The 72,089-nt window shown below is 39.5% G+C and overlaps 1 long non-coding RNA gene across 1 annotated transcript; it reads left to right on the top strand.

The window, feature by feature from the left end:
* Positions 1–44,370: 44,370 nt before the first annotated feature.
* On the top strand, positions 44,371–65,518 carry LOC147581581 (uncharacterized). The gene is made up of 3 exons (XR_015249705.1): positions 44,371–44,588; positions 62,425–62,630; positions 63,250–65,518. It is a non-coding gene; the product is annotated as an uncharacterized LOC147581581 (long non-coding RNA).
* The last annotated feature ends 6,571 nt before the right edge of the window (positions 65,519–72,089 follow it).

Raw genomic sequence — 72,089 nt, 5'->3', positions numbered from 1 at the left:
TCTGTTCTAAAAAGGCAGCCAGAGATTCATCTTTTCCCTGTTGTACAGTTCCTACCTTGGCCAAATTGGTTGGCTTTCTAGCAGCCATTCGGAGACCCTCATTAGAGTCTGGCGGTAGACCCGGAGCCTCTCCTTACCTTCTGCCATGTTGAAATCCCACTGGGGCCGAGTTAAAGGGAAGGAGGCATCTGAGCCTGGTTGGTGGTGGGATTTCCATCTGTGCCCGGAACTGGTTTTCGGGCCCCACTGAGGATTCTTTCTCTTTCTTCAGTCGTGAACAGGACCTGCAAAAGCTGCTGGCAATCGTCCCACGTGGGCTGATGGGTAAAAAGAACAGAGTCTAATAAATCAATAAGCCCTGCCAGTTTCTCGGAAAACTTAGGATGCTGAGCTTTCCAATTGTAGAGGTCACTAGTGGCGAAAGGCCAATAGTGATGGGGCTGATTCCCCTCCGCGTCTGGGGGTCCAGTGGCTCGCAGGGGCAGAATAGTGGAGTCAGCGGTGGAGGCGGATTGCTCCCTCTGAGCCCTTTGTCTCGTAAAGGGCGGGCTTCCCACTGGAGTGTTTCAGCCTCCCGCTCTCGGGACAGCGTCTGCCTCCCCTGGAGGGGGAGGATGGTGTTCTTCCGGCATCCTAGAGGGGTTATACGGGGGAGGAAAAATTAATTCTTCTTCAGTACCCCCTGGTAAGACAGGTAGAAGGGTGCTGAAGGCTGGATAAGACTTTTCTTCTTCTTTGTCTCCTGCAAAGCAAGAATGGGTTTTGGCTCGGAGGGAGCGCGGCTAGGAAGGGCTTAAGCCAAGAGGGTGGGTCTTCTACAAGGTCCTGCCAAGTGATAATGTAAGGGAGCTGATCAAGATGGCCTGTCTTAGGCTGAGAGATGATACTCCTGACTCGGTGGATGGTAGGGAGGTCGAAGGTCCCCTCTGGTGGCCATCCGACATTGAAAGTTGGCCACTCACTAGAACAAAAAAACTGCCTTCGACCCTTTTAGACTTCCACACTGAGGTTGTTAGCTCTTCCCCTCACATCCTTAAAGTGATCAATCATAATACTTAGAGGAGTAGTCTGAGTCTGTCCCATAACGTCCATCCAGTAAGTCCACAGAACAAAACAGAGAAACACAAAAACAGAGGGCCCCTAGAAAGTCTTCCAACTCCATGGAAGCAAAACTGAAAGCTAGCTTAGACCTTTGAGGGGATTCCATGTCCCTCCAAAACTGACGAGGGGATTCCACGTCCCTCCAAAGACGACGGCCTCACGCCGACCAGCGCGAGCGACCCGCCTCGTCTCAGAACTTTGAGGGGATTCCACGTCCCTCCAAAACAGATGAGGGGATTCCACGTCCCTCCAGAAGGGAGGATCGGAATGTCTTCCAAAACTCCCGGCCCTTGGTCCTCCAGTGCCTCCACTTAGACTGCTTCGGGCACTACCAGAATTCCAGAAATGAGCTCACACAGAAAAGACAGAACAAACAGACAGACACTAACCATGGCCAGTCAGGCTCTCCAGGTCGGGGGGTCCGTCGGGGGTCTTGGGGATCCCGGGTCGAGCCCCCAAATGTAATGCCCAGAATTCGTGATCCCCAAAGACCGCCAGGGAGCCGAGTCCAATGCAAAAGCAAAAGAGCCTTTATTCGAGCTAGCTCGAGCTCAATCCCCTACCTGCACCAACGCAGCGGTGAGATACCAGGGAGAGAGAGCGAGTTTCAAAAGGACAAACGTTTTATTGGGGTCTAGGGGCAGTTGGTGAGGTAATGGCTATGGCCTCAGCTGATTGGCTGGGGAAGGGTGGGAGTCCTGTTAGGCAGGTGAGGGGGGGGGTTACTCAGGGGAGGAGGTGTGGTCAAGGTGAAGGACACAGAACAAGATGGAGAGTCAGCCGGCGTAGGCCCACCCTTTCATGATCACCGAATATATTTCACCTGTGTCTACTGAAAAGACAATCTGTTTCCCATTGTCAGGTTTTACCTAAGACATCAATGGGGGGATCTGAAGTGGGCGGTCCAAGTGGGTGCTCTTCACTCCTAGGCATTGAGGGTGGGAGGAGCAAATGGTGCCTGAGGCACTGAGGATGGTATAGGAACCAGTTATGTAGGCCATACCCAAGGTGGTGCAGAAACAGAAAGAAGGGGAGAGAAAGGCAAAAGAGGTGAGATGCCAGCAGAAGGAATACAAAGAGAATCCCCAGTTCTAAACCTTGTATTAGACAGGTTCTAAACCTTATCTAGGGAACAGGAACAGACATCATGTCTCCCCCCCCCCCCAACCAACTAGTGGAATTAGGCAGTCCATGTCAGGCAAGAAAAGATAGGGAACTGCCCCCCAAAAAGTGGAGTTTCAGCAGCTGCTTGGAAATATTCCTTACAGTACCCATCCTGAGGTAGACTAACCACAATTGGTTCCAATTATCAGGGCCATTAACATGGGAGATGAATGAAGGAGAAGACCTCACATCTATTAGGGGAATGAACAAAGAGAAAAGATCATCATCCCCTTTGTTAGGGATGGCCTATGTTTCTTCCGGTGCCTGAGTTCTGTCAGTGATGTGGGAACAAAGACAGAAGGAAATGGCAGATAAAATTAAATTTCCTTATAACCTGCTTGAGGAAGGCAGAGTAAAACTTTTCTCTAGGAACTCCCTACTGTCTTACTGTCAATGCTTTGCTAGAGGGAAAAACAACCTAAGCTTGACAATTGCTATTCCTCCAATTAGTCTTCTTTAGCATATGAAAATCTCTTTGGAACCTTCCCCTTGACTTTAGCTCCCCCCAACTCTCAAGTATATAATCAGTCTCTCCTCAGGGTCCCAGGGTAGTTCTTCCTTCCCATGGGTCCTGTCCCCACACTTCAATAAAATCACCTTTTTTTTTTTTGCATCAAAAATGTCTCAAGAATTCTTTCTTGGCCATCAGCTGCACACCCACCATCACCCCAAAACCTCATCATCAGGAGGTTATTTAAATAATTATCATTCAATATATTAGGAGGGAGTTTACAGACTTGATTACTGACAAAACATGTTCTGCAAGAGGTCCTTGGGTCCAGGGAGAGCCATGAAGGCCTGGACCTAAGGTACCTCTGTCCATTTGCCCTGTTTACTAAGACCATGCAGTATTACAAGGAGATCAGTCCTTTTCTACATTTTGTAATCTAAATTATTTCCAGTGGGTTAAAAAAGCATCCCAAGGGAGAGTCCTTGGAGACTGAAGAGAAGCTCCCATGTTCCTCCTAGAGAGAAAGAGAAGGTCCATTACCATGAGAATCCACCCTCCCTCTCTCTGCCACCCCCTCAACTCCTGGGTGGCATCCCACGCACAGGATATGTCAGAGGTTCCTGGTGTCAAAACAACCTGAGGCATCCCTCTAATGAAGTCACTATGATCACTGACCAGCCTTTAAGGGCCCCTGAGGAGGGATGATAGCATCCCCCCTGCTTTCCATTGCGTTCTAAACTACAGATTGGTGCCTGAGTATGGTCCAAGTTTGCCTTGCTGAGAAGGCCATGAGGAAACCACCGTTTTTAAACCATGGAAAGTACTGGAAAAGTTTTATAAGGGGGAATTACCAAATTTTGTAATTTTAGTTAGTAGAGGACATTGATAGAAATCATCACAGATAGAAATCCATCATGATCTAAAGTGACATTCCAGCACATATAGTCTTTACAGCCAGCTTCCTAGAAAACTGTTCCTTGTTGGGTTTTAATTCAATCAGGTACTTGTTTCAGCCAGCTCCCAGGAGAGTGGCCAGATCAGGGATATGCCGGGAATCACATTAGACCAATGAGGAGGAAATCTCACATGGGAGTCTTAAGATTGGTAGCTGTCCTGATAACTTAGGTTGCTGTCCCGTGCCCAAGACAGACAACTTTGCATAAGGACAGGAATAAAGAGAGGGCATCAAGTTTCTGGGCCTCATTAAACATTCTGGCCAGGGTACTAACTTCCAGCCTAAAGGCAGGCTTTCTTTTCCCCATAGAGTAGCCACAGGCCAAAGGATTGCCTGAGCAATTGACTTGAACGTGTTCCAATAAGACCATACTTCTTGAAAAGCCCCTGAAATGAGAGTAAAAGAGGAAAAGAGAAAGTACTCACCAAGTTTGCATTGGTTCAAAGTCCAGATGAAAAGACTCAAAGCCTCACAAAAGGACACCAAATGATAAAGTTTTGGGTGATTGTGGGGGTTCAAACCTGATGGCCAAGAAAGAATTCTTGAAGATGTCTTTGGTGCAAAAAGGTGATTTTATGAAAGCATGGGGACAGGACTTGTGGGCAGAAAGAGCTGCACTGGGGTTGTGAAGAATGGCTGGTTACATACTATGGACTTGGGGGAGGTTAAGTCCAAAGGGAAGTTTCCAAAGGGACTTTTATATGCTAAAGATTCATAGATTACTGGAGGCCTAGATATTGTCAAATTGAGGTTGTTTTTTCCTCTAGCAAAGTATTAACATTAAGACAGTAGGGAGGGAGTTCCTGGACTTTAGGCTATTGATGGGATTGTCTTTTTCTTGTAAACTGGCAGAGACTTTTACTGGTTTAACCATTTTTTTGTCCTTTCCTGTTTTGGGGCAGCTAGGAGTGTCTGAGGAATATCATATATATCCCACCTGGGGGGCGGGTGTATGTTCTAGCTTGTACTTCGCACTCAGCCTGTCTTATGTGGGTAATCATCAAGATTACCACTAACTGGAAAATTAACATTTGTGTTTCTTCAGTCATTGTAAAATGATAGCTTATAATGTAAAATGGTAGCTTCAGAACAAACTAAGCAACTATGGAAAATAAATGTGTAGCCAGAAAGAGTTAGGAGTCCCCAGAAAAAGAAAGATAGACATAGATTTTGTGACACAGGAGAAGTCATTTTAGACTCCCAGCTATTTTCCACAATTTATGTTGTACTGGCACTTTTTGCCTGAGCACACTTCTTGTAGAACTTCCTAGGAGGTGTTAGAACAAAGAAATGCAAAATCCTCAGTAGTTAAGGATTTTAAGTGAACAAAGGGAATGTAAAAACTAGTTTCTACCTGGCTAGGAAAATAAATCAGTGGCAAAACTCCCAATGCTGTTTTAAGAGTAAAGATTGACCTAATACATGTTCTTGAGTTGTTTTTATAGGATTTAAACCATACATTATAGGAGTGATGGGGTTAAAACTGTCATAAGCAAGATTACCATTGACCAACACCCCCACCCTTCTTCACAAAAATATTAACTTCAACCTTTATAGGCAAGCAACAGGAAGAGCTGCAGTGTCCTACACCAGTTTGAGCTGGACCACTGACTTACACCTGCGCAAATGGACAATGGAGGGTCTTGACAATTACCTCTACCTCATTATAATGTTTAAAATCTTCACCTCTCCACTGAAGGAGGAGCATAAACCTCATTAACATAACATACAATATGTGTATAAACATGTGTCCTTAAGAGGCATGCATGACTTTATGCAGAAATCTACATATCATGACAAAGCTCCAGTTTTTGAATATTCATCTTAGTTATAAGATGGATAGTTCCTTAGTTATAAAAGGAACCCACTCACCCCTGCTGTAAGAGTTATGGCTTTGGAAATTATTTCCTATGATCTCCTTATTTGCTGCAAATAAGGTTTCCTCTGTGCGACAACTCCACCTGGTATAGTCTCTATCTGTAACTCACCAAGAAGCAAACTCATGTTAGTTCAGTTACAAAGGGATTTACACTTTTCCTGAAGCATAAGTGAATTCTTGTGAGTAGTTTCTATTTTTTCCTGTATCCTTCAGAGTTGGTGAGGAACATGGGCATCTCCTAAGGTAATTGTTTCAAAGACTTTCAAAGGCATACTATTTCCTAATCTGAGACTTATAAAGCTTATGTGCCTAGCTAGCAGAGCTGCTGAGAGTCATTGGGTGTGGGAGAGAGAGAGAGAGAGAGAGAGAGACTGGGAACTGGGAATCAGTCTAGGTGGTTTGTTGAATAATTAAACATATCCAGTACAATTTAAAAATTGCTAAAGTATATTTTTGTTAGTTAATTTGTGTGTAGTTGTATCTAATTAGAATTATTACTAGAGAGCAGCAGAACATAGTTATTTTGTAGTCCCTGGGAAACTTGAAACCATGAAACCATGAAACTTGAATCCATGAAAACCAATGTTTGCCTCTCAGTATACCCCATGTGGGCCCAGTCCAGACCCTTCTCTCCCTCCTTTTCTCCTTCTGACAAAGTCTAAAGTGCAAAAACACCAAAGTTCCTAGTGTAGCCCTAGAAGCCACTAAATTTAAGTGTGTAAGGAAAAATAGAAACAATCATGGTCAGAGGAGCCAGCTCTTCCTTGGCCTAAGAAACAATTAAAGATCACTATCTTAGCTTCTCTAATGTTTATGAAAGGAAAATTATTGTCATGTTACCTTAACTCTTGCATTGGCTGTCTCTCCTGAAAACTGATCAGTCAGTTACTTACTGTAGACCAAGCATGAAGAATAGTATTTACACAGTAAAATTCCCAAGTGGGTGTGGGGGGTGGATGGGCAGAGGAAGGTTACGTGCGGTCAAATTCTTTCTCATAATTCCTGAGTGTGATTTGCATGTGACTACAGCTGGCTCTAAAGAAACATGTGGGTTTGGCATTAGGGAGTTCCCTGTAGAATTATCTAGCTTGCTGGTTTTTTCATACAAAAAGTGCAGAGACCGGCAAAAGGCCCACTAAAATAAATAATTGGTATCAGCTGAAGCTTGTCCTACACACTCCATAAAGACAATGGTTCTCAAACTTTACTGTATATTATAATTAACTGGGGAGATTTGACAAATTCATGTGCCCAGCCATACCCCCTATGAACTAAATCAAAATCTCTAAGGATGGGACACAAACATTTTTATTGTTAAATAAAAATGTGTTATTTCCATGTGTTAGCTGAGTCTAATAACCATTGCCCTAACAGGGACCTCCAGGAAATGATGATACTGAATTAAAATCATGGGAATTAAGGAATAGAGCCAGCTTCTCCCTTAATTCAGAGAGAAATCATAAATGAAAAAGACAAAACCTTCCGCACAGATTACAAGTATAATTATATTATTAGACACAGGTATCTTTGAGTTGTAGACATAAACCCCCTCCTCCTCTAGCTACAGGAGTAATCACAAAGGTCAAAGATCTCTAGCTTCTTAGGCTGTTCTGGATTGTCCAGAGGATCAATCAATAGTCAGTCAATCCAATTGTGAGGGATTACAGCCATACAATGCTAGTTTTTGTTTTGCTGAATGCAAAGGTAGGAAATGCTCCTTGAGAACTCTGCAAACAAGTAATAAATTGGTAAAAATACAAGAGATAAAAGACTCCTACAGAGAACCTAACATCACAAGTGCTCACTTAAGAAGTGACAGTCAAGGTTAAAGGAGGTTAAAGAAGGGACAGGAAGAGCCTTTGAGGACCTCCTGGGGAAGGGCCTGAGTTAAACTGGCATACCTCAGTAAAGCAAGGGAGTTTCCTGGCCCTGGTCTATTGTTGATGTCCTGGCCTTCTGATAAGTGGAGGATATAATACAGATTATTCCAACAAACATTTGTGGAGCACCTCATATGTGCCAGGCATTGTTCTGTTGCCTGAGCACACAAAGCAAACAAAACAGATATACCCCCTCTTTGCTTTCAAGAACCTTAGAATCTGAATTTTCCCCCCATCACTCTAATGCCTTTGGTCTGAATTACTCAAACACTCCCGGCAGTTGGTTAGTCACGCCACAATACATGTCTATCCAGAAGCTCAGCATGTGACGTTATTTGGAGGAAGGGTCTTTGCCAATGTAATTCAGTTAAAGATCTTGAGATTTTCTTGACTTAGAGTGGGTCTTAAATCCAATGACAAATAATCTTATCAGAGACAAAAAAAAAAAATAGAAATAGATATAGACACAGAAAGAAAGCCCCTGTGAAAAGGGAGCTAGAGATTTGAGTGATATGTCTGTAATCCAAGAAACACTAAGGATTGCTGACTACCACTAAAAGTTAAAAGAAAGGCATGAAATCAGTTGTTCTCAGACTCTCCAGGAGTAAACTCTAAGGTCATCTTCTAGCCTCCAAAACAGTGAGAGAATACATTTCTTGTTTTAAGCCACCTAGTTTTTTTGTCTGGCAATTTGTTACACAGTCCTAGTTAACTAATACATCCTCCTAATGGTCTTCCTTCCTCTGCACTTGTCCCCCATAGCAATCAGAGTAATCCTTTAGAATTCAAGTTATTATGTCATTGCTTTAGTCAAAGCTCTCCAGTGGTTCCCATCTTATTCAGAGCAAAAGCCAGTGTCCTTTAAAGAGACAACAAAGCCCTTGCCATTGGGGGTGATGATCTAGCCTCAGTTACCTTTCCAGTCACATCCTTAACCAACCTTCTCATGACTACCTCCCCCAACACTAAGCTCTAGACACACTGAAATGTTTCTGGAATTTTCTCCTCATGTGCCCAGCATGCTCTTGTTCGCCCGTTATTCCTCCTGATTCATTTTCTTTCTTCTCTCAAGTCTCAAATAGCACAGTATCAGAAGAGGCCTTCTCAGAACACCCTATCTAAAATAGTGTCACTCTCTTCACTTTAGTCTGCACCTGACATTATATACACATATAGATAAGTGTGGATACAGATATGGATATACATTACTTATATACTATTTATCATCCCAATAGAATGAAATCTCCTTAAAAATACGGATTTTGTTTTGCTTGCTGCTGCATCCCTGATGCTTGTTTCTGAAATATTATATCCTTGTGTTTTTGTCTGTCTTTTGACACATCATAATTATTTTGCATTAAGGATATTTCTTCATATGTCTTATCTCCTCTAGCAGAATGTAAGCTTCTTAAAGTTAGGAAGTCTGTTTCAGTCACACCTAACTCAACTTCTCTCTCTGCCCAACTTAAGACAATAAATAGTCAATGCTCAAAAGATATGAGTTGGTTAAACCATTATTTTTATAAAGAGATTCTTTTTCTTGGAGTAGTGTTTTTGAGTATAAAAAGTATATAAACTAAAATTTTAATTTCTTATTTTCTTAAGAGTTTCAAAAATTAACTCTCCTAAAGAATCTTGGTCTTTTATGAATTCATTTTGGAAAGAAAGTGATCCTACAAAATCCAAATTATTCTTTTAGTGGGAAGTGGTCTTATTTTCTTTGATATTTATTAAATGTTAACAACACATCTAATACTTGGCATATTCGATTTTGCTTCTTTAAAAATGCCAGGTATAATGTAGATCACATTTGAAAAGACTATAAAAGCTCATTAATTTGAACTGCCCTAATTTTGAGGCTAAATTATTTTACCTAAGTATATAAAGAAAATATTTTTAGTATTCTAACTAACATCTCTGGGAAGTCTTTCAAACCATTTATGTACTTCTCTAAGAGAGCTATTTCTAAGTACCATACTTATAACTTATTTTGACCAATTTTTCAAAAAAGAACAGATATGCTAATTAAAAGAATTTTCATTTATTCAATTTTCATTTATTTCATTATTCACCCTAAAAATTTTTCAAAACCAGGACTCTTGCCTGCCAAAAATAAACGTGTCGGCAGGGCAAATACTTGATCAGGGTTATGGGCTCTCAGAATGATTTTTCTAAGGAAATATTTGTTATAGGCTTAAAGGGTCTATAAATTAGTAATAAAACTTAAAAGTTTAAATAAACTTTATTTCAACAACATTCCCTAAGTCTGTATGAGTTTAAAAGATAAGAAGAGTCTTATAGGATTCACTCACCTTTCTTTTTCTTAGCTTGAAATGACTATAATTTGATGTAATTTTTACTTGAGAAGAAACACCTATAAAACAATGTTCTTGGCTTTTGTTTCTGTGTTTAAATGCATGGAAAAATAATATACCAAAAATAACACTGGACTAGAAATCAGGAGGCTTGACTCCATATTCCTCTCTGTCCTATAGGCCCTTGGACAAGCCTCAGTCAGTTAAATGTCAGTTAAGTGTTTGGCTCAGGTCATGATCTCACAATTCGTGGGTTCAAGCCCCACGTCTGGCTCTGTGCTGACAACTCAGAGCCAGAGCCTGATTTGGATTCTGTGTCTCCCTCTCTTTGCCCTCCCCTGCTTGCACTCTGTCTCTCTTTCTTTCTCAAAAATAAATAAACATTAAAAGGTTTTAAAAAAAAAATTTTTTTTTTGAACGTTTATTTATTTTTGGGACAGAGAGAGACAGAGCATGAATGGGGGAGGGGCAGAGAGAGAGGGAGACACAGAATCGGAAACAGGCTCCAGGCTCCAAGCCATCAGCCCAGAGCCCGACGCGGGGCTCGAACTCGGGGACCGCGAGATCGTGACCTGGCTGAAGTCGGACGCTTAACCGACTGCGCCACCCAGGCGCCCCAAAACTTTTTAAATTAAGACCCTACCCTTATAACCCCATGTAACCTTAAAAATAAAAGAAGTAGTTAGTATGGTTTGTTTGTGTAGACTTTCAGTGCCATCTCATCTCTGGTGGTAAAATTGTTATTCCTTCCCTGGTACAGGTAAGGGCTAGGGGGACATCTTCACAAGGGGAGTTTATTATCTTGTTTACAGGTAGGTAGGAAGAAGGCAGAGAGCTTATCCTGTGCCCTTTCTCTCAATTGCCTTGAGCTCAAAATAATCCTTATGCCAGAGTGGCATATTTTGGAATGGCATGTTCTGATCTCCTACAAGATGATGTAATCATTATCCTACAATTGAAATATAACAACAGTAGCGTAAGTAGCTTCCTAGGCTCTAATGTCTCAACCCATTCTCTATACCATAACCAATGTAATATATCTAACACATAATTATGAACATGCTACTGTCTTGATTAAAACCCTTTAATGGAATTCCATTGCCCACAAGATAAAGTCAAAACTCTGTAACCTGTCATATAAGGTCTTCTATGATTTGGATACTGCTTCATTCTCCCTCCTCATTCTATACCACCATAACTCTACAATTATGCCATCTCAAACTCTTTCAAGTTTCTCTAAAGGCATCATGCTACTTTGGTTCTCCTGCCTGGAAATTCCTGACCCTTTACCCACCATTGACTTGGTAAGTACCTGCTCATCTTTCAAGATACAGCCTAAGTATTACCTTCTTAACAAAATCCTTTCTGTTCACTTCCCATTGAATATTCTACCCATTCTTTTATTTTTTTAATGAAATTATTTTAATTTTTATTTATTTTTTTTTTCAACGTTTTTATTTATTTTTTTGGGACAGAGAGAGACAGAGCATGAACCGGGGAGGGGCAGAGAGAGAGGGAGACACAGAATCGGAAACAGGCTCCAGGCTCCGAGCCATCAGCCCAGAGCCTGACGCGGGGCTCGAACTCACGGACCACGAGATCGTGACCTGGCTGAAGTCGGACGCTTAACCGACTGCGCCACCCAGGCGCCCCAATTTTTATTTTCTTTTGAGAGAGAGAGAGAGTGTGTGTTCATGTGAGCATGAGTGGGGGAGGGACAGAGGACGGAGAGAGAGAATCTCAAGCAGGTTCCACATTCAGTGCAGAGCCCAATGCAGGGTTGATCTCATGATTGTAATATTCAGTAACAATAGGTAATTGATACAGACTTTATTACAAGAAGTGAGGTGATGCCATAATGCATACCTCTTTAGTTGGGCATAGTTTCAGAACTGGGAAGTGGGTCAAGGCTGCAATGACTTTAAAAAGAATGTTAGTGAAAACCTAAAGAGCCTTGAAGTGACTTTTAGTAGACCCTGGATAGCCTTTGAGGAGGCTGCTGGTGAGAGTTTAAAGGAACTAAGGAAAATGTTATGAAAACTGAGAAATCGGAATCCTTGTTATATAGTGACAGAAAATAACAATACTGCTGCTTGAATTAATATGGAAAACAAAAAATGTCCCTAATGAACTGAGCGATCTAATGAAGATTTCCAGACAAGGAGTTGATAGAGTCACTTTGTTTCTTCTTACAGCTTATATTGAAATATAAGAGGAAAAAGATAAGCTAGAAAAGAAAGAAGCCAAAACTTGATGAAGCCAGGTTTTGAAATTTTCTAACCTCTTGAGGTGGAAAACAATGTTAAATTAAGATATGGCTTCTAGGAAAACATTACAATCTTGGGCACTGTCAGAAAAAGTTTCTAAAGGTAAAGCCAAGTGTTTGGCTATAAAACCATTTTAACATCCCACCAAAATCTATGATGATACTTTAAGTAATAGAGCTTTCTAGGTGTTAAGGGTGTTAAGGATATTAAGCTTTCTAGAAGCTTAATGGTGTTATCTCTCAACAGTGTTATCGGAAAATCAAGATGAAGAACTTATCATAAAGAAATTCCTATGTTGCCTATCTTCTGCCCAATGGAGTGAATCCCCAAAAAGCAAATTATTCCAGAAGAAATATTGCTGGCTTAGATTGAAAGGGAAAGAAACCATATGGGGTAAAAAAGGACTGGAACCACAAATTTATAGGCAGAAAGTAAGCAAAGAGATTATTCAGCTAGAAACACAGGCAACCTTTTATGGAAAATATAGGATCATCCAGAGGATGGCTATAGTAAATCAGAAAGCAGAGCCACAAGTATGGAGATTTATTCCAGAAAAAGAGTAGGACTAAGTCAAGAAACTTTCAAGGCAAGAAAATTCCAACTGGATTTCGAAATGGTTTGGACCAATGATCACTTTTACCCCTTTTCGAATGAGTCTATTATGGTTATTCTATGTCTGTCCCATCATTGTACATTGGCTATGTGGAGCAGATAATTAGTCTCTTTAGTTCACAGGTCTTCAGATTAACAGGAATTATACTCTAGGACCTGTACTCAAGTACCCACACCTACACCTACACCTAATTTAAATGGCAAGATCCTAAGCTTCCAGTATGTACTATAAAGGGATAAGGAGTATTTATTTTCTTTACCATATAAGAGAGATGTGAATCATGGGAGACCAGAAGGAAGACTGTGGAGGCAGCTTCTTAGGTGATCCCATTTCTGTTATCCTTGACCTTGTGTGGTCCTCTTCCAAATTAAACAGGGTTGACCTATATAATCAAGAGAATTTGCAGAAATGATGCTGTATGACTTCCAAGGGCAGTCCATAAAACATGAAGACGATTCCACTTGGTCTTTTCTTGGATCACTTACTCTGGGGGAACCTAATGTCTTGTAGTGAAGACAATTACATAGCTCTATGAAGAAGTCCACATGGCAAGGATAAAAGGTCTCCTGCAAACAGCACCAACTCACCATCCATGTGAGTGAGCTATTTTGGAAGCAGATTCTCAAACCCCTGGTCAAGTTTTCAGATGACTGTAGTTCCAGCTGACATCTTGACTACAATCTCATGAGCCAGAACCACCAAGACAATTTGCTCCCAAAGTCCTGACCACCAGAAACTGTATGAGACAATAAATCCTTATTGCTGTTGTAAGTCACTAAATTTTAGTGCAATTTGTTGCACAGCAATAAACAACTAATACAAACATAACAAATAATAATATTAACAAAGGCAATCAGTAAAAAGACTAAATAAAATGGAGTAATGATATTGGGCGTATAGAGTGGGGCTAAGGAAGTGTGTGTAAATGAACAAAACCTTCATCTGCCAGAGTAAAAAGTCAATTGATAATGTCTATAATTAATAAATAAATAAATAGCTGAGTAAAGGTATTGTTTAGGAATTTGAAGATATAATTAGTTAAAAAAAAGCAACTAAAAATAAAAATGATTCAAAGCAGTCACCTCTGGGGCAGAGTGTTGCCACTTTCCATTATAAGTTCCCTGTTCCATTTCATTTTTAAGCCAAATGTTATGCTTTGATTTTGTAAAGATACTGGGGGATTTAGAATGGGTCAAAAGTAAAATCTAATATATATATATATACATATATATATATACACACACACACACACATATTGACAAATATATCTATGTCAGATATTTTTGCATCTCATTTAATTTATGAGATACAGTTAGCTTTGTTTTAAACATGAGAAAACTCGGAGAGGGAAGATGGCGGCGTAGGAGGACGCTGGGCTCACCGCGCGTCCTGCTGATCACTTAGATTCCACCTACACCTGCCTAAATAACCCAGAAAACCACCAGAGGATTAGCAGAACGGAGTCGCCGGAGCCAAGCGCAGATGAGAGGCCCATGGAAGAGGGTAGGAAGGGCGGCGAGGCGGTGCGCGCTCCACGGACTGGCAGGAGGGAGCCGGGGTGGAGGGGCGGCTCGCCGGCCAAGCAGAGCCCCCGAGTCTGGCTTGCAAAAAGTGGAGGGGCCTGACGGACTGTGTTCCGACAGCAAGCGCGACTTAGCGGCTGGGAGGTCATAAGTTAACAGCTCTGCTCAGAAAGCGGGAAGGCTGGAGGACAAAGGGAAGGAGAGCTGCTGAGCCCCCGGACGACAGAGCTCAGTTTGGTGGGGAACAAAGGCGCTCGCCAGCGCCATCTCCCGCACCCAGCCCCCAGCCAAAATCCCAAAGAGAACCAGTTCCTGCCAGGGAACTTGCTCGCTCCGCGCAAACACCCAACTCTTCCCTTCTGCGGAGCCAAACCTCCGGCAGCGGATCTGACTCCCTCCTGCTGCCACAGGGCCCCTCCTGAAGAGGATCACCTAAGGAGAAGCAAGCTAAGCCTGCCCCTCCTGCCCCTGTGCACCTTGCCTACCCGCCCCAGCTAAGACACCAGATCCCCAGCATCACAAGCCTGGCAGTGTGCAAGTAGCCCAGACAGGCCACCCCACCCCACAGTGAATCCCGCCCATAGGAGAGGGGAAGAGAAGGCACGCACCAGTCTGACTGTGGACACAGCGGTGGGCTGGGGGCAGACATCAGGTCTGACTGCGGCTCCGCCCACCAACTCCAGTTATACACCACAGCACAGGGGAAGTGCCCTGCAGGTCCTCACCACGCCAGGGACTATCCAAAATGACCAAGCGGAAGAATTCCCCTCAGAAGAATCTCCAGGAAATAACAACAGCTAATGAGCTGATCAAAAAGGATTTAAATAATATAACAGAAAGTGAATTTAGAATAATAGTCATAAAATTAATCGCTGGGCTTGAAAACAGTATAGCTGACAGCAGAGAATCTCTTGCTACAGAGATCAAGGGACTAAGGAACAGTCACGAGGAGCTGAAAAACGCTTTAAACGAAATGCATAACAAAATGGAAACCACCACGGCTCGGATTGAAGAGGCAGAGGAGAGAATAGGTGAACTAGAAGATAAAGTTATGGAAAAAGAGGAAGCTGAGAAAAAGAGAGATAAAAAAATCCAGGAGTACGAGGGGAAAATTAGAGAACTAAGTGATACAATAAAAAGAAATAATATACGCATTATTGGTATCCCAGAGGAGGAAGAGAGAGGGAAAGGTGCTGAAGGGGTACTTGAAGAAATAATAGCTGAGAACTTCCCTGAACTGAGGAAGGAAAAAGGCATTGAAATCCAAGAGGCACAGAGAACTCCCTTCAGACGTAACTTGAATCGATCTTGTGCACGACATATCATAGTGAAACTGGCAAAATACAAGGATAAAGAGAAAATTCTGAAAGCAGCAAGGGGTAAACGTGCCCTCACATATAAAGGGAGACCTATAAGACTCGTGACTGATCTCTCTTTTGAAACTTGGCAGGCCAGAAAGAATTGGCACGAGATTTTCAGTGTGCTAGACAGAAAAAATATGCCGCCGAGAATCCTTTATCCAGCAAGTCTGTCATTTAGAATAGAAGGAGAGATAAAGGTCTTCCCAAACAAACAAAAACTGAAGGAATTTGTCACCACTAAACCAGCCCTCCAAGAGATCCTAAGGGGGACCCTGTGAGACAAAGTACCAGAGACATCACTACAAGCATAAAACATACAGACATCACAATGACTCTAAACCCATACCTTTCTATAATAACACTGAATGTAAATGGATTAAATGCGCCAACCAAAAGACTTAGGGTATCAGAATGGATAAAAAAACAAGACCCATCTATTTGCTGTCTACAAGAGACTCATTTTAGACCTGAGGACACCTTTAGATTGAGAGTGAGGGGATGGAGATCTATTTATCATGCTACTGGAAGCCAAAAGAAAGCTGGAGTAGCCATCCTTATATCAGACAAACTAGACTTTAAATTAAAGGCTGTAACAAGAGATGAAGAAGGACATTATATAATAGTGACAGGGTCTATCCATCAGGAAGAGATAACAATTATAAATGTCTATGCGCCGAATACCGGAGCGCCCAAATATATAAAACAATTACTCATAAACATAAGCAACCTTATTGATAAGAATGTGGTAATTGCAGGGGACTTTAACACCCCACTTACAGAAATGGATAGATCAACTAGACACACGGTCAATAAAGAAACAAGGGCCCTGAATGAGACATTGGATCAGATGGACTTGACAGATATATTTAGAACTCTGCATCCCAAAGCAACAGAATATACTTTCTTCTCGAGTGCACATGGAACATTCTCCAAGATAGATCATATACTGGGTCACAAAACAGCCCTTCATAAGTTTACAAGAATTGAAATCATACCATGCATACTTTCAGACCACAATGCTATGAAGCTTGAAATCAACCACAGGAAAAAGTCTGGAAAACCTCCAAAAGCATGGAGGTTAAAGAACACCCTACTAACGAATGAGTGGGTCAACCAGGCAATTAGAGTAGAAATTAAAAAATATATGGAAACAAACGAAAATGAAAATACAACAATCCAAACGCTTTGGGACGCAGCGAAGGCAGTCCTGAGAGGAAAATACATTGCAATCCAGGCCTATCTCAAGAAACAAGAAAAATCCCAAATACAAAATCTAACAGCACACCTAAAGGAAATAGAAGCAGAACAGCAAAGGCAACCTAAACCCAGCAGAAGAAGAGAAATAATAAAGATCAGAGCAGAAATAAACAATATAGAATCTAAAAAAACTGTAGAGCAGATCAACGAAACCAAGAGTTGTTTTTTTGAAAAAATAAACAAAATTGACAAACCTCTAGCCAGGCTTCTCAAAAAGAAAAGGGAGATGACCCAAATAGATAAAATCATGAATGAAAATGGAATGATTACAACCAATCCCTCAGAGATACAAACAATTATCAGGGAATACTATGAAAAATTATATGCCAACAAATTGGACAACTAGGAAGAAATGGACAAATTCCTGAACACCCACACTCTTCCAAAACTCAATCAGGAGGAAATAGAAAGCTTGAACAGACCCATCACCAGCGAAGAAATTGAATCGGTTATCAAAAATCTCCCAACAAATAAGAGTCCAGGACCAGATGGCATCCCAGGGGAGTTCTACCAGACGTTTAAAGCAGAGATAATACCTATCCTTCTCAAGCTATTCCAAGAAATAGAAAGGGAAGGAAAACTTCCAGACTCATTCTATGAAGCCAGTATTACTTTGATTCCTAAACCAGACAGAGACCCAGTAAAAAAAGAGAACTACAGGCCAATATCCCTGATGAATATGGATGCAAAAATTCTCAATAAGATACTAGCAAATCGAATTCAACGGCATATAAAAAGAATTATTCACCATGATCAAGTGGGATTCATTCCTGGGATGCAGGGCTGGTTCAACATTCGCAAATCAATCAACGTGATACATCACATTAACAAAAAAAAAGAGAAAAACCATATGATCCTGTCAATCGATGCAGAAAAGGCCTTCGACAAAATCCAGCACCCTTTCTTAATAAAAACTCTTGAGAAAGTCGGGATAGAAGGAACATACTTAAAGATCATAAAAGCCATTTATGAAAAGCCCACAGCTAACATCATCCTCAACGGGGAAAAACTGAGAGCTTTTTCCCTGAGATCAGGAACACGACAGGGATGCCCACTCTCACCGCTGTTGTTTAACATAGTGCTGGAAGTTCTAGCAACAGCAATCAGACAACAAAAGGAAATCAAAGGCGTCAAAATTGGCAAAGATGAAGTCAAGCTTTCGCTCTTTGCAGATGACATGATATTATACATGGAAAATCCGATAGACTCCACCAAAAGTCTGCTAGAACTGATACATGAATTCAGCAAAGTTGCAGGATACAAAATCAATGTACAGAAATCAGTTGCATTCTTATACACTAACAATGAAGCAACAGAAAGAGAAATAAAGAAACTGATCCCATTCAGAATTGCACCAAGAAGCATAAAATACCTAGGAATAAATCTAACCAAAGATGTAAAGGATCTGTATGCTGAAAACTATAGAAAGCTTATGAAGGTAATTGAAGAAGATTTAAAGAAATGGAAAGACATTCCCTGCTCATGGATTGGAAGAATAAATATTGTCAAAATGTCAATACTACCCAAAGCTATCTACACATTCAATGCAATCCCAATCAAAATTGCACCAGCATTCTTCTCGAAACTAGAACAAGCAATCCTAAAATTCATATGGAACCACAAAAGGCCCCGAATAGCCAAAGTAATTTTGAAGAAGAAGACCAAAGCAGGAGGCATCACAATCCCAGACTTTAGCCTCTACTACAAAGCTGTCATCATCAAGACAGCATGGTATTGGCACAAAAACAGACACATAGACCAATGGAATAGAATAGAAACCCCAGAACTAGACCCACAAACGTATGGCCAACTCATCTTTGACAAAGCAGGAAAGAACATCCAATGGAAAAAAGACAGTCTCTTTAACAAATGGTGCTGGGAGAACTGGACAGCAACATGCAGAAGGTGGAAACTAGACCACTTTCTCACACCATTCACAAAAATAAACTCAAAATGGATAAAGGACCTGAATGTGAGACAGGAAACCATCAAAACCCTAGAGGAGAAAGCAGGAAAAGACCTCTCTGACCTCAGCCGTAGCAATCTCTTACTCGACACATCCCCAAAGGCAAGGGAATTAAAAGCAAAAGTGAATTACGGGGACCTTATGAAGATAAAAAGCTTCTGCACAGCAAAGGAAACAACCAACAAAACTAAAAGGCAACCAACGGAATGGGAAAAGATATTTGCAAATGACATATCGGACAAAGGGCTAGTATCCAAAATCTATAAAGAGCTCACCAAACTCCACACCCGAAAAGCAAATAACCCAGTGAAGAAATGGGCAGAAAACATGAATAGACACTTCTCTAAAGAAGACATCCGGATGGCCAACAGGCACATGAAAAGATGTTCAGCGTCGCTCCTTATCAGGGAAATACAAATCAAAACCACACTCAGATATCACCTCACGCCAGTCAGAGTGGCCAAAATGAACAAATCAGGAGACTATAGATGCTGGAGAGGATGTGGAGAAACGGGAACCCTCCTGCACTGTTGGTGGGAATGCAAATTGGTGCAGCCGCTCTGGAAAGCAGTGTGGAGGTTCCTCAGAAAATTAAAAATAGACCTACCCTATGACCCAGCAATAGCACTGCTAGGAATTTATCCAAGGGACACAGGAGTACTGATGCATAGGGGCACTTGTACCCCAATGTTCATAGCAGCACTCTCAACAATAGCCAAATTATGGAAAGAGCCTAAATGTCCATCAACTGATGAATGGATAAAGAAATTGTGGTTTATATACACTATGGAATACTACGTGGCAATGAGAAAAAATGAAATATGGCCTTTTGTAGCAACGTGGATGGAACTGGAGAGTGTGATGCTAAGTGAAATAAGCCATACAGAGAAAGACAGATACCATATGGTTTCACTCTTATGTGGATCCTGAGAAACTTAAGAGAAACCCATGGGGGAGGGGAACAAAAAAAAAAAAAAAGAGGTTAGAGTGGGAGAGAGCCAAAGCATAAGAGACTGTTGAGAACTGAGAACAAACTAAGGGTTGATGGGGGGGTGGGAGGGAGGAGAGGGTGGGTGATGGGTACTGAGGAGGGCACCTTTTGGGATGAGCACTGGGTGTTGTATGGAAACCAATTTGACAATAAATTTCATATATAAAAAAAAAAAACAGGTATTCATAAAAAAAAAAATAAATAAACATGAGAAAACTCAACAGGAATATGCCTCAGAATTCTTGTATTCAAATACGTCAAAATTGTTCTTCAGTATTCTTGGGTAAAAATTTTAAAACTGGTCTGTCTTGCCTACTATACAGTAAAAGTCTGAATATTTTTATAGAAACGTATTTTTTTAAATCAACTAGAAGTGTATCTTCCATGTTGTAACTTCGGTAAAGGCAAGTGTCTGTTACAAACTCACCTATTAAAAACAAGTGACTCAGCTTTGATCACAGAGAAAATAATCCAACTTTGTACAGCGTGCCTGAGAAATATTTAAAACGAAAGAATTCAAGAATTTTGAAGATAAAAGAGTTGGCAAACTATACTATGCAATTAAAAACAAAAAACAGGAGTTGTAAGGTTAATAGCAGACCAAATTAGCTGGAGATCTTGGAAGATGGCAGCATAGGAGGACGCTGGGCCACTGCGCATCCTGCTGATCACTTAGATTCCACCTACACCTGCTTAAATAACCCAGAAGACCACCAGAGGATTAGCAGAACGGAGTCTCCAGAGCCAAGTGCAGACGAGAGGCCCATGGAAGAGGGTAGGAAGGGCGGTGAGGCGGTGCGCGCTCCACGGACTGGCAAGAGGGAGCTGGGGCGGAGGGGCGGCCCGCCCGCCAAGCAGAGCACCCAAGTCTGGCAAAAGCAGAGGGGCTGGACAGAGTGTGTTCTGACAGCAAGCGGGACTTAACATCTGGAAGGTTATAAGTTACCAGCTCTGCTCAGAAAGCGGGAAGGCTGGAGGACAAAGGGAGGGAGAGTTGCTGAGCCCCCCGAAAAACAGAACTCAGTTTGGCAAGGAACAAAGGCGCTCACCAGCGCCATCTCCTCGCCCATCCCCCAGCCAAAATCCCACAGAGAACCAGTTCCTGCCAGGGCCTTGCTCGCTCCGCACAAACACCCAACCCTGTGCTTCTGCGGAGCCACCCCTCCGGCAGCGGGTCTGACTCCCTCCCGCTGCCACAGGGCCCCTCCTGAAGTGGATCACCTAAGGAGAAGCGAGTTGCGCCTGCCCCTCCTGCCCCCGTGCACCTTGCCTACACACCCCAGCTAATACGCCAGATCCCCAGCACCACAAGCCTGGCAGTGTGCAAGTAGCTCAGATGGGCCACGCCACCCCACAGTGAATCCTGCCCCTAGGAGAGGGGAAGAGAAGGCACACACCAGTCTGACTATGGCCCCAGCAGTGGGCTGGGGGCAGACACCAGGACTGACTGAGGCCCCGCCTACCATCTCCAGTTATACACCACAGCACAGGGGAAGTGCCCTGCAGGTCCGCACCACTCTGGGGACTATCCAAAACGACCAAACGGAAGAATTCCCCTCAAAAGAATCTCCAGGAAATAACAACAGCCAATGAACTGATCAAAAAGGATTTAAATGATATAACAGAAAGTGAATTTAGAATAATAGTCATAAAACTAATTGCTGGGCTTGAAAACAGCATAGAGGACAGCAGAGAATCTCTTGCTACAGAGATCAAGGGACTAATGAACAGTCAGGAGGAGCTGAAAACCGCTTTAAATGAGGTGCAAAATAAAATGGAAACGTCCACGGCTCGGATTGAAGAGGCAGAGGAGAGAATAGGTGAACTAGAAGATAAAGTTATGGAAAAAGAGGAAGCTGAGAAAAAGAGAGATAAAAAAAATCCAGGAGTATGAGGGGAAAATTAGAGAACTAAGTGATACACTAAAAAGAAATAATATACACATAATTGGTATCCCAGAGGAGGAAGAGAGAGGGAAAGGTGCTGAAGGTGTACTTGAAGAAATAATAGCTGAGAATAGCTGAGAAGTTCTCAGCTATGAACTGGGGAAGGAAAAAGGCATTGAAATCCAAGAGGCACAGAGAACTCCCTTCAGATGGAACTTGAATCGATCTTCTGCACGACATATCATAGTGAAACTGGCAAAATACAAGGATAAAGAGAAAATTCTGAAAGCAGCAAGGGATAAACGTGCCCTAACATATAAAGGGAGACCTATAAGACTCGTGACTGATCTCTCTTTTGAAACTTGGCAGGCCAGAAAGGATTGGCACGAGATCTTCAATGTGATGAACAGAAAAAATATGCAGCCGAGAATCCTTTATCCAGCAAGTCTGTCATTTAGAATAGAAGGAGAGATAAAGGTCTTCCCAAACAAACAAAAACTGAAGGAATTCATCACCACTAAACCAGCCCTACAAGAGATCCTAAGGGGGATCCTGTGAGACAAAGTACCAGAGACATCGCTATAAGCATGAACCTACGGACATCACAATGACTCTAAACTCCTATCTTTCTATAATAACACTGAATGTAAATGGACGAAATGTGCCAACCAAAAGACATAGGGTATCAGAATAGATAAAAAAAGAAACAAGACCCATCTATTTTCTGTCTACAAGAGACTCATTTTAGACCTGAGGACACCTTTAGATTGAGAGTGAGGGGATGGAGAACTATTTATCATGCTACTGGAAGCCAAAAGAAAGCTGGAGTAGCCATACTTATATCAGACAAACTAGACTTTAAATTAAAGGCTGTAACAAGAGATGAAGAAGGGCATTATATAATAATTACAGGGTCTATCCATCAGGAAGAGCTAACAGTTATAAATGTCTATGTGCCAAATATGGGAGCCCCCAAATATATAAAACAATTACTCATAAACATAAGCAACCTTATTGATAAGAATGTGGTAATTGCAGGGGACTTTAACACTCCACTTACAGAAATGGACAGATCATCTAGACACACGGTCAATAAAGAAACAAGGGCCCTGAATGATGCATTGGATCAGATGGACTTGACAGATATATTTAGAACTCTGCATCCCAAAGCAACAGAATATACTTTCTTCTCGAGTGCACTTGGAACATTCTCCAAGATAGATCATATACTGGGTCACAAAACAGCCCTTCATAAGTATACAAGAATTGAAATTATACCATGCATACTTTCGGACCACAACGCTATGAAGCTTGAAATCAACCACAGGAAAAAGTCTGGAAAACCTCCAAAAGCATGGAAGTTAAAGAACACCCTACTAACGAATGAGTGGGTCAACCAGGCAATTAGAGAAGAAATTAAAAAATATATGGAAACAAATGAAAATGAAAATACAACAATCGAAACGCTTTGGGACGCAGCGAAGGCAGTCCTGAGAGGAAAATACATTGCAATCCAGGCCTATCTCAAGAAACAAGAAAAATCCCAAATACAAAATCTAACAGCACACCTAAAGGAAATAGAAGCAGAACAGCAAAGATAGCCTAAACCCAGCAGAAGAAGAGAAATAATAAAGATCAGAGCAGAAATAAACAATATAGAATCTAAAAAAACTGTAGAGCAGGTCAACGAAACCAAGAGTTGGTTTTTTGAAAAAATAAACAAAATTGACAAACCTCTAGCCAGGCTTCTCAAAAAGAAAAGGGAGATGACCCAAATAGATAAAATCATGAGTGAAAATGGAATGATTACAACCAATCCCTCAGAGATACAAACAATTATCAGGGAATACTATGAAAAATTATATGCCAACAAACTGGACAACCTGGAAGAAATGGACAAATTCCTAAACACCCACACTCTTCCAAAACTCAATCAGGAGGAAATAGAAAGCTTGAACAGACCCATAACCAGCAAAGAAATTGAATCGGTTATCAAAAATCTCCCAACAAATAAGAGTCCAGGGCCAGATGGCTTCCCAGGGGAGTTCTACCAGACGTTTAAAGCAGAGATAATACCTATCCTTCTCAAGCTATTCCAAGAAATAGAAAGGGAAGGAAAACTTCCAAACTCATTCTATGAAGCCAGTATTACTTTGATTCCCAAACCAGACAGAGACCCAGTAACAAAAGAGAAATACAGGCCAATATCCCTGATGAATATGGATGCAAAAATTCTCAATAAGATACTAGCGAATCGAACTCAACAGCATATAAAAAGAATTATTCACCATGATCAAGTGGGATTCATTCCTGGGATGCAGGGCTGGTTCAACATTCGCAAATCAATCAACGTGATACATCACATTAATAAAAGAAAAGATAAGAACCATATGATCCTGTCAATCGATGCAGAAAAGGCCTTTGACAAAATTCAGCACCCTTTCTTAATAAAAACCGTTGAGAAAGTCGGGATAGAAGGAACATACTTAAAGATCATAAAAGCCATTTATGAAAAGCCCACAGCTAACATCATCCTCAATGGGGAAAAACTGAGAGCTTCTTCCCTGAGATCAGGAGCACCACAGGGATGCCCACTCTCACCGCTGTTGTTTAACATAGTGTTGGGAGTTCTAGCATCAGCAATCAGACAACAAAAGGAAATCAAAGGCATCAAAATTGGCAAAGATGAAGTCAAGCTTTCGCTTTTTGCAGATGACATGATACTATACATGGAAAATCCGATAGACTCCACCAAAAGTCTGCTAGAACTGATACATGAATTCAGCAAAGTTGCAGGATACAAAATCAATGTACAGAAATCAGTTGCATTCTTATACACTAACAATGAAGCAACAGAAAGACAAATAAAGAAACTGATCCCATTCAGAATTGCACCAAGAAGCATAAAATACCTAGGAATAAATCTAACCAAAGATGTAAAAGATCTGTATGCTGAAAACTATAGAAAGCTTATGAAGGTAATTGAAGAAGATATAAAGAAATGGAAAGACATCCCCTGCTCATGGATTGGAAGAATAAATATTGTCAAAATGTACCCAAAGCTATCTACACATTCAATACAATCCCAATCAAAATTGCACCAGCATTCTTCTTGAAACTAGAACAAGCAATCCTAAAATTCATATGGAACCACAAAAGGCCCCGAATAGCCAAAGTGATTTTGAAGAAGAAGACCAAAGCAGGAGGCATCACAATCCCAGACTTTAGCCTCTACTACAAAGCTGTCATCATCAAGACAGCATGGTATTGGCACAAAAACAGACACATAGACCAATGGAATAGAATAGAAACCCCAGAACTAGACCCACAAACGTATGGCCAACTCATCTTTGACAAAGCAGGAAAGAACATCCAATGGAAAAAAGACAGTCTCTTTAACAAATGGTGCTGGGAGAACTGGACAGCAACATGCAGAAGGTGGAAACTAGACCACTTTCTCACACCATTCACAAAAATAAACTCAAAATGGATAAAGGACCGGAATGTGAGACAGGAAACCGTCAAAACCCTAGAGGAGAAAGCAGGAAAAGACCTCTCTGACCTCAGCCGTAGCAATCTCTTACTCGACACATCCCCAAAGGCAAGGGAATTAAAAGCAAAAATGAACTACTGGGACCTTATGAAGATAAAAAGCTTCTGCACAGCAAAGGAAACAACCAACAAAACTAAAAGGCAACCAACGGAATGGGAAAAGATATTTGCAAATGACATATCGGACAAAGGGCTAGTATCCAAAATCTATAAAGAGCTCACCAAACTCCACACCCAAAAAACAAATAACCCAGTGAAGAAATGGGCAGAAAACATGAATAGACACTTCTCTAAAGAAGACATCCGGATGGCCAACAGGCACAGGAAAAGATGCTCAACGTCGCTCCTTATCAGGGAAATACAAATCAAAACCACACTCAGATATCACCTCACGCCAGTCAGAGTGGCCAAAATGAACAAATCAGGAGACTATAGATGCTGGAGAGGATGTGGAGAAACGGGAACCCTCTTGCACTGTTGGTGGGAATGCAAATTGGTGCAGCCACTCTGGAAAGCAGTGTGGAGGTTCCTCAGAAAATTAAAAATAGACCTACCCTATGACCCAGCAATAGCACTGCTAGGAATTTACCCAAGGGATACAGGAGTACTGATGCATAGGGGCAATTGTACCCCAATGTTTATAGTAGCACTCTCAACAATAGCCAAACTATGGAAAGAGCCTAAATGTGCATCAACTGATGAATGGATAAAGAAATTGTGGTTTATATACACAATGGAGTACTACAGGGCAATGAGAAAGAAGGAAATATGGCCCTTTGTAGCAACGTGGATGGAACTGGAGAGTGTGATGCTAAGTGAAATAAGCCATACAGAGGAAGACAGATACCATATGTTTTCACTCTTATGTGGATCCTGAGAAACTTAACAGAAACCCATGGGGGAGGGAAGGAAAAAAAAAGAGGTTAGAGTGGGAGAGAGACAAAACATAAGAGACTCTTAAAAACTGAGAACAAACAGAGGGTTGATGGGGGGTGGGAGGGAGGGGAGGGTGGGTGATGGGTATTGAGGAAGGCACCTTTTGGGATGAGCACTGGGTGTTGTATGGAAACCAATTTGACAATAAATTTCATATATTCAAAAAAAATAAATAAAAAATAATAGCAGACCAAATTATTTTCAGAGCCAAAAACACTGAGACAAAGATGTATTTTCATAATAGGATGAATAATCTAAAATAAGAATCTAATAGTTGCTAATATATCAAATAATATAGAATTTTTATTCTATATTCTATCCATAGAATATAGTATTCACACAATAAACTCCATAGGAAATTAAGAAATAGAGTAGGAAAGACTTTAAATCATTTTCTCAACCTATAAATATTCAAGCCATCAAAAATTAGAAAATGACATAAAATACCTAAATAAAAATGAGATGAGGCCATTCGTATTGTTATCTCTGTAGTTTTCTCATTAAAATAGGGAAAGCATCTTCTTGTCAAGTGAAACATTATAAAAATAACTGACCATAAATACTAGGCCACTAATAAAATCTTAATAAAAATTCCAAAAGTAGACATGGTATAGACAGCCATGATCACAGTATAATAAAACCAGTAATGAATAACATAACTAAAAAGAAAGAAACCAACAAAACTGACCATAAGGAGGTGAAAAACAAAAACTTTCTCACAGAACTCTTTGGTTTAGGAGAAAAATAAAATCCAAATGATTCCAGAATCTTAGAATATAACAATCATGAAAACATTACATATCAGTACTTACAGAATTCAGCTAATACAATGCTTGTGGTTCTAAGCACTTAATAAATAAGAAATAATGAAAATAAATGAAATATCTATTTAAGAGATTAGGAAAAAAATAATAAAATAAATCTAAGGGCTATAGAAATAATAAAACCACAGAAATAGAAAAATGAGTGGCAAAAGAGAAAAAATTAAATAACTAATAAATTAACTCAAAATTAGGTCTTTGAAAAAGATTAAATGAGTTAAGATGGCAGAGAAGTGGGAGGACCCTGGGCCTTCCTCGTCCCTCAACAAAGCTGTATTGAGGTCAGATTACTTGAAACACCCAGGACATCAACCTGCAGAGTGGCAGAAGATATCCAAGGTTGGAGGGAGACAGTGTGGCTGGTGGGAGGTTGCATGGAAGTGAATTGGGTGAGAAAAACTGTAGTGCCATGAGGGATGGAACCCTTTCTTTGGAGAAACAAAAGAGAGAGAGGACTTGAGTGAGTGTGGCACTGAGTTCTCACAAGAGGAAAACCTCTCTAGACCCATGGACTGGGGAGTAAGAAGGACTGTCACCGTTTTTATGCAGTGTTTGGAGCTTAAAGTCTGAGGGTTTGCAAGTGCACAACTTTCTCTGGAGTGGAGCTGTGGCATGCGCTCCTGGAGAGAAGGAGGATCTGGCCCTGGAATGCATAGAACATAGTAGGGATCTCCAGGCCATACTGAGATAGAACATTCCCATTCTTGGAATTCTTTTGGAAAAAGGTATTTGTGGGCATTTAATTAAATATTTTTCCATCAGCATATTTTGAAGCCAGTAATATAATCTATAGGTCTCAAACCTTAACAAGATTCAAGTCCCTAAGCACTATAGCTCTAGTATTTTATGAGCAGAGTAGTCCTCTGGCTGCCTGGTCTCAAGGCAGAAACGGGTCAGAGCCGAGGCAAATGCTATCTATCTCAAGGAAGTAGTGCCCCAAAATGCTGGTTTAGGGAATTCTACATACTGTCAGAGGCACAAGTCTCCTTTTTATTAGCAGACTTTCATTCTGTTGTCTTGGAACCTGACAAAGAAAGGCATGCACAATCCAATCAAATGTAATTTAATTTCTGTGAAATTTTTAGTCCAGACAAAAAGAAAATAAATTAACTAACCAACAAAAGTAACATTCTACGAAAAAATGAAAGAAGTTGCTGTAACCTTCAGGTTGGGTGCTGATTCAAATCAAATTTGAAGATCTAGGGAATAGTATAAGTAGGATAGTGGAAGAAATAAGTAGGAGGACGAAATCCTAATTGAAAGAGATAGGCTTGGAATCCTACCATATAAAAACCATAAAAGGGGTTCAGCAGGTCATTTAATGGCTTAGTCTCCTTGTAGGTGTTCCAGTTACCTATTGTCATATAACAAACTACCCTAAAACTTTGTGGATAAAAAAAACAACAACCTTATTTTTATATTTCACAAATTTATATATAGGTCAGGAATCAGATGGATTCCCCAGGGATGATTTTATTCAGAAGCACAATATCTAGACCCCAACTGGGATGATGTAAATGGTTGTGGGCTGAGAGAGGACACGCTAGCATCTGCTTGTGGCTAGTTTGGGCTTTTCTGAGGCATGGTGGACTGGTTGTCAGATCTTACATAACAGCTGGCTTCCTTCAGAGTGAACATTCAAAGAGATTGGGGGGAGGGCACAACAAGACTTCATTTCTGTCACATTCTAGTAGTTACAAGAAAGTCACAGATTCTGAAAGGAGGAATTATATAGGGGTGTGGATTGTAGCAGGTATGGTTTATAGAGACAACCATCTTTGAAGAATACCACACCAGGTTTCTTATCCTGGCTGAAAGTCTATGGTTGGAGATAGCAACCCCAATTTGCCTTGGATAGTCAAACTTTTAACCCTGCAAAGGCATAGAATTGTGTATAGAGAGATAATTAATAAAATATTCTGTGATACTTTGGGGTAAATTTAGGAATCATTTGTATATTTGGTGTTATGTTTAAGAGAATTTGCTATATTCATGTATATCTGAAAAATTAGCTTTGTGATTCCAATTTAAAATGTATTATTGGGAGGAGACAAGAGGAAGATGGCGGCGTAGGAGGACGCTGGGCTCACCGCGCGTCCTGCTGATCACTTAGATTCCACCTACACCTGCCTAAATAACCCAGAAAACCACCAGAGGATTAGCAGAACGGAGTCGCTGGAGCCAAGCGCAGACGAGAGGCCCACGGAAGAGGGTAGGAAGGGCGGCGAGGCGGTGCGCGCTCCACGGACTGGCGGGAGGGAGCCGGGGCGGAGGGGCGGCTCGCCGGCCAAGCAGAGCCCCCGAGTCTGGCTTGCAAAAAGCGGAGGGGCCTGACGGACTGTGTTCCGACAGCAAGCGCGACTTAGCGTCTGGGAGGTCGTAAGTTAACAGCTCTGCTCAGAAAGCGGGAAGGCTGGAGGACAAAGGGAAGGAGAGCTGCTGAGCCTCTGGACGACAGAGCTCAGTTTGGTGGGGAACAAAGGCGCTCGCCAGCGCCATCTTCCCCGCCCATCCCCCAGCCAAAATCCCAAAGAGAACCAGTTCCTGCCAGGGAACTTGCTCGCTCCGCGCAAACACCCAACTCTGCGCTTCTGCGGAGCCAAACCTCCGGCAGCGGAACTGACTCCCTCCTGCTGCCACAGGGCCCCTCCTGAAGTGGATCACCTAAGGAGAAGCAAGCTAAGCCTGCCCCTCCTGCCCCTGTGCACCTTGCCTACCCACCCCAGCTAAGACGCCAGATCCCCAGCGTCACAAGCCTGGCAGTGTGCAAGTAGCCCAGACAGACCACCCCACCCCACAGTGAATCCCGCCCCTAGGAGAGGGGAAGAGAAGGCACGCACCAGTCTGACTGTGGCCCCAGCGGTGGGCTGGGAGCAGACATCAGGTCTGACTGCGGCTCCGCCCACCAACTCCAGTTATACACCACAGCACAGGGGAAGTGCCCTGCAGGTCCTCACCACGCCAGGGACTATCCAAAATGACCAAGCGGAAGAATTCCCCTCAGAAGAATCTCCAGGAAATAACAACAGCTAATGAGCTGATCAAAAAGGATTTAAATAATATAACAGAAAGTGAATTTAGAATAATAGTCATAAAATTAATCGCTGGGCTTGAAAACAGTATAGCTGACAGCAGAGAATCTCTTGCTACAGAGATCAAGGGACTAAGGAACAGTCACGAGGAGCTGAAAAACGCTTTAAACGAAATGCATAACAAAATGGAAACCACCACGGCTCGGATTGAAGAGGCAGAGGAGAGAATAGGTGAACTAGAAGATAAAGTTATGGAAAAAGAGGAAGCTGAGAAAAAGAGGGATAAAAAAATCCAGGAATATGAGGGGAAAATTAGAGAACTAAGTGATACACTAAAAAGAAATAATATACGCATCATTGGTATCCCAGAGGAGGAAGAGAGAGGGAAAGGTGCTGAAGGGGTACTTGAAGAAATAATAGCTGAGAACTTCCCTGAACTAGGGAAGGAAAAAGGCATTGAAATCCAAGAGGCACAGAGAACTCCCTTCAGACGTAACTTGAATCGATCTTCTGCACGACATATCATAGTGAAACGGGCAAAATACAAGGATAAAGAGAAAATTCTGAAAGCAGCAAGGGGTAAACGTGCCCTCACATATAAAGGGAGACCTATAAGACTCGTGACTGATCTCTCTTTTGAAACTTGGCAGGCCAGAAAGAATTGGCACGAGATTTTCAGTGTGCTAGACAGAAAAAATATGCAGCCGAGAATCCTTTATCCAGCAAGTCTGTCATTTAGAATTGAAGGAGAGATAAAGGTCTTCCCAAACAAACAAAAACTGAAGGAATTTGTCACCACTAAACCAGCCCTCCAAGAGATCCTAAGGGGGACCCTGTGAGACAAAGTACCAGAGACATCACTACAAGCATAAAACATACAGACATCACAATGACTCTAAACCCATATCTTTCTATAATAACACTGAATGTAAATGGATTAAATGCGCCAACCAAAAGACATAGGGTATCAGAATGGATAAAAAAACAAGACCCATCTATTTGCTGTCTACAAGAGACTCATTTTAGACCTGAGGACACCTTTAGATTGAGAGTGAGGGGATGGAGAACTATTTATCATGCTACTGGAAGCCAAAAGAAAGCTGGAGTAGCCATCCTTATATCAGACAAACTAGACTTTAAATTAAAGGCTGTAACAAGAGATGAAGAAGGACATTATATAATAGTGACAGGGTCTATCCATCAGGAAGAGCTAACAATTATAAATGTCTATGCGCCGAATACCGGAGCGCCCAAATATATAAAACAATTACTCATAAACACAAGCAACCTTATTGATAAGAATGTGGTAATTGCAGGGGACTTTAACACCCCACTTACAGAAATGGATAGATCATCTAGACACACGATCAATAAAGAAACAAGGGCCCTGAATGAGACATTGGATCAGATGGACTTGACAGATATATTTAGAACTCTGCATCCCAAAGCAACAGAATATACTTTCTTCTCGAGTGCACATGGAACATTCTCCAAGATAGATCATATACTGGGTCACAAAACAGCCCTTCATAAGTTTACAAGAATTGAAATCATACCATGCATACTTCCAGACCACAACGCTATGAAGCTTGAAATCAACCACAGAAAAAAGTCTGGAAAACCTCCAAAAGCATGGAGGTTAAAGAACACCCTACTAACGAATGAGTGGGTCAACCAGGCAATTAGAGAAGAAATTAAAAAATATATGGAAACAAACGAAAATGAAAATACAACAATCCAAACGCTTTGGGACGCAGCAAAGGCAGTCCTGAGAGGAAAATACATTGCAATCCAGGCCTATCTCCAGAAACAAGAAAAATCCCAAATACAAAATCTAACAGCACACCTAAAGGAAATAGAAGCAGAACAGCAAAGGCAGCCTAAACCCAGCAGAAGAAGAGAAATAATAAAGATCAGAGCAGAAATAAACAATATAGAATCTAAAAAAACTGTAGAGCAGATCAACGAAACCAAGAGTTGGTTTTTTGAAAAAATAAACAAAATTGACAAACCTCTAGCCAGGCTTCTCAAAAAGAAAAGGGAGATGACCCAAATAGATAAAATCATGAATGAAAATGGAATGATTACAACCAATCCCTCAGAGATACAAACAATTATCAGGGAATACTATGAAAAATTATATGCCAACAAATTGGACAACCTGGAAGAAATGGACAAATTCCTGAACACCCACACTCTTCCAAAACTCAATCAGGAGGAAATAGAAAGCTTGAACAGACTCATAACCAGCGAAGAAATTGAATCGGTTATCAAAAATCTCCCAACAAATAAGAGTCCAGGACCAGATGGCTTCCCAGGGGAGTTCTACCAGACGTTTAAAGCAGAGCTAATACCTATCCTTCTCAAGCTATTCCAAGAAATAGAAAGGGAAGGAAAACTTCCAGACTCATTCTATGAAGCCAGTATTACTTTGATTCCTAAACCAGACAGAGACCCAGTAAAAAAAGAGAACTACAGGCCAATATCCCTGATGAATATGGATGCCAAAATTCTCAATAAGATACTAGCAAATCGAATTCAACGGCATATAAAAAGAATTATTCACCATGATCAAGTGGGATTCATTCCTGGGATGCAGGGCTGGTTCAACATTCGCAAATCAATCAACGTGATACATCACATTAACAAAAAAAAAGAGAAGAACCATATGATCCTGTCAATCGATGCAGAAAAGGCCTTTGACAAAATTCAGCACCCTTTCTTAATAAAAACCGTTGAGAAAGTCGGGATAGAAGGAACATACTTAAAGATCATAAAAGCCATTTATGAAAAGCCCACAGCTAACATCATCCTCAACGGGGAAAAACTGAGAGCTTTTTCCCTGAGATCAGGAACACGACAGGGATGCCCACTCTCACCGCTGTTGTTTAACATAGTGCTGGAAGTTCTAGCATCAGCAATCAGACAACAAAAGGAAATCAAAGGCGTCAAAATTGGCAAAGATGAAGTCAAGCTTTCGCTCTTTGCAGATGACATGATATTATACATGGAAAATCCGATAGACTCCACCAAAAGTCTGCTAGAACTGATCCATGAATTCAGCAAAGTTGCAGGATACAAAATCAATGTACAGAAATCAGTTGCATTCTTATACACTAACAATGAAGCAACAGAAAGACAAATAAAGAAACTGATCCCATTCACAATTGCACCAAGAAGCATAAAATACCTAGGAATCAATCTAACCAAAGATGTAAAGGATCTGTATGCTGAAAACTATAGAAAGCTTATGAAGGTAATTGAAGAAGATTTAAAGAAATGGAAAGACATTCCCTGCTCATGGATTGGAAGAAGAAATATTGTCAAAATGTCAATACTACCCAAAGCTATCTACACATTCAATGCAATCCCAATCAAAATTGCACCAGCATTCTTCTCGAAACTAGAACAAGCAATCCTAAAATTCATATGGAACCACAAAAGGCCCCGAATAGCCAAAGTAATTTTGAAGAAGAAGACCAAAGCAGGAGGCATCACAATCCCAGACTTTAGCCTCTACTACAAAGCTGTCATCATCAAGACAGCATGGTATTGGCACCAAAACAGACACATAGACCAATGGAATAGAATAGAAACCCCAGAACTAGACCCACAAACGTACGGCCAACTCATCTTTGACAAAGCAGGAAAGAACATCCAATGGAAAAAAGACAGTCTCTTTAACAAATGGTGCTGGGAGAACTGGACAGCAACATGCAGAAGGTTGAAACTAGACCACTTTCTCACACCATTCACAAAAATAAACTCAAAATGGATAAAGGACCTGAATGTGAGACAGGAAACCATCAAAACCTTAGAGGAGAAAGCAGGAAAAGACCTCTCTGACCTCAGCCGTAGCAATCTCTTACTCGACACATCCCCAAAGGCAAGGGAATTAAAAGCAAAAGTGAATTACGGGGACCTTATGAAGATAAAAAGCTTCTGCACAGCAAAGGAAACAACCAACAAAACTAAAAGGCAACCAACGGAATGGGAAAAGATATTTGCAAATGACATATCGGACAAAGGGCTAGTATCCAAAATCTATAAAGAGCTCACCAAACTCCACACCCGAAAAGCAAATAACCCAGTGAAGAAATGGGCAGAAAACATGAATAGACACTTCTCTAAAGAAGACATCCGGATGGCCAACAGGCACATGAAAAGATGTTCAGCGTCGCTCCTTATCAGGGAAATACAAATCAAAACCACACTCAGATATCACCTCACGCCAGTCAGAGTGGCCAAAATGAACAAATCAGGAGACTATAGATGCTGGAGAGGATGTGGAGAAACGGGAACCCTCTTGCACTGTTGGTGGGAATGCAAATTGGTGCAGCCACTCTGGAAAGCAGTGTGGAGATTCCTCAGAAAATTAAAAATACACCTACCCTATGACCCAGCAATAGCACTGCTAGGAATTTATCCAAGGGACACAGGAGTACTGATGCATAGGGGCACTTGTACCCCAATGTTCATAGCAGCACTCTCAACAATAGCCAAATTATGGAAAGAGCCTAAATGTCCATCAACTGATGAATGGATAAAGAAATTGTGGTTTATATACACAATGGAGTACTACGTGGCAATGAGAAAAAATGAAATATGGCCTTTTGTAGCAACGTGGATGGAACTGGAGAGAGTGATGCTAAGTGAAATAAGCCATACAGAGAAAGACAGATACCATATGGTTTCACTCTTATGTGGATCCTGAGAAACTTAAGAGAAACCCATGGGGGAGGGGAACAAAAAAAAAAAAAAAAAAAGAGGTTAGAGTGGGAGAGAGCCAAAGCATAAGAGACTGTTGAGAACTGAGAACAAACTAAGGGTTGATGGGGGGTGGGAGGGAGGAGAGGGTGGGTGATGGGTACTGAGGAGGGCACCTTTTGGGATGAGCACTGGGTGTTGTATGGAAACCAATTTGACAATAAATTTCATATATAAATAAAAATAAATAAATAAATAAATAAATAAATAAATAAATAAATTAAAAAAAAAATAATAAAATGTATTATTAAGTAATTTATGTTCTTGAGTTTTTAGATGAAAAGGATAAGCGATCAAGTTTGTAAACAATAGTGAAATGTTTAAGGAAATTTGGGATTTACAATATTTTTAGTTAATTTATTTAGATTTAGGAGTGGCTAGGTAAAAAAGGTTTTGCTTTTTTTTTTTATTATAAATTTTTTTTTCAACGTTTATTTATTTTTGGGACAGAGAGAGACAGAGCATGAACGGGGGAGGGGCAGAGAGAGAGGGAGACACAGAATCGGAAACAGGCTCCAGGGTCTGAGCCATCAGCCCAGAGCCTGACGGGGGGCTCGAACTCACGGACCGCGAGATTGTGACCTGGCTGAAGTCGGACGCTCAACCAACTGCGCCACCCAGGCGCCCCTAAAAAGAAAAGGTTTTGCTTTTTAGGTTTAATGTTCCAAGTCCTTCAAAAAAAAAAAAAAAAAAAAAAAAAGCAAGGATATTTAGACTTATAAAAGCAGTTTAAAATGCTTTTAAAAATATAATTAAGTTGTATATAGGTTGATTATTTAGGATGTAATGTTCAGTATAAACATTTGATAAATGACAATAAAAATCTTTCTTAAAGTTATTAAAATTCGCTGTTTTTTAAGTTTTATTTATTTATTTTGAGAGAAAGAGAGAGAGAAACCATGTGAGGGAGGGGCAGAGGGAGAAAATCCCAAGCAGGCAGTGCAGAACCTGAGGCAGCACTCAATTCCATAACTGCGAAATCATGACCTGAACTGAAATCAAGAGTCGGATGTTTAACCGACTGAGCCACACAAGTGCCCTAAAATTTACTGTATTTATAAATAGAACAACAAAAATGAACATAAAACTTATGTACAACTAGGCTTAAAAAGAACTAGGATTTTTAAATATTTACATTAATGAATTAAAAATTAATTCTGTTTAGATATAAACAGTCTTTGATGTGCATGAAACCATTGGTGCATAGAAAGCACCACAAATTGATACTTCTGATTCCATCTTATGCCTCCCACTCCACTAAATTCTGTATATTCTCCCTTAGTGTCTCAGATTTAGTATCTCTAGTGCTGAATACCTACCTATTAATCTATTAAGAGCTAAGGTATCACTGTTCTATGTAACATTCTTTGAATGAGGAAGCAGTCCCAAAGGCAATCAGAAGACATACTTGGGAGACTGTTTCCACACAGATCCAGCTTTGGTGGCCTGAGCTTATAAGATTGAGGGAAGGGAGCTCTTTTAAAAAATAATATTAACTCCCAATATAAAATTAGTGATGAAAGAAAGCATATTTAAAATGAAAAAAGCATAATAAATTACATATTTTTAAAAAATATTACAAAATCCAAAGATAACATGCTTTTATCAGCTAACTGATACATTCTATAATATCTTTTTTCTACCTTTTAAACATTTTTTGGGTTGAATATTCTGATTTACTTTTTATACAACAATGATTTTATAATAGAGAATAGAAATAGAATATAAGAGGTTATGCACACATTATTTCTTCTAGTGTGAATGATCTTGTTCTTCATAACTATTACCAAAGTTTCTTTCAGCTCCACAATTTTTGTTGACCATGTAATGTTAATTTCTAAAACTTTTGTCAAATTTGAGTAATCCTCCAACAATATTCTTTCATATGGGGCTTTACCATTTGGAGCATCTTTCCACATGCTAGATTCTGGCTCCATACGTTTTAAACTTTTTTTTCCCCTGTACCTATGATCTCCTATGTTCATAGGAGATGTTCATAGATATGTTTATGTGTCAATACAATCTCTAACCTTCACTTTTATGTACAATATTGGATGGTTGCCACAGTAGGCAACAGGGGTTTACCTGGAAGCTATGCTTATGCTGTAATAGGTAGCAATAACTACACCACGTTCTATTTAGCCACGTAATATAGCCCACTGAGCCAAAATTAAATGTCTTGGTAAATCAGCTTGCACTTAGCAAGATCTCAATATTGGTGCCATTTCTCCAACACTACCATGTGACAGAGAAGTCAGAGTAGTGAAAGAAAGTGGCCCTCACCAGTTGGGGGAATAAATAGCTTATTTTTGGAAATTTTGCAAAAATCTTTGAACATATGATCATATAGCATATGTAAAATTATGTTAAAATGTTTATAAAGGTGTTAACTAATCTACAGACTTTATTTGTATTTCACTAGTTTACCCACCCATGTTCTTCTTCTAGCCTGGGAGCCAAACTAGAATTCCATGTTATATCAAATTGTCCTGTCTTTTTTACCTCCTCTATGCCAATCTCCTGGTCTTTCTTTGTCTTTTATGACTTTTGTAGCTGAAGTGTACTGGCCAGTTATTTTGTAGAACATAATTCAATTTGGGTTTGTCTGATATGGTCTCCTGGTTTAGTTGAATTTATTCACATTTGGGGAGAATGCCATGGAAATGATGTAGTCTTCTCAGTGTATCACACAAGGAGATACATGATGTCTTTATGCCTTATTACTGGTGATGATAACTTTAATCATTTGGTTATGTTGGCTTCTGCATGATTTCTCCTCTGTAAAGTTATAATTCTTCCTTTTTTAATTAATAACTATTTTATGGGTAAGTGCTTTGAGACTGTGTGAATATCCTGTTTTTTATCACACTTTCACTAACTTTAGCATCCATTGATGATTCTTACCTACACTAATGGAATTTTTAAAAGCTAGATTTCTGAATTTGGGACCCAAGCCAATAAAGCCAGGTTATGGCCTTCTTGAATATTTCATTTAGAATATTCTTGAATATTTGATTTTCATTAGTTCCCAGTTTACAGAGTATCTTTTAAAATTTTTTCAATTTTTTTTCAAGGAAAGCAATATGCAAAATGCTTTCTAAACTCTAGTACAGTGCACATTTATTTTTGTTGCTCATACCCACGAGGTCCAACCTGACTAGGCAGAAGCCTTTTCACACCAATAACTTGATGAGTACTACTCCATTATTCGTGGCTGTTAAACTTTCATTCCTTTATAAAAGTAGCTGCCCTTTTTAATTTTCCTCAATTCCTGGAGAAGAGTTATCTCTTTATAATTTGAAAGCCTAATCAAGAATAGATATAGAGATGTCTTTTTGTGATTTTTGTTTGAAATATGGCACTTTTAGTCTGCATACTCATTCAGATATGCATGCAATCAGATATTTCCAATTTGGGAAAGGTTTATCCAGGTAAGTATTTCACCCTGGCTTGTGTTCTTTGTGTCTTGATTTTTCCCTAAAGATCATGCATATTTTTGAGGTGGAACTTGTTTCTTTAGTTCTCTATTGTCTCCTTCAGAGTTTTATCTTGTTGACCTCTCCTTTCCATTATAGAAAGATTTCTCAATTTTTTCATCAGTATGAATCATTCAGTTTTCTGTAGTGTCATTTTATTCTTTATTCCCTTCAAAGGGTATTAAAATTATTCTTTTGAATTTCTAATTTGAGGGAAAATCTTTGTTTCATATATGTCCCTATTTATCTAATCCTCTTGTGTTCATCCTGTCCTTTAGTATTTTTTCTCCCATTTAATAGAGGCTATAGCTTCTCACATATTATTTTTTAAATTTTATTCTTTATTTTTTTAAGTTTACATCCAAATTAGTTAGCATATAGTACAACAATGATTTCAGCAGTAGACTCCTTAGTGACCCTTACCCATTTAGCCTATCCGCCCTCCCACAACCCCTCCCATAACCCTCAGTTTGTTCTCCATATTTATGAGTCTTTTCTGTTTTGTCGCCCTCCCTGTTTTTATATTATTTTTGTTTCCCTTCCCTTATGTTCATCTGTTTTGTCTCTTAAAGTCCTCATATGAGTGATGTCATATGATTTTTGTCTTTCTCTGACTAATTTCACTTAGCATAATACCCTCCAGTTCCATCCATGTAGTTGCAAATGGCAAGATTTTATTCTTTTTGACTGCTGAGTAATTCTCCATTGTATATATATATACCACCTTTTCTTTATCCTTTCATCCATCGATGGACATTTGGGCTCTTTCCATGCTTTGGATATTGTTGATAGTGCTGCTATAAACATGGGCAGTGCATGTGTCCCTTCAAAACAGCACACCTGTATCCTGTGGATAAATGCCTAGTAGTGCAATTCCTGGGTTGTAGGATAGTTCTATTTTTAGTTTTTGAGGAACCTCCATACTGTTTTCCAGAGTGGCTGCACCAGCTTGCATTCCCAGCAACATTGCAAAAGAGATCCTCTTTCTCCGCATCCTCACCAACATCTGTTGTTGCCTGAGTTGTTAACGTTAGCCATTCTGACAGGTGTAAGGTGATATCTCATGGTGGTTTTGATTTGTATTTCCCTGATGATGAGAGATGTGGAGCATTTTCTCATGTGTTGGTTTGCCATCTGGATGTCTTCTTTGCAGAAGTGTCTCTTCATGTCTTTTGCCCATTTTTTCACTGGATTCTTTGTTTTTTGGGTGTTGAGTTTGATAAGTTCTTTATAGATTTTGGATACTAACCCTTTATCTGACATGTTATTTGCAAATATCTTCTCCCATTCTGTCGGTTGCCTTTCAGTTTTGGTGATTGTTTCCTTCACTGTGGAGAAACTTTTTATCTTGATGAGGTCCCAGTAGTTCATTTTTGCTTTTGTTTCCCTTGCCTCTGGAGATGTGTTGAGTAAGAAGTTGCTGCGGCCAAGATCAAAGAGGTTTTTGCCTGCTTTCTCCTCGAGGATTTTGATGGCTTCCTGTCTTACATTGAGGTTTTTTATCCACTTTGAGTTTATTTTTGTGTATGGTGTAAGAAAGTGGTCCAGGTTCCTTCTTCTGCATGTCACTGTCCAGTTTTCCCAGCACCACTTGCTGAAGAGACTGTCTTTATTCCATTGAATATTCTTTCCTGCTTTGTCAAAGATTAGTTGGCTGTATGTTTGTGGGTCCATTTCTGGGTTCTCTATTCTGTTCCATTGATCTGAGTGTCTGTTCTTGTGCCATCACATATTACTGACAGTAATAAATAGTTTTCTAAAAGTTTCTTCTTTTAGAAGTTCCTATTATTTCTGGAGGATATTTTCACCCCTTAATACAAGATACACAATAAATATGTATTAAATTTCTAACAAATTCCATATATTTTTGTTTCATATGTACTCATCTATGAGTGAGGAAACCCCACAGACCTATCTTTGGTCAACGGGCAGGGTGTGTGGTTCTTCCTCATTCCACATTTCCATACCCTAGTACAGTTGTGGCTCCTGAGTGTTGCAAGGAGGTGGCAGGTAGAGGCTTAGAGCCTCTAACCCAGTTCCTAAAACCTAACAAATACTCTACTGTGGCTGCTTTGGACTAAAGTGGAATATTTTTCTATGTGACTTCCTGGATTTCTGATAATTTGAACAGATGGAATATATTCAAAATCTACTGTTCTCAGATTGCACTGCTTCTAGGGCTTTTTCCGTCTTGTTCCTTCATTTTATTGATTTAATTGTGGGAACTGCAGATGGTCCTTATCTTTCATAAGATAAAAATTTTTATAACATGTTTTTGTACATTATTTTCTAATTCCTCCAAGTACTCAAATGTATTGATGTAATGGTTGGTACACACACACACCCCATGCCAGTCAGGATACACTAGCTTATGTTACAATAACTGATGACTCCCAACAGGTTTGGGATTCATAATTCTACAGAGAAGGGCTAATTTGTATGACCACTAAATCAAATTATATATATGATCTATATGTGTCATATATATATATACATATATATATATAACATAGATGTACATTATGAAGTATAGTTAGAAAACAAACATGTATGAGCCTACTATCCAAAATAAGATCTAGAATTACTGGTAACATTGTATCTATCTGCGTATTTCTCCTAACCCCATCGCTCTCTCTTGCAGACATATCCGTAAAGATTTTTGTAGTTATCATTTCCTTGTTTAAAAAAATGGTTAGTATAGCATATAAACATCTTCTCAATTATTTAGTTTTGCCTTTTATGCATCATATTCAGAATTTTGTATATACACTGACACACGAATGTTTGAACTATTGCTCACTGCTCTTGCCTCCTAGCCAACAAGTTATATTTTAGCTTTATTATAATTTTTATATTTATAACAGTGTTTGAACTATTTGAATATTTTAGTTCATCCTTAAGTTCATAAATGGAGTATAAAATGGAAAAAATAAGTGTTGATGGCAGTAATAAGAAGTAAAGGACTTAAAGACTTAATACAGGAATGAAAATAATTAGAAATGTCAAAAATCATTATTTTAACTTTAATGAGATGCTTATTGGGTTTAAGCCATATCATTATGGGTTCACTTGTAAAGGAAAATGTAAAAATAGAATAAATGAACTCTCGAGATATATCCAAAATGTAGAGTATAAATAAATAACATATTAGTTGACTTTTACATATATTTATAACCATGAATTATACTCAAAATTAAAGGGTGATACATGCATTCTTCCCAAGATGCAACTAACCAGACATCCTTCATTTCCCTCACTTTCTTAATTGCATTCTTAGAACTACAGACTTCATATGGCTATAGGAAGAGAGATACCACTGGGGAGGCAGGGTAGGAGAATATACTAGCTAAATCGAATTTAGCTGTCCAGTCTTCTGGTTGGTGGAAACTTTGTCTTTGTGACCTAGGGCAAGTGTAATGGAGGGATGGAAGATGAGGTAGTCTTATTTCTTATTTTTGTATAAGCAGTCTCAAAGTCTTCATGATGCTAAAACAGTAAATTTTATCTCCATTTTTGGTTTTCAGTGGTTCAAATAGCTTTACCATTTGTGGAAATTTCTCAAAATTATCCAGCATTTTTATTTTTTGTATTTTTCTATCTTCTTGGGTATTTTAATTCATAAAGCAGAGAAGTTGGAGGGATGGCTAGCCAGATGCCATTTTAAATCAAGAATCAACAACAGTTAATATTTGTAAGGAGAACAAATCCAGCATAAAATACAGTAGTTCAAGTCATTTCAAAAACTCTCATTCCAATTCAGCTTCCCTTCAATGCTCTAGGAGGGAAAGGTCAGCTTGGAGAAGGCTTGTGTTTCACATTACGACCTTCACAATCATTGGGCAAGGGAATGCACAGAGTGGCAGTACTATATTTTACATTAAACTTAATCATGTGGATCTCTTTTCCAGACCTGGCTCAACTGAATCTTGGCTGGAATTTGAAAGTGTTTAGTAAAAACTCATTGCAGGTACTATTCCATTGATTTAGGAATTCACAGGAGCCACCAAGCCATTCTGGAGCCTGAAAATAATGACCCTTCCTTCGTCTTCCATTTTGGGGTCTATATTCTTTTTTGTCTTTTTTTCTTTTTTTCTTTTCTTTTCTCTTTTCTCTTCCTTATTTCCTTCCTTTCTTTTCTTTTTTTTTTCGAGCTTAAAACATATATTTATTTTTCCATAGTTTCCATGTGTCAGCTGTCTCAGCATGATGGAAATGAATCTTCTGCTCAGTGTCCCACAAGGCTGCATCTAAGGTGTTTGAGACCTGGGGGTCCTCCTCCAAGCTCATGTGAGTATTTGGGACCTATATTCTTTTTTTTTTTTTTTAGGTTATTTATTTATTTTTAGAGAGAGTGTGTGTGAGGGAGGGGCAGAGAGAGAGGGAGAGAGAGGATCCTAAGCAGGTTCTGAGATGTCAGCGCGAGCTCAACATGGGACTCGATTTCACAAACCATGGGATCATAACCTGAACAGAGATCAAGAGTTAAACACTTAACTAACTGAACTACCCAGGCGTCCTGGGGCCCATATTCTTAAGATGATTTCTTATATACTGATTCTTTTACAGATAGTTTTTTCTTTATTTTTTTAGTATCTCTTATGGTGGTCCTTTACTTTCTATTGTGGTCTCTATTATCAAGAACATTTAAGAATATAAAACTTATTTTGCTAGTAGATTTCTTTTTTAACTGTAAAGTCTATTCACTAGTATTCAACAATCTAGGCTACAACTTCTCTGAGGACAGAAGCCCTGTCTATTTTATTCACCAAATGATTCTTAGATTTGGGTATTTTAATATGTAAATAATTCTTCTGGAAATTTTCATATATAACCTAGTAAATTATGTCATGTAAAAGAGATTTGGAGATCTGTATCTTCTTATTAAGTAGCTGTGTGATATTGGGCCAGTGACTGACCTTCTCTGTGTCTTGATCTTTAAAATGAGGATATAAATAGCTATCATACCTATCCCATGGTGTTATTATTAACATGTATGAAAGTTCTTTGAAAACTAAAGCCCTGTTATAAAAATTAGAACTCAAATAATTATTAAGAAGGTATTTATTATCTATCATGTGCCAGACCTGTTCTGAGTGCTAGGGAGGCAATGGTGAATAAAACTGGAAAGTGTCCTAACTTGTAGGGAGCTCACATTTTAGTTGGGGGAAACACATGATAATCAAATAAACAAATAGGCATATTGTTTGTCAGGTGGTGAGGCATAGTATAAAAGGAAATTTAAGCAGGGGTGGTGGAAGAAAAATACTGAGTCAAGGGTGGAGGCATTTTATACAGGATGGTCAAGGAAGGCCACTGTAATAATGTAACATAGAGCAGAGAGTTGAATGGAGAAAGGGAGAAAGGATATATGCTGGAAAACCACTCATGGTAGTGGGATAGTAACAGCCAAGGCTAATAAAACAAACCAAGAGCATTGGCTATTTCTAGCCAAAGTAGGATTCTAATTTCCCTTAATTCTCAGACCACTCTCTGAAGCACCAGGCAGTTCTCGACTAGGATAAATTTAGTAATAGGTTGAAAGTTCACTCTTGTTTGGAAAGCACTATGTAAATCCATTTCAATTAGGTTTAAATTAACTAGATCCTTAATAATAGTACCTCATAATTGTTGAAAATATATTCATATCTAATATGTCTTGTGAGAGTCACAAAATTCTTGAGTGTTTTTATCTGTTTTTCAAATGAAGAAACTGAAAACAGAAAGTGCTTTGCAAAGTTTCATAATTAGTTCTTGCTAGAACTAGGATGCCCTCTACATTTGCTGAAACCCTGCCCCTGGAGTCATTTCCCTGGAGTATGTGGGAGGATTTCTAGAACCTCAACTGGCTTGGGGTTTAACCATTATGAGACCCAACAGGGAACCCAGCAGCCTCATCATGCCAGTCCATAAGGGTGTAGAATTTGAACACATGACCAGAGACTAACTGGGAAAGGCCCCAAACTCAATATCTTATAACTGAACCAATAGATTTTGGCTCTTTGTCTACTGACTGGCTATAGTGGAAAGCTTTCCTGAAGCCAGTTTTTAAGAACAAGAGTGTCCTGGGTGGCCAAATAGAAAATAATTGTGAGTGGGTCTCCAGTAGAGCTTCTGCCAGCCACAATCAGTCTCCTGAGGCCTTCTTTCATCCTTTCTATCCTGAATGCCACTGAGCAACAGCTCTGCACAAGCCTGTGATATTTTTGGTTCTGTTCCTTCCCATGCATACAGAGATCATTCTACTTGTTTCCCAGTGAAATGGAAAGAATTTCAATCAGTGGCATTACTTATCCTTCCAACTGTTGGAACTTAGAGAACTTCAGGCAAGTGAGAGATTTGGAATGGAGGGAGTTTGCTGCCACCAGCATCAATGGGAGGCCCAGAGCTGCTGCTGGGTGAGCATCCTTGTTTAGACAGATCAGCTTCTCACAAAAATGGGTTCTTGAGATTATCATCTACTTTATACTTTTTGTGGAAACTTGGAGCCAAAGTGTTCTCTTATATCTTTTAAACAGAAGCAGAGAAGAAAATAAAACAACAATAAAGATCAGCTCTTTCTCCCCTTCCTGTCTTCCCACTATTCCCATCTTTCTTGTCTTCCTTTTCCTTCCTGGAATGGAATGTTGGTGTCCTAGGAAATGGTATGGTGAGTGGAAGGAGGTGTAGCATGAAGGGATTGTCTGGTGTCTGAAGAAGCAGGACAGTGAGGTGGGGGTGAAAGAGGCACACAAAATGATGGGAAGAGTAAGATTCCAGATCTTGGTTTCTAAACACCATCCTCCACTAAGGGGAACCAGGACTCCCTAGAAATATGGCTGATTCTAAGACTGTAGTAAGAAAATTCCAAGATGAGGCTGAACCATCTTACTATATCAAAAAGCTAGTAAGTGCTCAATGAATGATGGGGACATGCCAAAAAGACAATGGATACAGAACTCTTACTAGCTAAAATGACAATTTGAGTATCAAGATAAATGCTGAATATCATATTATTAACCAATGAATAAAACGAAAAAATCATGAGTCTGTAATAACTAATAAACTAACTCTAACTAACTAACTAAGTAATTAAATGGAGAAGTAAGGTCTATTTCTTACATTAGACTGTCATTTAATAAACATAGAAGTGATTATGGTATAAGGGAGGAAAACATTTCCTTTCTTTCCTTCTAGGTTCTTTGGCTAGTCTAATAATTAAATTGACAAAAGGCCAATTAAGAAAAGAAAAAAAAAAACAAATAGTCATTTCCTATGTACAGGATCTCATAAAAATATAAGACTCAAAGAAGTGACCAGTCAACAGCTTTTATATCTTTTAGGCAAAGAAACAATACATTTGTAGGGAGTTGATAAAACAAAGAGGTTTGAGTCTGGAGTAATTGGTGAAGACATAACAAGGTTTGTTTTGGTCCTAAATTCTCTATCTCTGGTGATAAAGATGTCTCTCTACTTTCTGGTACAGGGAAGACACCAGCTTTCAGGGGGACAACATAGGGTCAGAGTGTCCTTCTTGCACTAGCTTCTTCTTAAGTAACTTTAGTTCAAAATGACCAAAATGCCAAAGTGGCATATTTTAGAGTGGACTTCACTAAACCCCATCAGTTCCTTTCTCTAAAACTTCTCTGGATGCTTCACATATCAACAGTTGAGCTGATGGCTATGGAGAGCAGAATCAGTTTACAGCAGGTAAAAAATCTGCAAAGGGAGAAAAGAACATAGATTGGAAGAAGAATTAGCAAACAGGAAAAAAAAATGAAGCACATTTCCCCACAACCCATTAAACCAGCTCCCAGTGTTGGGAATAGGTCACCCTCAATAAAATGGCTGTGATTCATTTATCTAATGGAAAGTGTTAATCTTTTTTAATAGATGTAAGTTAGACACTACTTGTTGTGTTTTATTTACATAAAAGCAGTATTTTTTTACTATCCCTTGCTGGGTAGTGAGTGTATCTAGAGCATGATTTTAGAGGACAACAGAGGCTTAGTTGTTACCTTGTGGCTGGAGTAGCTCAAAAATTTGCATAGTGGTGTTGAACTCTTTTTCTAGTACCATAAAAATATTTAAGATTGCCTTTTCCTGTGTCTTAATTCTTGGGAATTAATAAGCCCCAAGGCTTGGAAATAAGGTCCTCAACATTGAAAAGAATTTGGAGTGGCAGATTTTCTACAGTTTCTCATCCCATATGATTATATGGCATGACTTTATGAACAAAGGAGCCCAAATTTATAATTTGACTGGCACTTAAGGTGGAAGATCTGGTGACAGAAGGAGCCAGGTATCTGAGTCCACATCATTCTGGCCATTTAGATTGAACACTTTATATACCCTATTGCCATTTAACATAAAAAAAAAAAAACAAAAAACAAAAAACAAAAAAAACAGTGTGATTCAAAAATAAGGTCAGAGTGGAATCAGTAATCTTCCAGATCTGAGACATTCCAAGACCTTTGCAATAAGTAATGTTAGCATTAATACATCTCCACTTTACATGTACTTCTATCAGTTTGTAGAACACATTGCAAAATGTCTGATATGAGAGACCTGCAGTCTATTTTTGGCAACTATAATACTTGGTTTTGTCACCTGGTCAAGTTAGTCCAGATTTTTGCTTCACCCATATATAGTTTGGGGTATTTGGCAATCTAATCAGAGGAGCAGCTGAGATACCCAAGTCATACAAAGGTAGTCTGTGAACCATCCAAAACATTTTGTCATTTGGCAAACATCTGTGCTATAGAAGGTAGTGCTACAGTCAATTCTAATCTCCATGACAGGTTTGGAGATATCTATGAAATCAAACCACAGGCTTTGATTGCAATATTGTCCTAGCGTGTTACCCAGGAAAGGTCCAGTGTCATGTGTGTTTTCAATACAAAGGGAAATAATTCCACTTATTGCCTTTCTCTGGGTAAAGGGAAGTCCTTGAACTTCTATAAAGGTTTTCTGAGCCCAAATAAGTTACCAGAAGAAGAAACAGAGTGATGTTTTTCTAGTTGTGGATACCTTACCCTATCATTCATCAATCTTCTATACTTAGTCCACCAGGTATTCACGTTGGCAGGAAATTTTTGTTCAGGTTTTTTGCACTATCTAGATGTTGACATAACCAATAGTTGGATTGATTGAAATGGCCAGGATTTGGTAAAATGGCATAAGGGTGTGTTTCATCTGTACCTGACTTGTTAAAGTAAGGCTTAATAAGAGCAAGACACAGATGGAAAGAGTTACTATGTAAACTCAGAAGGGGAGTAGGATAAATTGAAACAATTAATCTCCAGTCAGTCTTCTAACAAATAATTAATAAGGAAAAAAGTATCCATATCCATTAATAAGCTCTCTCTGTATGTGTATGTGTGTATATGTGTGTGGTAGAATGTCTTACAAAGGAAGGGAAACAGATAAAAGCAAAGTTTCTTGATCCAGATCTTGGGAAAAGTTGTCCACTTTGTGATGCTTTCTGTTTCATAAACCTGGGAGTTGACTCTGGAAATCCCTCTTAGGGATTATCTTCCAGTTATTATGGGAGTGATAACCTTGATCTATTTTGTCATGGCTTGCATGAATTCAGGAGGATTTTTTTTTAACTTCAGTGGCATCGTATGTGGTTATCATACCTCATAAAGTTTTTCCCAGAGAGGTGACAGAGTATGTTTTGTTCTAAAGGCCTTGATGTGCACCTGGTCTCCTGGTTCAAAGGGATGGCAAGGCTTGTCAGTCAGTGGAGGCCATGGCTTTTTCACTTGTTGGTGATATGCCTAGTATACCAGTTACTTTTTATATGTAGCTAGTCATAGCCTCAAGTTGGTTACTTAAGTTTCCACAAAGTTCACTTAATCCAGGAATGAAAAATTTAGAGATGCCATGAGGCATTGAATGTCCAAACACTATTTCAAAAGTGGTCAATTAATGGCTCCTATTTGAAATATTCTGGATCTTTATAAGGGCCAAGAGCAATGCTTCTGGCCAATTTACCCCAATTTCTTGACAGATCTTTACCAAAGTCCTTTTTATTCCTAAATTTTTATGTTTCACTTGCCCTGATGATAGAGAATTATATAGGATATGAAATTTTAAGGAGAACTCCAAGGTCTTTGCAAGCAAATGGTTTGTCTCTACTATAAAACGAGTTCCATGGCCTGACTTAATCCATAAAGGAATGACAAAACCTAAATAATCTGTTATTAATTTATTTGCAACTGTCATGGTATTAATTTCTTTACCACAATTACAGCATCAGAGACTTATAATATTCCTGCGATATGTGAGTCCATGTTAACTGTCTATCTCTAAATGTAAATGAAACTACATTCAGTCCATCCACTAAACATGAAGACAATAACCAAACAGTGAGAATAGCAAAAAGCTGGAGACAAATTAATACAATCCATTTGAAGTACAGCAAAGGGCAGTATGGGCCTGACAGACTTGCTGGGGTATACTGATTTCTTTCAGAAACTTGGTGTATTTACAATTGGTGTATTGGGAAAAATTTGTTCAGAAATTGTGTGGAAGTCAGGGTAGAACCAATTGTCTTTTAGTTCCTTAGCTATCTTCATGTACATACATGTCCCATTTAATGAGAGATAAGTACAAGCAAAAAAGTCAAAAGAGAGGGGGCTACAGGAAGTCTATTTGGCCCAAAGTATAATCCATCTGATTATTATTTTGCACCAGTAGTATTCATTTATCTTTTTTAGGCCGTGGGGCATTTGCCTGGTAGTTAAGACTATCAGCCAAGGATAAAAGCAGGCTTAAAAATTGGGTGGAAAAAGGGTGGGGGAGAGGAGGTCCATTTGGAGCTACATATTTAGCAGCTATTGTTTCCTAAAGACAGAATATCAGCCTCCTTAATATGGACTGAACAATGAACAATGGCAACTTTAGAAGGGAGATGAATAGCTTGTAACAGAGCAGCAATTATAGACCCATTAACAAGAGGAGCACCACAGAGGTTAAGAATTCATGGAATTTCCAAATTGTGCCAACAGCATGGCAGACTCCAAAACCATATCTGGAGTCACTGGCAGTTTTCCATTTTGTTAGCGCACGATCTCTGGTAAGGGCAATGTGTTCAGCAGCTTGGGCTGATTTTACAGTGGGCAAAGAGTATGTCTTGTGTTTTGTGTGGTGAAAGTATGGCATAACTGGTATTGTTTTCCCAGAAACTTCATTTACAGGAGCCATCACAAAATAGTATTAAGTCTGGATTATTTTTATTTTTTATTTAAAAAAAAATTTTTTTTTCAACGTTTATTTATTTTTGGGACAGAGAGAGACAGAGCATGAACGGGGGAGGGGCAGAGAGAGAGGGAGACACAGAATCGGAAACAGGCTCCAGGCTTTGAGCCATCAGCCCAGAGCCTGACGCGGGGCTCGAACTCCCGGACCGCGAGATCGTAACCTGGCTGAAGTCGGACGCTCAACCGACTGCGCCACCCAGGCGCCCCAAGTCTGGATTACTTAGAAGGATGTCTAAGAAGTCTTCTTGTGTGTGAAACCATTACTGTAGTTGCAAGGCAATAATGTGGAATGGGATGGGGCTCTTCATCATCAAGGAGGGGTAGTAAAGTGGCTGGGTTTAAAGTGTTACCGCAATGCAAGATGCTGGAATGGTTAATCAAAAGGACCTGTTTATAGGTTGTCTGTTACCATATAGAGAGGTGCTGTGTCTTATGAACCTGTAAGAGAGCAGACAAAGCATGAGGAACACACAGGTGAATGTGGGAGACTGATGTGAGAGTACTGGCTTTGTCATTCAAGGTGACAGCTCTGGCTACCACATGCAAGGCATGGGGGCATACCCACAGAGTCTAATGACATGAGATATATGCCATAGGACTTATCTGAGTGTCAAAATTCAGTCCTAGAATACTTCAACAATCCCATTATTTTCTTGGAATTATGTTAAAAGGTGCTGAATTGGATAAACTGAGAGCTAAGGTGTATGTGATGTTAATTGTAAGGCTTCAAAGAGGGTTAATGCCTCTGAAGGCCAGGAAATGGGCTCTGGGATATCTGGAAGGAGGACATAGAGGTTTAGCAGGAATAGCAAAAATAGGAATCCATAGGCAGCAGTAGCTAGCTACCCCTAGAACTGTATGTAATTGTTTACTCATTTTGAGGAGAGGGATTGACAAAGGTGACTCAAGACATTTTGGGGTGAACTTTTGAATGCCCTGAGATATTTTATGTTCTAAGTAGGTAACAGTTGTTTGTACCCATTGAAGTTTAAGGTAGGAGGCTTTATGGTTTCCTTCAGCTAGTACCTTTAAGAGAATAAGGGAGTCTGTAAGAGTGCCCTGCTTAGTTTGGTTACAGGGTGAAAGGTTATCAACAAACAAGAGTAGAGCCATTGGTAAAGGCTGCAGAATCCAAGTGAGCTTTAGGAGCCTGAGAAGCTATTAAAGAACTCACAATATGCCTGAGATATGAAAGTCCATGTTAACTGTCTCACTCTAAATGTAAATGCAAAGAAAAATTGTAAGTCAGGATGCAATAGGATTCAAAAGAAAGCTGAGCCGAGGTAAATTACTGTAAATCAGGCTACATAAGCAAAAACTGAAGTAAGAATAGCAGCTAGATTAGGGAGTATTGGGACGTGAGCAATTACAAAAGAGTTTATGGCTCTTAGGTCTTGCACAAACCAATAGATTTGGTTTCTGAGTCAAATTTGTCTTCATTCTTTACTTGTCAGATTGGAGGAGTACTAGAGGGTGAGGAAGTAAAGCCAAGAACACCCTGGGGCAAAAGAAAATTTATTATACATTCAGTTCCTCACTATGCATCTCTCAAGAGAGGTTATTGGGTTACTTGATGGAAATGTTTATATATTTTTTTCCCAAGTAATGAATGCAGGCTCTGCACTCAGTAACAATCCAACTTCACTTGTATGTGTGGCCCAAAGACTAATTGGGTCATTTAAAATTTTTTTTGGAAAAATTGTTTCTACAAATTTTAATTGCAGTATAGTTAACATAGTGTTATATTATTTTCAGGTGTACAATGTTAAATAATTATTTATTACTCAGTGCTCATTATGATAAGTGAACTCTTAATCCCTTTCACTTATTTCATCAATCTCCCTAGCCACCTTCCCTCTGATAACCATCAGTTTGTTTTCTATTTTTAAGAGTTTGGGTTTTTGTGGAGTTTTTTTTTTTTGTCTCTGTTTATTTCTTCTATTTGTTTCTTAAATTCCACATAGGAGTGAAATCCTATTGTATTTGTCTTTCTCTGACTATTTCACTTGGCATTATACCCTCCAAATCCATCCATGCTGTGGCCAATGGCAAGATTTCATTCTTTTTTATGGCTGAATAATATTCCATTGTGTATATGTGTGTGTGTGTGTGTATGTGTGTGTGTGTGTGTGTGTGTGTGTGTGTGTATAAAACACATCTTCTTTATCCATTCATCTATTAATGGATATTTGTGTTAAATCCATAAGCTGACTATTGTAAATCCTGTCATCATAAATATAGGAGTGTGTATATCTTTTTGAATTAGTGTTTTTGTGCTCTTTGGGTAAATACCCAGTAGTGAAATTACTGGATTATGTGGTAACTTTATTTTTAACTTTTTAAGGAACCTCTATACTGTCTTCCAGAGGGCTGTGCCACTTTGCATTCCTACCAACAGTGCATGTTGTTCCTTTTTCTCCACATCCTTGATAATACTTGTTGTATCTTGTGTTTTTTACTTTAGCCTTTCTGACACGTGTGAGGTGATATTTCATTGTGGTTTTGATTTGCATTTCTCTTAGGATTAGTGATATTGGGCGTATTTTCATGTGTATTGGCCATCTGGATATCTTCTTTGGAGAAATGTCTGTTCATGTCTTCTATCCATTTTTTAATTGGATTATTTGAGTTTTTTGGTGTTGAGTTACATATGTTCTCTATATACTTTTGATACTAACCCCTTATCAGATATATCATTTACAAATATCTTCTCCTATTCCAGAGGTTGCTTTTAGTTTTGTTGATTGTTCCACTTGGTGTGCAGAAGCTTTTTATTTTGATACAATCCTAACAGTTTATTTTTGCTTTTGCTTCTCTTACCTCAGGAGACACATCTAGAAAAATGTTGCTAAACCTGATGTTTTATAATGAATAGATGTTATACTTTGTTAAATTGTTTTTCTGCATCCATTGAGATGATCATATGATCTTTATCCTTTATTTTATTGATGTGATGTATCACATTGATTGATTTTTGAATATTGAAAAACCCTTGCATCTTCCAGGAATAAATCCACTTGATTGTGGTGAATGATTTTTTTCCATGTATTGTTGGATTCAGTTTGCCAATATTTTGTTGAGGATTTTCGTGTCTATGTCCTTTAGAGATATTGGCCTGTAGCTTTTTTTTGTAGTGAGTTTATCTGGTTTTGATATCATGGTAATGCTTGCCTCATAGAATGAATTTGAAAGCTTTTCTTCCTCTTCTGTTTTTTTTTTTTTTTTTTTTTTTTTTGGAGTAGTTTGAGAAGAATAGTTATTAACTCTTTTTTAAATGTTTGGTAGAATTTGCCTGTGAAGCCATCTGGTCCAAGACTTTTGTTAGGATTTTTTTCTTTGTAATTATGGATTTACTTTCTTTGCTGGTAATCAGTCTGTGCAAATTTTCTATTCCTTTCTGCTTCACTTTTGGTAGGTTATATGTTTCTTGGAATTTGTCCATTTCTTGTGGGTTGTCCAACTTGTTGGTATATAGTTTTTCATAATATTCTCACATGATCCTTTGTATTTCTGTGGAATTGGTTGTATTTTTCCTCTTTCAGTTCTGATTTTGTTTGAGTTGTTGCTCTCTCTCTCTCTCTTTTTTATGAGTCTTACTAACAGTTTATCAATTTGTTGACCTTGTGAGAGAACTAGCTTTTGGTTTCATTGATCTGTTCTTTTTTTTTTCTTTTTTTTTTAGTTTCTAGTTTGTTTATCTGCTCTAATCTTTATTATTTTCTTCCTTATACTAGTTTTGAGTTTTGGTTTTTCTTCTTCTTCTTCTTTTTTAGCTCTTTTAGGTGTAAGGTCAGGTTGTTTATTTGAGATTTTGAGATATTTTTTGCATCTTGAAGTATGTCTGAATTTCTATAAACTTCCCTCTTAGAACAGCTTTTGCTGCATCCCCAAATTTGGACTGTTGTGTTTTGTCTCCATGCATTGTTTTTTTAATTTCCTGTTTGATTTCCTGGTCGACCCATTTATTGTTTAGTAACATGTTATTTATCCTCCATGTATTTGTGGTCTTTCCAAATTTTTTCTTGTGGTCAGTTTTTAGTTTCATAGTGTTGTGATTGGAAAAGATGTAAGGCATAACTTCAATTTTTTGAATTTGTTGAGACTTGTTTTGTGGCTTAATATGTTCTATGTTCTGGAGAATGTCCCATGTACTCTTGGAAAAAATGCTTATTTCACTATTTTAGGATGGAATGTTCTGAATATATGTTACATCCACCCAGTCCAGTATGTCATTAAAAGCCACTGTTTCCTTATTGATCTCCTGTTTGAATGACCTATCCATTGATGTAAGTGGAGTGTTAAAGTCTAACTGGGACATCATTTTATTTATTTATTTATTTATTAGCCTGAAGGTTTCTTTCTTTTTTTCTTTTTAATGTTTTATTTCATTTTGAGAGAGCATAAGTGGGTGAGGCAGACAGAAAGGGACAGAGAATCTGAAGTAGGCTCTGCACTGACAGCAGTAAACCTGATGTGGGGCTTGAACTCACAAACCAGGAGATTATGACCTGAGCTGAAGTTGGACACTCAACCTACTGAGCCACCCAGGTGCCCCTAACTGGGGCATCTTTTAAAGACTATTCTTTTCAGAGGATTTTAAATCAAGACAATTTTTTCTTTTTTTAATAACATATTTAAAAATTTTTTTCTTTTCAAATTTTTATTTAAATTCTAGTTAGTTAACATACAGTGCCATATTGGTTTCAGGCATAGAATTCAGTGATTAATCACTTATATATAGCACCCAGTGCTCATCATAACAAGTGTCCTCCTTGTTATGATCACCCATCTTCCCTATCCCCCACCCGCCTCCCTCCATCAAGATGAATTTCTAGTAAGAATATCACTGACAAATTTATCACAGCTGCTAACCCAGGAAATGGACAGGTAAGCCCTGGTGCACTGCTGAGGCCAACTGCTCTTTCCCTGAGAATCCCAAATGGGCTGGACAAATTGAGAGTATAGCCCCTGGCTGTGTTCACAACACTGTTGCCAAACAAACTTGGATAAACTCATTGTAAAAGAAGCCAATTACTCAAGAATGAGCATTCAGAAAGAGTAAGGGAGAAATTTATTTTGGGTGTTGGCAGCCAGGGGAGGTGGCAGGCTCAACCTTAACAACCCACCTCTCAGCCCACATGATGAACACATGGAGTTTTATGAGGAGAGGTTAAGGGAGTATATACAAGAGAGCAGGCAGAGATCATACCAACCCCCATCCATGATCATGCACCCTCTGCCTGCTCTCTGATCAAGGGCAGGGAAGGGGATGTGTGGGGTGTGGTCTTCTAAGCATTCCACTGCTATCAGGGATTTTCTTGTCTGGCAGGTGGGATGTCCCAGTCATTGCAAATGACCTTCATCGATGCTTCAAAAAAGTGTTATAAGAAATAAACACAATAGTGTTCAGTTAGAACATGAGTCAAGTAAGAGATCTTACCTATTTCTGGTTTTAACTGTTGGGGTCTATAGTTGATCAAGAGGGCTAGCTATTAAGGAAAGTAGGAAATTTGGGGGTTTATCTGAAAGTGGAGAAATAAAAATGCATTTTGCATTACATTTTATAGTGGCATTTAATTTGCATAAAAAATCTCTACCAGGGGCGCCTGGGTGGTTCAATCGGTTAAGGTCTGTCTTCCACTCAGGTCATGATCTCATGGTTCATGAGTTCGAGCCTCATGATGGGCTCTGTGCTGACAGCTCAGAGCCTGGGGTTTGCTTTGGATTCTCTGTCTGCCTCTCTCTCTGCTTTTCCCCCACTTGCACTGTCTCTCAAAGCTGAATAAATGTTAAAAAAATTTTAAATAAAAAAATAAACAAACAAGTCTTTACCAAAAAGTTTGCTAGTGAGGAGTTGAAAACTAGAAAGGCATGGTGTTGTGAAATAGGTTGCCCTGATACTCTGACAGCCTCAATAAAATCAGGGGTGACAGAGATAAATCCTCTCAACATGTGGTAAAGTCCCACCAATGTTAATTTTAAAATCCAGTTTTTTATCCTTTGAAAAAAATTTAATGGTGAACTCTGAGATGTGACTGAGGATCAGCTGACCTCAATCAGTCAATGGTGAATTGCCTCAGAGGAGGGGGAAAAAACTGACCCTCTGGGGGGTGTTGGGGCGTAGGTGGATTAGTTTTTAAATGTTCCTTTCTCTTAATTGCAGAACAATTATTCTTCCAATGCCCTTCCCTCCCCCCTTTTTTTCTTTCATAATGTCTGCAATTGTCTAGAGGAAAATAGGAAGGGCTCTGAGTGGACTTTTAGTTGCTTTTATTTTATTTTTGAGTAGCTTTTAGAGTTATACTTTTATCTATCTAAAGATTTAAGTTTCAGAACAACAATTGTTGCTTTTTACTCTTTCCCCCCTGTATTCCTGCAAGCTATTCTCAAATAATTGAGTAGTTGTTTCTATCTCATAGGCTAGCTTGCTGGCCCAGTCAACTACATTATTTTGTATTTTCCTCATTATATCAGGGAGAAAACCTCCTACTGAGGTGGAAATTAAAAGATTACTTTCCTGGAGAGAGAGGGAAGATGGCGGCGTAGGAGGACGCTGGGCTCACCGCGCGTCCTGCTGATCACTTAGATTCCACCTACACCTGCCTAAATAACCCAGAAAACCACCAGAGGATTAGCAGAACGGAGTTGCCAGAGCCAAGCGCAGACCAGAGGCCCACGGAAGAGGGTAGGAAGGGCGGCGAGGCAGTGCGCGCTCCACGGACTGGCGGGAGGGAGCCGGGGCAGAGGGGCGGCTCGCTGGCCAAGCAGAGCCCCCGAGTCTGGCTTGCAAAAAGCGGAGGGGCCTGACGGACTGTGTTCCGACAGCAAGCGCGACTTAGCGGCTGGGAGGTCATAAGTTAACAGCTCTGCTCAGAAAGCGGGAAGGTTGGAGGACAAAGGGAAGGAGAGCTGCTGAGCCCCCTGACGACAGAGCTCAGTTTGGTGGGGAACAAAGGCACTCGCCAGCGCCATCTCCCCCACCCAGCCCCCAGCCAAAATCCCAAAGAGAACCAGTTCCTGCCAGGGAACTTGCTCACTCCGCGCAAACACCCAACTCTGCGCTTCTGCGGAGCCAAACCTCCGGCAGCGGATCTGACTCCCTCCTGCTGCCACAGGGCTCCTCCTGAAGTGGATCACCTAAGGAGAAGCAAGCTAAGCCTGCCCCTCCTGCCCCTGTGCACCTTGCCTACCCATCCCAGCTAAGACGCCAGATCCCCAGCATCACAAGCCTGGCAGTGTGCAAGTAGCCCAGACAGGCCATCCTACCCCACAGTGAATCCCGCCCCTAGGAGAGGGGAAGAGAAGGCACGCACCAGTCTGACTGTGGCCCCAGCAGTGGGCTGGGGGCAGACATCAGGTCTGACTGCGGCTCCGCCCACCAACTCCAGTTATACACCACAGCTCAGGGGAAGTGCCCTGCAGGTCCTCACCACGCCAGGGACTATCCAAAATGACCAAGCGGAAGAATTCCCCTCAGAAGAATCTCCAGGAAATAACAACAGCTAATGATCTGATCAAAAAGGATTTAAATAATATAACAGAAAGTGAATTTAGAATAATAGTCATAAAATTAATCGCTGGGCTTGAAAACAGTATAGCTGACAGCAGAGAATCTCTTGCTACAGAGATCAAGGGACTAAGGAACAGTCACGAGGAGCTGAAAAACGCTTTAAACGAAATGCATAACAAAATGGAAACCACCACGGCTCGGATTGAAGAGGCAGAGGAGAGAATAGGTGAACTAGAAGATAAAGTTATGGAAAAAGAGGAAGCTGAGAAAAAGAGAGATAAAAAAATCCAGGAGTACGAGGGGAAAATTAGAGAACTAAGTGATACACTAAAAAGAAATAATCTACGCATAATTGGTATCCCAGAGGAGGAAGAGAGAGGGAAAGGTGCTGAAGGGGTACTTGAAGAAATAATAGCTGAGAACTTCCCTGAACTGGGGAAGGAAAAAGGCATTGAAATCCAAGAGGCACAGAGAACTCCCTTCAGACGTAACTTGAATCGATCTTGTGCATGACATATCATAGTGAAACTGGCAAAATACAAGGATAAAGAGAAAATTCTGAAAGCAGCAAGGGGTAAACGTGCCCTCACATATAAAGGGAGACCTATAAGACTCGTGACTGATCTCTCTTTTGAAACTTGGCAGGCCAGAAAGAATTGGCACGAGATTTTCAGTGTGCTAGACAGAAAAAATATGCAGCTGAGAATCCTTTATCCAGCAAGTCTGTCATTTAGAATAGAAGGAGAGATAAAGGTCTTCCCAAACAAACAAAAACTGAAGGAATTTGTCACCACTAAACCAGCCCTTCAAGAGATCCTAAGGGGGACCCTGTGAGACAAAGTACCAGAGACATCACTACAAGCATAAAACATACAGACATCACAATGACTCTAAACCCATACCTTTCTATAATAACACTGAATGTAAATGGATTAAATGCGCCAACCAAAAGACATAGGGTATCAGAATGGATAAAAAAACAAGACCCATCTATTTGCTGTCTACAAGAGACTCATTTTAGACCTGAGGACACCTTTAGATTGAGAGTGAGGGGATGGAGAACTATTTATCATACTACTGGAAGCAAAAAGAAAGCTGGGGTAGCCATACTTCTATCAGACAAACTAGACTTTAAATTAAAGGCTGTAACAAGAGATGAAGAAGGACATTATATAATAGTGACAGGGTCTATCCATCAGGAAGAGCTAACAATTATAAATGTCTATGCGCCGAATACCGGAGCGCCCAAATATATAAAACAATTACTCATAAACATAAGCAACCTTATTGATAGGAATGTGGTAATTGCAGGGGACTTTAACACCCCACTTACAGAAATGGATAGATCATCTAGACACACTGTCAATAAAGAAACAAGGGCCCTGAATGAGACATTGGATCAGATGGACTTGACAGATATATTTAGAACTCTGCATCCCAAAGCAACAGAATATACTTTCTTCTCGAGTGCACATGGAACATTCTCCAGGATAGATCACATACTGGGTCACAAAACGGCCCTTCATAAGTTTACAAGAATTGAAATCATACCATGCATACTTTCAGACCACAATGCTATGAAGCTTGAAATCAACCACAGAAAAAAGTCTGGAAAACCTCCAAAAGCATGGAGGTTAAAGAACACCCTACTAACGAATGAGTGGGTCAACCAGGCAATTAGAGAAGAAATTTAAAAATATATGGAAACAAACGAAAATGAAAATACAACAATCCAAACGCTTTGGGACGCAGCGAAGGCAGTCCTGAGAGGAAAATACATTGCAATCCAGGCCTATCTCCAGAAACAAGAAAAATCCCAAATACAAAATCTAACAGCACACCTAAAGGAAATAGAAGCAGAACAGCAAAGGCAGCCTAAACCCAGCAGAAGAAGAGAAATAATAAAGATCAGAGCAGAAATAAACAATATAGAATCTAAAAAAACTGTAGAGCAGATCAACGAAACCAAGAGTTGTTTTTTTGAAAAAATAAAGAAAATTGACAAACCTCTAGCCAGGCTTCTCAAAAAGAAAAGGGAGATGACCCAAATAGATAAAATCATGGATGAAAATGGAATTATTACAACCAATCCCTCAGAGATACAAACAATTATCAGGGAATACTATGAAAAATTATATGCCAACAAATTGGACAACCTGGAAGAAATGGACAAATTCCTAAACACCCACACTCTTCCAAAATTCAATCAGGAGGAAATAGAAAGCTTGAACAGACCCATAACCAGCGAAGAAATTGAATCGGTTATCAAAAATCTCCCAACAAATAAGAGTCCAGGACCAGATGGCTCCCCGGGGGAGTTCTACCAGACGTTTAAAGCAGAGATAATACCTATCCTTCTCAAGCTATTCCAAGAAATAGAAAGGGAAGGAAAACTTCCAGACTCATTCTATGAAGCCAGTATTACTTTGATTCCTAAACCAGACAGAGACCCAGTAAAAAAAGAGAACTACAGGCCAATATCCCTGATGAATATGGATGCAAAAATTCTCAATAAGATACTAGCAAATCGAATTCAACGGCATATAAAAAGAATTATTCACCATGATCAAGTGGGATTCATTCCTGGGATGCAGGGCTGGTTCAACATTCACAAATCAATCAACGTGATACATCACATTAACAAAAAAAAAGAGAAGAACCATATGATCCTGTCAATCGATGCAGAAAAGGCCTTTGACAAAATCCAGCACCCTTTCTTAATAAAAACTCTTGAGAAAGTCGGGATAGAAGGAACATACTTAAAGATCATAAAAGCCATTTATGAAAAGCCCACAGCTAACATCATCCTCAACGGGGAAAAACTGAGAGCTTTTTCCCTGAGATCAGGAACACGACAGGGATGCCCACTCTCACCGCTGTTGTTTAACATAGTGCTGGAAGTTCTAGCATCAGCAATCAGACAACAAAAGGAAATCAAAGGCGTCAAAATTGGCAAAGATGAAGTCAAGCTTTCGCTCTTTGCAGATGACATGATATTATACATGGAAAATCCGATAGACTCCACCAAAAGTCTGCTAGAACTGATACATGAATTCAGCAAAGTTGCAGGATACAAAATCAATGTACAGAAATCAGTTGCATTCTTATACACTAACAATGAAGCAACAGAAAGAGAAATAAAGAAACTGATCCCATTCAGAATTGCACCAAGAAGCATAAAATACCTAGGAATAAATCTAACCAAAGATGTAAAGGATCTGTATGCTGAAAACTATAGAAAGCTTATGAAGGTAATTGAAGAAGATTTAAAGAAATGGAAAGACATTCCCTGCTCATGGATTGGAAGAATAAATATTATCAAAATGTCAATACTACCCAAAGCTATCTACACATTCAATGCAATCCCAATCAAAATTGCACCAGCATTCTTCTCAAAACTAGAACAAGCAATCCTAAAATTCATATGGAACCACAAAAGGCCCCGAATAGCCAAAGTAATTTTGAAGAAGAAGACCAAAGCAGGAGGCATCACAATCCCAGACTTTAGCCTCTACTACAAAGCTGTCATCATCAAGACAGCATGGTATTGGCACAAAAACAGACACATAGACGAATGGAATAGAATAGAAACCCCAGAACTAGACCCACAAACGTATGGCCAACTCATCTTTGACAAAGCAGGAAAGAACATCCAATGGAAAAAAGACAGTCTCTTTAACAAATGGTGCTGGGAGAACTGGACAGCAACATGCAGAAGGTGGAAACTAGACCACTTTCTCACACCATTCACAAAAATAAACTCAAAATGGATAAAGGACCTGAATGTGAGACAGGAAACCATCAAAACCCTAGAGGAGAAAGCAGGAAAAGACCTCTCTGACCTCAGCCATAGCAATCTCTTCCTCGACACATCCCCAAAGGCAAGGGAATTAAAAGCAAAAGTGAATTCCTGGGACCTTATGAAGATAAAAAGCTTCTGCACAGCAAAGGAAACAACCAACAAAACTAAAAGGCAACCAACGGAATGGGAAAAGATATTTGCAAATGACATATCGGACAAAGGGCTAGTATCCAAAATCTATAAAGAGCTCACCAAACTCCACACCCGAAAAGCAAATAACCCAGTGAAGAAATGGGCAGAAAACATGAATAGACACTTCTCTAAAGAAGACATCCGGATGGCCAACAGGCACATGAAAAGATGTTCAGCGTCGCTCCTTATCAGGGAAATACAAATCAAAACCACACTCAGATATCACCTCACGCCAGTCAGAGTGGCCAAAATGAACAAATCAGGAGACTATAGATGCTGGAGAGGATGTGGAGAAACGGGAACCCTCTTGCACTGTTGGTGGGAATGCAAATTGGTGCAGCCGCTCTGGAAAGCAGTGTGGAGGTTCCTCAGAAAATTAAAAATAGACCTACCCTATGACCCAGCAATAGCACTGCTAGGAATTTATCCAAGGGACACAGGAGTACTGATGCATAGGGGCACTTGTACCCCAATGTTCATAGCAGCACTCTCAACAATAGCCAAATTATGGAAAGAGCCTAAATGTCCATCAACTGATGAATGGATAAAGAAATTGTGGTTTATATACACTATGGAATACTACGTGGCAATGAGAAAAAATGAAATATGGCCTTTTGTAGCAACGTGGATGGAACTGGAGAGTGTGATGCTAAGTGAAATTAGCCATACAGAGAAAGACAGATACCATATGGTTTCACTCTTATGTGGATCCTGAGAAACTTAACAGGAACCCATGGGGGAGGGGAAGGAAAAAAAAAAAAAAAAAGAGGTTAGAGTGGGAGAGAGCCAAAGCATAAGAGACTGTTGAGAACTGAGAACAAACTAAGGGTTGATGGGGGGTGGGAGGGAGGAGAGGGTGGGTGATGGGTATTGAGGAGGGCACCTTTTGGGATGAGCACTGGGTGTTGTATGGAAACCAATTTGACAATAAATTTCATATATAAATTAAAAAAAAATAAATAAAAATAAAAAAAAATAAAAAAATAAAAAAATAAAAAAAAGAAGAGAAAAAAAAAAAAAAAAAAAGATTACTTTCCCAAAACAAAAACAACAACAACAACAACAACAACAACAACAACAACAATTCCTGTGCTCTGGAACTTCTGGGTTTAGTGTAGTATGCCTTTGAAAATTATGCATAAAGCATTCAACAAAGACCTTCAGATGCTCTCCTTTCTGAGTTCACAGTTCAACCTTAGACCAATTCATTTTAGGGTGGAAAGCCTCTAACATTTCTCCTATCAATCTTTCAATATCATCCTCCAGCTGAGCTATTTCCTGGTCAGTTTTAGGACGACCTGGAGACTTTCTGACCATCTGTTTCCCTGGGTGGGGATGGGGGGGCATGGGGGTAGTTTCCAGGGGGCCATCTGGCTTGTTTAACTACAGTACAATGATGGGAGGGAAAAACAGTCCTTAACAGTCTCTCTGAATGGTGTTGTGAATGACCACTAATCTTTCTAATTTCTCTCCAAATTTGGTAGGATCTTCTGCAAGTAGAAGCAGGCTTTATAATTTAAAAGATCTGTTGTTGTACAAGGGACATGAATTCTTTGCTGTGGGGATCCAGGATACACTCACAATGGACATTGCATAGGAAGGCCCATAGGAAGGCAGAACCTGATTACAGAGATGTGGAAAGGAGGAGGAGCTGCAAGGCACAGTAAAACCTCATCACCACCTGTCCCAGGTATTTCTGCTATATTCTTTCCTGACATATAGCATTTATATAAAAAGTCTGTATACCCTAGACCTGGAAGTCAGGCCATAGTGTTTTCTGTAAATCTCATAGGGAAAGAGATGATAAAACAAGTAGGTGTGTAAGGGATTTTCTGGGGAAGTTGGAGAAATTTGGGGAGCTAAGGAAATTTGTTGAGGAGAAGATGGGGTTGGGTTTTGAGAAGTGGGATTCAGACCAGGGGCCCAGAGATTCAAAAAATCTTCTGGAGGGTCAGAGACAGGGAGATGGGAATAAAGAGTTGTATGAGAGGGTGAAAGGGGGAATTTACATTGGATGTAGATTTTAATTTTTTTTCTAAGTTCAATTTCTTTTTTTTTTCATCTTATTAAAGGAGTCCCTAAGGCTAGCCATTATATTCCTTTGTATCTTTTTTATGGGAAGAGTTGGACGTGACTTCTAAGGGTTAGAATAAATCTTTACCACAATGTGAGAGGCATTCCTAAAGTGGGTGGAGTGAAACATCTATGACCCAGAAATTTACTACCAGATTTATCCTAAGAAAACAAAGACCTTTATTGTCATAGGCAGAAGTATAATATACTAAAACAGTGTCTCTGGTCTTTCACAGGAACATGAGGCTCCTCCTGTCTGACATTGGCGGGGGGGATGGTGTGCTACTGGACTGGGACTTTTCCAGCAGTAGCAAGATAACAACGGTTGAGATGACAAAGACCCCTAAGGACGGGGACCCCTTATGACAAACTCCTTTGAGAACTAGCATAGCTGGACAAAGAGAATTCTGTTTGTGACTTTGTATCTCAGAACCTCAGTCTCTTCAAATGGCCACCAGATCCACATCAGTATGTGCACCTTCTGGATGACAGTGACCAGAGAGAATATTCTCCCTGGTCACAAAGCTAAGCACTCAAGACACAGAATAAGGTGAAAGAAAACCATTCCTGGTTTTTTACATAGGGGACCCACAGCAAAGCTTGAGTAAAAAGACACTGGTCTGGTGAGAATGGTGAACTCACCAAGGTGTGAGGCTGGCTCACCAGCAGGCAGATAAGAAATAAGCTTGGGTTCTACTCTGTTGACACAAAATGAATAAACCTTTTAGAATCTCTAAAAGTAAAAAAAGTTTTATTCAAGCCCAAGTTAGGTAAACTGCCCAGAAAACATACTCTTCATGGGGAAAAAAGTACTCCAGAGAATGAATAGTTTTTACAGGGCTATACACTTTTTTTTTTTTTTTCACATCTTGTAAAAGCTTAAAGGACTATAGATTAGCATATAGGCAGGAATCACGAGTTTTAACATTGAGGAATGCAGGGGGTAGAAGCATTGACTGATAATTTTAGGACAGAATGGTTTTCCTTTAGGCTACTTATTTACAAAACTGATGTACAATATATATTTGGTGGGCCATAAATCAGGCTTTTGGTTTAAACAAAGTTTATGCACAGTCATACTGACTTAGAAAGAAATCTAAAATGGCTTCTCTTATATATCAGGCCTTTAGAGAGGTTTGTTGTTGTTGTTGTTGTTGTTTTTCCCTCTAACTCTACAGCTTCCTCTTTATGAAAAACTATATAGAAGACAGAGACAAAAGAAAACAATGACCGTCTCTGGGTGGAATGAGATCAATAACAATCAAACATATTTAAAACAAATCTTTATCACAGTCACTATATGTAAGGAACTAATTCACATGAGTATTTTCTCCTGCTAATCTAAATTTAGAAAAAGAAAAGGACTTTCATCATTCTTGCTTCCACCAGACTTTGCAGGCAGAGATCCAAGAGGCTTTTGTGGTAAGAATTTTTACCTTATGCCACCTCTTGTCAGAGGCCCTAAATTCTCAGCTGCAGCAGCCCTGAGATGGGCAGCATCCAGCCAGTGGAGGACCGCATATTGGGCACCAAAACTGTAGAGAAGGAAGATGTTTCCTTTGTTTCCTTCTAGGTTCTTTGACTAGTCTAATAACTTAATTGATGCAAGACAGATTAAGAGGAGAAAAACAAACTTTAATGTCACAAATCTAGAAGCTTATAGAAATATGAGACTCAAAGAGGTGACCAAACAGGCAGCTTTTAGAAAAAAGAAGAATAAATTCACAAGGAATTAACAAGACAAAGAAATTTGGGCTTGTGTAGTAAATTGGTGAAGAAATAACAAGGTTAGTTTATATAGCTTTTCAGCCCTAAATTCTCTATCTCTTGTGATAAATGTATCTCTATCTTCTGGTATAGGGAGAGTACTTTTCATATAGGAGATTTACCTCTTGCTTTTAAGGGGACAGGGGAGGATCAAAGTGTCATTCATTGTATCAGTTCCTTCTTAAGTGAGTTTGATTCAAAATGATCAATATGCCAAGTAGCATATTTTGGGTGGCCTGCTCTGAATCTCATCAATGGAAATAGAGAATAGTTTTTTGTCAACCTTCATAGTGGTAGTTGATATAGGCAGGAGTAATCTATGGATGCTGAAGTTGATGTGCAGAGGAGGAAAATTAATTTCCTCTCTACCTTTTTAGGTTTTTAGCTGAGACTCCTCTACAATAAGAGACAGATTAACAATAGAAAAACAAACATGTTTAATAATATGTAAACCCCTGTGCAAATGGAAGATATGAAGAAAACTGAGTAACACCTGCAAATGGCCCAAGATAATACCTTAAATACCATCTTCAGCTAAAGATGAAAAGATGGTGGGGATAGGAGGGAGGAATGCCATTATGGGAGGTTATCAAGGAAAGTAAACAGGGGTAAAGCTGTTATATAGATTTAAGTAAGTGCCTTCTTCATTAATAAGATTATCTTGTGATTTAGAGCCTTCTTTCTCTTCCTGGTACAAAGAGGGATACACCCTTACAAATGGAGATTTTGATCATGGGTGAAGGGGGAGAGGCAAACCAAGAAGAGAGGCAAACCACAAGGGTGGTGGGGGCTGGGAGGTGGGATGGGTTAAATGGGTGATTGGTATTAAGGAGGGAACTTGTGATGAGTACCAGGTGTTGTATGAAAGTGTTGAATCACTAAATTGTACACCTGAAACTAATATTATACTGTATATTAACTAAGTGGATTTTAAATAAAAACTTTAAGGAGCATCTGGGTGGCTCAGACAGTTAAGCATCTGACTCTTGATTTACACTCAAGTCATGATCTTGCAGTTTGTGAATTCGAAGCCTGTGTTTGGCTCCATGCTCCCGAGCCTGCTTAGTATTGTCTGTCTCCCTCTCTCTTTCTGCCCTTCTCTCTTTCTCTGTCTTAAAACAAACAACAAAAAACTTAAAAAAAGACAGAGGTTTCCTTTACAAATGTAAATGTTCCTCACAAAAGGGTAACTTCCACTCAGTTTTCAGAGCTCTGCCTATGCCTGCTGTTTCTTAAAATTAACCACCTCAAGATAATCTTTATGCCAAAGAGAATATTTTGGGGTATCACATTCTGTTCCTCATAAATGGAGAAAGTTTGGTGAGAAATAGGATATTGGTATAATATTGGACATCTCCTTACAAAATGCTAATCAAACACTAAAAAAATAGTGGTTTTTATTGTAAAGAAATCTGGAAGGCACCAGCTTGACCAGATAATCAAGGGTAACATAACCAGCAATGGTCTGGACCAACATTTTGTCCTTGATGATTAATGAGCTAAGAAAGGAGCAGCAGAAATTTTGTGGGATCCCCTAGCAAGCATGCATAGTCTCTGTCTGGCTAGGGATAATGTTGAATGGACCCAGATTAAGGGACATATCACAGAAGCAAATGCCTGAGAAGGATCAAGACAGCAGGACTGAGGAACAGTTTCAGACTGAAGGAAATGGATGCAATGTGACACTATGGTCTGAATGTTTGTGCCCCCCCCCAAATTTATATGTTGAAACTTTAGCCCCCAGTATGATGTTACTAGGAAGTGGGGTCTTCAGAAAATCACTAGGTCATGAGATTAATGTTCTTATAAAAAAGGCCAGAGAAAGTTCCTTTGCCTTTCCACTATGTGGATGAAGGGTAGCAAAATATGCTACTCCAACATTGGATGAAGGGTAGCAGAATATGCTACTCCAACATAGGTTTTTTTTGGCATAAGAATTATCTTGAGTTTATTATTTTGAGCAACTGAAGACACAAAAGAAGAAAGAAGAAATGAAAATCTTCATTTATAAAGGAAATTTAGATCACAAAGTGGGCCTATACCAGGTAGAGAACTATTACCAGAGAAAACTTTTTCATCTGAGAGACTTATCTACAGGGCAGGACAATATTTGTTTGTGGAACATTTTGTCCTCTCACCTTCCCATGAATTGCCTTCCCCTATTCCTTTCCTACCCCTATCCCTGCCTTTTGAGTCTCATGTTTTTGTGTACAAATGTACATATGTAATTAAAATTGATTTTATTCCTCTGTCTTTTATTATAGGGAGGTCTCAGCCATGAACTCAGAAAGAGAAAAAATATTTTTCTCCCCTACCTTAACATGTAACAAGAAAACTGTCATCATAGGAAGGCTCTCACCCAACCATACGGGCATCCTGATCTTAGACTTCCAGTTTCCAGAACTCTGAGAAATAAATGTCTGTTTGTTTATAAGCTATCCAGTCTATGGTGTTTTGTTATGGCAGCCCAGATGGACTAAGACACATGACAACCAGATAAGGTAGTAGTTTCTGCATAGTATCCTAAGCCAGAAAGGGAAAAAAAACAAAAACAAAAAACTATTGAAACAACTAGGAAAATTTGAATGGAGTCTATAGATTGGATGCTTATGTTGTTACATTATTGATTTTCTAATTGGAAGGCTTATAGATGGTGATGTAAGAGAGTGTTCTTGTTTTTAGAAGTTACACCCTCTAGTATTTAGGAGTGATGGGGCATCATTTCTGTGTATGTGTGTGAGTGTATACATATATACATATAGATAGAGAAGGGAGAGAAGGATGAAGGTGGAGATAATGTAGTAAATAGAAATTTTAAGTGGAAAAGCTAGAATTCTTTATACTTCTCTAGCAAATTTCCTATAGATTTAAAACTACTTAAAAGAAACTTGCTTAAGGGCTCCTGGGTGGTTCAGTTGATTGAGAATCTGACTTGATTTCAGCTCGGGTCATGATCCCAGGGACATGGGATTGAGCCCGGCATTGGGCTCCATGCTGGGTGTGGAGCCTGCCTAAAATTCTCTCTCTCTTCCTCTGCCTCTTCCCCACTCATGCTCTCTCTAATATTAAACAAAACAAAACAAAACAAAAAAACAAAAAAAAAAAACCCACCTTGCTTAAAAAAACACAAAAATTCATGACCAATAAGTCTAATAAGAAAGAACAAAAATAGAAACATAGAGCCCAAATTAAACTAAATAAAACATTAAAAAATGATACTGAGGGGTGCCTGGGTGGCTCAGTTGGTTAAGAGACCGACTTTGACTCAAGTCATGATCTCAGTTTATGGGTTCTAGTCCCACATTGGGCTCTTTGCTGACAGCTAGGAGCCTGGAGCCTGCTTCAGATTCTACGTCTCCCACTGTCTCTGCCTCTCCCCTGCTCATGCTCTCTCTCTCTCTCTCAAAAATAAATAAACATTGGAGCCCCTGGGTAGCTCGGTTGGTTAAGCGTCAGTCCAACTTCAGCTCTGGTCATGATCTCACAGTTCACGAGTTTGAGCCCTGCGTCTGGTTCTGTGCTGACAGCTCAGAGCCTGGAGCCTGCTTCAGATTCTGTCTCCCTCTTTCTCTCTGCCCCTTCCCTGCTCATGCTCTGTCTTTATTTCTCTCTCAAAACTAAATAAACATTAAAAAATTAAAAAATTAAAAAAAACTAAACATCAAAAATATTAAAAAATGATACTGAGATCAGTTTAGAAATTAAAATGTTTATTTCATTCATCTAAACAGCTTTTTTTTTTTTTTTTTTTAGTTCTATAATACAGCAGGCACTGTATCAGGTTCTGGACTAACATCAAGATGAATAAGGCATGAACCCTAGTAAAGCATACAGATATATATGTAGGGGTGCCTGGGTTGTTCAGTCAGTTAAGTGTATGACTTAGGCTCAGGTCATGATCTCAGGGTTCATGGGTTCAAGACCTGTGTGGGGTTCTGTGTTGACAGCTCAGAAACAGGAGCCTGGCTTGGATTCTGTGTCTCCCTCTCTCTCTGCCCCTCCCTTGTTTGTGTTCTGTCTCTGTCTCTCAAAAATAAACATTAAAAAATATTTTTAAAATATAAATTTTAAAAATATAAAATATGTTTAATACTTTATAAACATGATTAAAAAAAAACTTCAAGCAAGGTGACGCAAGGAATTCATGCTTTAATCGCCCCTCTAATCAAAAGATATGGTAATTATTGGTGTTAAATTAAACAAAGCCTTTAGGCTGAGGCAGCCCTAACACTTTAGCAGCCCCCTAAGTAAGCAATCCAAGCCTAAGCCTGTAAATTCCTCAAGCTTAAGAAATCAAAACCTAAGGACAATCAGTCACAAATAACCAAATAGTCTTTTCCAAATAATGCAACTGCTTAAGCCAATCAAATAATTTTCTTGTTTTGCTTTCACAACTTCTTTATAAAAGTCTCCTCTAGCTTCTGGGAGTGGAATGCTTCAACCATTTGTGGTTTGTTGCTGCTTGATTTGAGTTGATTTTTGCTTAAATACAGCCTTAAAATTTTTAATATGTCTCAGTTTATCTTTTAATACTGGTAAAATATATTTAAAAAGAGAAACAAAAAGACATAGCTGAGCTTAAAAATCAGACAAACATTTCTATGAGTTGGAAGTGGAGCAGTTAACAGGGCTAAAGAGACAGACTCTGGACCTGGAAACAAGTACTGTGTTCAGAATTGAGATTTTGCCTGGAAAAGATAATTGGAAATAAGCCCTATTTGACCAAAAAGTGTTGAGGTGAGGGGGGAAAGGTCACTACCCTGAGCCAACCTTGCAGCTAGAAGCCAAAGATTGGGGTAAGGATTTTCTCTGCCAGTGAAAGGAACTTAGAAAGAAAACAGAACTTTGAATTGGGCAGTTAGACAAGTGTAGGAATGGGAAGAAGGATAATCATGAACACACACTGTTCTAGGTACTTTACACATCTCATAACCCTGTGAGGGAAAACTACAGAGGTACAGAGAGCTTAATTAGTTTGACCAAGGTGATATTTCTAAGAAGTGGTAGATATTTGTCTTGTTTTGTTTTGCTTTGCTTTGTTTTGCTTGCTGGCTCTTAAGCATTACAGATTCTCCTTTAAGAAGAGTGGTGGAAATTCTAGCATGCCTCCCCTTTCATTCTTAATTAAAATATCTCAGATCCTATTAAATATATTATTATGGATATAAATACAAATTGATAATTGCCACTTTAAAAAACAATTTTATGATATGCATTTTTCACACTGCAATATCTCTAAAATCTGAAAGCATCCCAGAAATTCTCTTAGCAGGCATTTGTGAGGCAAGATGTCCCTGACAGATCATAAGTAGCAAAATTATAGAGTAATTATATAGAGTAATATATTATTTATTTATTTATTTATTTATTTATTTTTTTAATTTTTTTTTTCAACGTTTATTTATTTTTGGGACAGAGAGAGACAGAGCATGAACGGGGGAGGAGCAGAGAGAGAGGGAGACACAGAATCGGGAACAGGCTCCAGGCTCTGAGCCATCAGCCCAGAGCCCGACGCGGGGCTCGAACTCACGGACCGCGAGATCGTGACCTGGCTGAAGTCGGACGCTTAACCGACTGCGCCACCCAGGCGCCCCTATTTATTTATTTTTGAGATAGAGACCAAGTGGGGAAGGAGCAGAGGGGAAGGGAGACAGAAACCCAAGCAGGCTCTGAGTTGTCAGCGCATAGCCTGATGTGGGGCTTGAACTCACGAACTGTGAGATCATGACCTGAGCCAAAGTCAAGGGTTAGACACTCAATCGACTGGGCCACCCAGGCACCCCTAAAGTAATTACAATAAAATTGACACCTAAGTCAAAAGAAAAATTTTTAAATTTGTTTAATGATTATTTGTTTTTGAGAGAGAGAAAGTGTGAGTGGGCGTGGGGGTGAGATGCAGAGAGAGAGGGAGACACAGAATCCAAAGCAGGCTCCAGGCTCTTGAACTGTCAGCACAGAACCTGATGTGTGGCTCAAACTCAGCAACCATGAGATCATGACCTAAGCCAAAGTCGAACACCTAACCAACTGAGACAACCAGGTACCCCAGAAATATTTTCTGCTAAGTGTAAAATAAAAATTATATGTGACAACAAAGCATTGTAGCAAGACTTCATTGGCAGTTTTCTTTTCTTTGAGTGTTACGTAAAATGCCATAAGATAGTATTCTCCAGTTAGTCACATCCTGAATTTCACAGAACATAATACATTGCTTTTATTTAATTCATAGTTCCCAACTAGGAATTGTCTCTGTGACACTATCTTTGATATCCCCAACATCAATCCAGGATAGGAATGAGCTCCAAATTATTACAAAAAGATCTTCTTCATGGGGCACCTGGGTGGCTCAGTCAGTTGAGCATCTGGCTCTTGGTTTTAGCTCAGGTCATGATCTCACAGTTTGTGGATAGATTCCCACATGGAGCTCTATCCTGACAACACAGAGACTGCTTGGGATGCTCTCTCTTCTCTCTCCCCACTCCCTCAAAATAAGTAAATATTTAAAAAAAACTTTTTTTTTTTAAAGATCTTCCTACTTGGAAGTCTGGAAGGCTAGATGGAAGCAACCACAAACCTGTTAGACAGAAAGAGGTGATCCCAAGTTTACCTGGAGCAATAGAGAAAAGAAAAAAAAAATCTCCTACTCACAATGAACCTGTTACTCAACATCCCCAAACCCATGACATTTAATAAAATAGCCAACTGACTAAAAAATCAGAAAAAGAATTCTCTTCAGATGAAATTCTGCTTGTAGAGCAATATGGAAAATACTTAAAGATGTTATGATGTTCAAAGAGATAAATGAAGATGCAATTTGCATTAAAAATAAACAATTATATTTAAAGGCAGAAACTCAAGAAAGAATGATATGAAAACTGATGTGGAATTTAAAAAACAAAACAACCAAAGGGAAAAAAGAGAGAGCGAGAGAAGGAAACCATGAAACAGACTCTTAACTCTTGAGAATAAATTGATAGCACAGGGGAGGTGGGAGAGGGAATTGGTAAACTAGGAAGTAGGGATTAGAGAGTGCACTTGTGATGAGCATTATGTGTTGTATGGAAGTGCTGAATCACTAAACTGTACACCCGAAACTAATATTACACTGTGTGTTAACTATATGGAATTTAAATAAAAACTCTAAAATTTTTTTAAATACTTTTAAAATACATTTTCCCATTACCTTATTTTATCTTTTTAAAGGTTTGATTTTAATTCAAGTTAGTTAACACGCAGTATTGTATTAGTTTCAGGTATTCAACAGTTCCCTACATCACCCACTGCTCATCACCGTAAGTATACTCCTTAG

This window comes from Puma concolor, chromosome B1, assembly GCF_028749965.1.
Source record: "Puma concolor isolate L17-30 chromosome B1, mPumCon1.1.hap2, whole genome shotgun sequence".
NCBI classification, from domain to species: domain Eukaryota; kingdom Metazoa; phylum Chordata; class Mammalia; order Carnivora; family Felidae; genus Puma; species Puma concolor.
Note: the sequence above shows the minus strand (reverse complement) of the source record. Positions and strands in the feature narration are given on the sequence as shown.